This window comes from Lycium ferocissimum, chromosome 9 (genome assembly GCF_029784015.1).
Source record: "Lycium ferocissimum isolate CSIRO_LF1 chromosome 9, AGI_CSIRO_Lferr_CH_V1, whole genome shotgun sequence".
Taxonomy (NCBI): Eukaryota; Viridiplantae; Streptophyta; class Magnoliopsida; order Solanales; family Solanaceae; genus Lycium; species Lycium ferocissimum.
In genome coordinates, this window is record NC_081350.1 from 44649566 (window position 1) to 44720935 (window position 71370).

The 71370-nt window shown below is 35.3% G+C and overlaps 5 protein-coding genes, 2 long non-coding RNA genes and 1 other non-coding gene across 11 annotated transcripts; 6 read left to right on the top strand and 2 right to left on the bottom strand.

The window, feature by feature from the left end:
• Positions 1-4238: 4238 nt before the first annotated feature.
• Positions 4239-9602, top strand: LOC132031028 (palmitoyl-acyl carrier protein thioesterase, chloroplastic). Its single transcript, XM_059420867.1, has 7 exons — positions 4239-4360; positions 5733-6346; positions 6446-6579; positions 7275-7388; positions 7630-7801; positions 7886-7954; positions 8898-9602. Exons 2-7 carry the CDS (start codon positions 5837-5839, stop codon positions 9165-9167), a joined length of 1269 nt encoding a protein of 422 aa, XP_059276850.1. The 5' UTR covers positions 4239-4360; positions 5733-5836; the 3' UTR covers positions 9168-9602.
• A 6282-nt stretch (positions 9603-15884) lies between these two features.
• LOC132031029 (serine/threonine protein phosphatase 2A 57 kDa regulatory subunit B' kappa isoform-like) lies at positions 15885-22730 on the top strand. 2 transcript variants are annotated; one of them, XM_059420870.1, is made up of 5 exons: positions 15885-16363; positions 16453-16497; positions 16587-16644; positions 17249-18465; positions 22202-22730. In XM_059420870.1, exons 4-5 carry the CDS (start codon positions 17308-17310, stop codon positions 22562-22564), a joined length of 1521 nt encoding a protein of 506 aa, XP_059276853.1. In that variant the 5' UTR covers positions 15885-16363; positions 16453-16497; positions 16587-16644; positions 17249-17307; the 3' UTR covers positions 22565-22730. The 2 variants fall into 2 exon arrangements, with proteins under 2 accessions (XP_059276853.1, XP_059276852.1); XM_059420869.1 differs by having other exon boundaries at positions 15886-16363; positions 17245-18465.
• LOC132031030 (uncharacterized) lies at positions 18472-21348 on the top strand. The gene is made up of 2 exons (XR_009408156.1): positions 18472-20868; positions 20903-21348. It is a non-coding gene; the product is annotated as an uncharacterized LOC132031030 (long non-coding RNA).
• Positions 22731-24397: 1667 nt separating the features above from the next.
• On the top strand, positions 24398-26133 carry LOC132029264 (uncharacterized). The gene is made up of 2 exons (XR_009407757.1): positions 24398-24826; positions 25838-26133. It is a non-coding gene; the product is annotated as an uncharacterized LOC132029264 (long non-coding RNA).
• Positions 26134-28622: 2489 nt separating this feature from the next.
• Positions 28623-30356, bottom strand: LOC132031947 (uncharacterized). The gene has a single exon (XM_059421799.1). The coding sequence runs from the start codon at positions 30354-30356 to the stop codon at positions 28623-28625; it is 1734 nt and encodes a 577-aa protein (XP_059277782.1).
• A 5028-nt stretch (positions 30357-35384) lies between these two features.
• LOC132031031 (deSI-like protein At4g17486) lies at positions 35385-42070 on the top strand. 2 transcript variants are annotated; one of them, XM_059420871.1, is made up of 4 exons: positions 35391-35752; positions 38829-39116; positions 40316-40396; positions 41373-42070. In XM_059420871.1, the coding sequence occupies exons 1-4, from the start codon at positions 35608-35610 to the stop codon at positions 41510-41512; spliced, it is 654 nt and encodes a 217-aa protein (XP_059276854.1). In that variant the 5' UTR covers positions 35391-35607; the 3' UTR covers positions 41513-42070. The 2 variants fall into 2 exon arrangements, with proteins under 2 accessions (XP_059276855.1, XP_059276854.1); XM_059420872.1 differs by lacking the exon at positions 40316-40396 and having other exon boundaries at positions 35385-35752.
• Positions 42071-42177: 107 nt separating this feature from the next.
• Positions 42178-57498, bottom strand: LOC132031032 (uncharacterized). Of its 2 annotated transcripts, none has more exons than XM_059420873.1 (10): positions 57412-57498; positions 51173-51249; positions 50138-50252; positions 45888-45924; positions 45630-45699; positions 45288-45392; positions 44262-44412; positions 44097-44179; positions 42549-42642; positions 42178-42472 (listed from the first exon to the last, which is right to left on the bottom strand). In XM_059420873.1, exons 2-10 carry the CDS (start codon positions 51201-51203, stop codon positions 42388-42390), a joined length of 771 nt encoding a protein of 256 aa, XP_059276856.1. In that variant the 5' UTR covers positions 51204-51249; positions 57412-57498; the 3' UTR covers positions 42178-42387. The 2 variants fall into 2 exon arrangements, with proteins under 2 accessions (XP_059276856.1, XP_059276857.1); XM_059420874.1 differs by lacking the exon at positions 57412-57498 and adding an exon at positions 57281-57305.
• LOC132032210 (U5 spliceosomal RNA) lies at positions 47093-47209 on the top strand. The gene has a single exon (XR_009408362.1). It is a non-coding gene; the product is annotated as a U5 spliceosomal RNA (small nuclear RNA).
• Positions 57499-71370: the final 13872 nt, after the last annotated feature.

Genomic DNA, 71370 nt, shown 5'->3' on the forward strand with positions numbered 1-71370 from the left:
CATCTACCATATAAACATAAAATTCCCTGAGTCTCATTCAATTTATATTTGTTTGTTTCTTATCAAAAGGCAAAACAAAAAAGAAGAAAATAGTGATATCTTTTATCTGTTCTAGCAGAAATAAAAATGTTAGATGATTTCTTTTCATCTGTTAAAATTTTGATGCACAGAGTTACCTGATACTTATGTTGGTTGGAGACAGCACTTTCACACCCACTATGGGTGCGCTAGCATTTCAATTTCAAGAAAATACTAAATAAGATGGTTGGAGATAGCAATCATAAAATTAATCGCTAGCATTTCAATTTCAAGAAAATACTAAATAAGATAGTTGGAGATAGCAATCATAAAATTAATCGCTAGCATTTCAATTTCAAGAAAATACAAAGATGGTTGGAGATAGCAATCATAAAATTAATCAAGACGTATACAAACTGATTCAGATTATAAAAATATAAAATTAGAAAAACAATGATAAAAAGCATGTGACGAATTTAGTCCAAAACACAAGTTTCCAGAAGCAACTGAGAGGAGGAAAGTCTTTGGACGTTTTCTGAAACTCGGTGGCAACACGGTTTACTGATATTTGCAACTCTATAATAATGACAATTGGGAAAGAGCAAAAGTAAGGATATGTGTTATATCACATGCACACACACAAACACACGAAATGTATATGTGTAATAAGTTAAGGTTAATTGTCTCCAAAAATTGCGGTGGGATGAATATAATTCTTTCACTTTTATTTAGAAATTTTCGATTCGAGTTTTAAGAATAAAAAGATCCTGGTGAAAAATGCTTTCACCTTTTCATGATCCTTACGTGACGTGAATTCGAATTTACTCAAAGTAAATAATTAAATCTCACCCTTAATTAATAAAATTACTAAATTAGTATTATTTATTATTTAATTCCAAATAATACTACTATCTTTTTTATCGCATTAAGCTCTCTCCACCTTTATTAAGAATAAAGGTGAAAGCTAATGGTTAATTAAATCCTGGTATTTAAAATAACAACTATTTTGAGCTATCTACTTTTAGTAGGGAAGACAAGTAAAGTGGATCGAGTAAAATGCTAAACTCAACACGTACGTTGTCCTTTTTGGTCATGAAGGCAGCTAAATTAATGGCAAACAAAACCTATACTGCTTGAGTCGTTAATAGTTGGACGTTCCAATGTAGAGTCAAAACGCATACGTATAAAAAAGTAGATATAAGATTGAGAATTGATTAAGATTTTATTAGTTATCCACTTATTCTTGGCCCCACCTTTAATTTTATAAGTTTTATGTTTAGGAAAAATACACACAATTAGATTAATTAAACAATAATGATAGACAATACTACTTAGTACTTACTAATAAGCATGGATTTATAATTTAAAATAAATAATACATAATTTGCTACAACAGATTAAATCATATTAATGATAATTATTTTATTGCTCCTGATAATATATTTAATTTAAATCAATTATGAAATCATAGTGCGTAAGGCCAACACGTTATGCTATGAAATAAAGTTCAAGAAATAGATCGCACATGGACGACTATGAAAAGGATATGGCGGACCATTCTTAGGTGGCAAAGTTAGGCATATAGCTCAACCATAATAATTATTATTGATGATGATATTCCTAGAAGCAACTCTAAGCTATCAAATTAAATATTGTTGTTATTAATGCAAGTAAAAGATTCATTCACATTTGCTTCTTTTATTTTTATGAAATAATAAAATAAAATCAGAAGCGGCTATTGAATACGGAATCTTAAAAAAAGGAAAAAGAAAGCCTTAATTTTGCATTGAGAATTTAAGAGAAAAAGAGAATTTGTACTCCTTCCGTCTCAAATTATTTGTCATTTTTTTTTTGTTTACACGCCCCTTAAGGAATATTAATTAGGAAGGATATTTGACTAACTTTACCTTTAGTTATGTCTAAGTTATAATCTCTCAGTTGAATATTTATTCTATTTATGTGTCATCTCCATTAATGATAAAATTCTGCTAAGGGTAAAATGGGAAAATAATAATTAATTGTGCCTTGAATCCCTAAAACGACAAATAATTTGAGACAACTATTTTTAGTAACCACGACAAATAATTTGAGACAGAAGGAGTATAACTAATTATTGTTTCAAGAAGTTTATTTTTATTTTTATATATATATATATATAATGGAAAAACTCAAAAGTATATAACATAACTTACTTTTTATTCTTTTTGTTTGAAGTTGTTCCAAACAAATACTCCCTCCGGATAAAAAAAAAGTGTCCATTTAGCCTTTTTTTTGAGTAAAAAATAGTGTCTACTTATCAAATTAAGAAAAAATTAACTTTATTTTTCTAGGTTTGCCCCTATTAGGTGCTATGGGATCAAATCTCAATACATATTTAGTTAGAGGTAGTTTAGTCAAATTACATATTTTTATCTAGGAGTTAGAATTTGCTTAAGGGGTGTGCAAATGACTAAGTGGAGGGAGTAACTTTTTTCAAAAAAAAAAGTTCTATCAGTGAGCTTTTTAAACAGGTATCTGCTCCTAATTGTGTTAAATCACAAGTTCTCGAATTCGGTAAAACGCAATTAAATATCAGACAGAATTTTAAACAAAAGTTTGGGAGAACAATTTACTAGAAGAGGCGAATTATTCAATGTCCTATATACTTTGGGGTATTAATGGATATATTTCTTCTCGATGCAACTAGTGTAAGACTCTTAGTGTAATTTCAACAATTTGTAATTAATTAAACCCGAAACACATAATCTTACTTAATCATAATTGTCAAGTTTGTATTTCATAATATATTTTGCTTATGCATTACTAAGCATAATATAGCTTGAACCAAACGTATTTTTGCGTATACGAAATCATATTCTGCTAATAAAATAATTGATTTAGGAAACTATTTTCACAATAAAAGGTTTATTAAGCAATTAAAACCTAAAAATAGGCTGGCTTCCTAGAACTCTTATTACTGACACAACATTAGTTTTTTTAGGTCAACTATGTCCTTTTCTTATATGATCTTGATGTATGAAGTAAATAATACCCTATAAGGAAAAATAGTAGTTGTAACAAAATTCTCCAGCAAATTAAGTATGCTTTAAATTAAATTAAATTAAATGAATGCTCCCACTCTATTGCCTCTGAATTTTACAACTATAATATAGGCTTTTAGCACACATAACCACGTGTTAAGTTAATTATACAGGCCCTCTTCCAAATAAATGAATAATTAATAAATAAGCAAAAAGGATTACGAGAAGAAGATAATACCGGCAGAAAAAAGCAGAAGGAAATATATATGCTGAAATAGGTGCTCTAAAATATGGTCTAAAATTATTAGTATCAAGGAAAAGCTACTACCAATTGAAATAGAAACTGATTGTAAACAGATTACACATTTTCGTACTAGATATTTATAGTAAATCAAGTAATTTAACCATAATATTGAAAACATATATATATATATATTTTAATTATAGTTAAGTGATGAATTTGATAGAAAAGATATATGTCTTGTATTAGAGGGATTATTTGGGTGTTATGCATCCTAGACAAGTCAAGCTCCAACCAATAAAGGCTGTGCAAAGAGAATGCGCACTTCTTAATTTTTAACTAAAGGTCTCAAATCCAAAATCTACTGTCTAAGTAGGAAGTTACCTTCCTTCAGAAGCGCTTGAACTTTTCCACGCGAATTCAACTTTAACCTGGCCCCAATATGAACACCGGACACTAGCAATTTTTTTTTTTTTAATTTTATATAGGTATCAATAAGGATTGTGATGAAATGAGTAAATACTTCTTCATTCTTAACCAGAAAAATCTCGAATTCGAGCTCTACTGCCTGAGTCTAGAATAGCCATTATTAAGAAGCACTTTATAAATTTAATATTGCCCAATACACATACCAAACACCAGCGAGAAAACCTTTTTTTTTTTCCCTTTAATATAGGTAAACATAAACACCAGTTTCTTTTGACCAAATTTTTTTTTTTTAAAAAAAAAAAAAAAAATGTCTAGAAGAAGGAAGAATGGCATTTACGTAAATAAACCAAAAAAGTAGGGGCAAAAGGGCCAGGTGGATAGTTATAAAAAAGAGGTGACTGAAACACTGTTATCCCTTACCACCCAGATTCCCTTCTTTCTCTCTCAAATATTTAAAATTTAAAATTGTTTTTTTAAACAATTTTTTGTTATTTTTAGAGAGAAATAAAAAGGACCACAACTTGCAACAAAAACAAAGATCACAAACCCTAAAATTGTTTTGAATCTTTATATATTTTTTGATCTGGGTTTGCTGATCAAAAAAAGTAAAGTCTTTACAATATTATTTATTAATTATCACTGCTATACAAAGGTGCGTTTTTTTTTTTACCTCAAATTGTTCATTTTTTTTTTTTTTGTATAGAGTTGTTGATCTGTAAGGTTTTGGTTGATTTTTGTATGGATTATATTATGTGTAATAATGTAGGAAGAAAATGCTTGTTTTTGTGTTTATAATATTAATTAGAGTTTCTAATTATTGTGCAGAAAAAAGGTGTGTTTTTTTTTTTCCTCAAATTTTTTATTTTTTTGTTGATGTAATGCTTGGTTTTGTGTTTGGAACTTGAGTGAAGTATTTAGAGCATTATTTAATAAAAAGGTGGGTTTTTTTTTTTTTTTTTAACCTTAAAATGTTGAATTTTTTGTTGATATGGAAAGTATTGGATGATTTTAATATGGATTATGGGTGAAAAATGGAGGTAGTATGTAGGCGAAAACGCGTATTTTTGTGTTTGTAATTTGTGTAATAATGGAGGCTCAGATCTGTTATTGTTCTTATAGGACATGTTTGAATTTTGTTTTAATGGATGTTTGTATAGGTTTTTGAGGATTTTTTTTTTGTTGTTGTCTGGTTTTGTTACCTTATCCTGATTTATTGAATTGAGGGTGATTTTTATTTACATATTCTTTGAGATATTTGAAATGATTTTATCCATTTTTAAATAGAATGAAGGCTGCCAATCTTATAATTTGACATTCATGTTCTTAATTTTTGAAATTGTGTTGGCCATGGCTTCTTCGCTTCTGTTATTTCTATTTCCGAACTGCTTTGAATTGCTTTTCCTTGACGAGCCGAGGGTATATCGGAAACAACCTCTCTACCTCCCAAGGTAGGGTAAGGTCTGCGTACATCTTCCCCTCCCCAGCCCCCACTTGTGGGGTTACACTGGGTATTTTGTTGTTGTTGTTGTTGTGCTGCTGGTTTGGTTGCTAGGGGACAGTGGAAAGATTGAGCGGTTTAATCTGTAGAGGTGCTAGTAAATGGAACTGAAGATATTTAATTAGTTGTATAAGGCTATTAGGTGAAAGTTTCAAAACCTGAAACTTTATTATTGATTTGGGGGTTGTGGTTCACACCTGTCAAAGCCTGTTGTTTCTGTGGGCTGCAAATGTTTATTGACTGAAACTTTATTACTGATTTGAGGCCTGTCAAAGCCTGTTTCATGCATAGGCCTGTTGTTTCAGCAGGCTGCAAACGTTTATTACCTGAAACTTTATTATTCATTTGGGGATGGTTCATGCCTAGCAAAACCTGTTGTTTCTGTGGGCTGCAAAAGTTTTTTTCCTTTAGGACCTATTAAAATCCAAGCTTTTTTCATTAGCTACACAAAGAAATTTTAGATTCTTGAAATTCTTTAGCTGATATGGACATACAGTGATATGGTGTTACTTATATGGTGTTGCAGGAAGAACAGTGTCACTCTTTGATCTGTTTGGTGTTCGTTCTGAATCCACACACAATAAATTGGAACAAAGGGAGACTGACTTGCCAGTATATAATATTTTAATCATGATGGCCGCTGCTGCTACTGGCGCACTCTTCCCTGCTGCTAATCCACCTCCTGACTCTGGAGCAAAATCGTCTGGAAATTTAGGAGGAGGAAGTCTTCCTGGAAGTATAGATGCACGAGGGCTTAACGTTAAGAAGCCTGCTTTTGGGAGCCTACAAGCTAAGGCCAATGCACAAGCTCCTCCAAAGGTGAATGGAACAAAGGTAGGCGTTATGGATGGGTTCAAGGACGATGAGGTGATTTCTTCACATCATCCAAGGACCTTTATCAACCAGTTGCCTGATTGGAGCATGCTCCTCGCTGCCATCACTACAATTTTTTTGGCTGCTGAGAAGCAATGGATGATGCTTGATTGGAAACCTAAGCGTCCTGATATGCTTGCTGATCCATTCGGATTAGGAAAGATTGTGCAGGATGGCTTTGTTTTCCGTCAAAATTTCAGCATCAGGTCCTATGAAATAGGGGCTGACAGGACTGCGTCTATAGAAACGATGATGAATCATTTACAGGTATTCTAGGCTTTCATTTCCATTTGGTAAAGAATTATTGACTTGAAGCTGTAAAGCATCTTGTTTTGATACCTTAACGAGCTTGAGTTGGTTCTGCAGGAAACTGCTCTTAACCATGTCAAGAGCGCGGGACTCATGCATGGTGGGTTCGGATCAACTCCTGAAATGTCCAAGAGAAATTTGATTTGGGTTGTTACAAAAATGCAGGTTGTGGTGGATCGTTATCCTACTTGGTAAGTTTCTGCTCTTACATGGATGAGATTACTTCTCTGATATGTTGTGCTATTAGATAAAGTCTGTTGAGGTACTAGAAAGGGTTAAGCAGAAGTTCACCAGTTTTTCAAACTGTCTTTGTTGATCAATGCTTAAAGAAATTCGAGATTGTGTGTCATATCCAGAATTTGTTATTCTTATTTAATAAAAACTTCTTCTAATGCACATCGTGTAAGGTGCTTAACCTCAAGTCAGTTTTCTCATGTAGTCTTAATCTTCATAGCTTTTGCTATTGTGTGATATGAGGAATCACTTCGATGAAGTTGAATTTGATTGATTTATGTTGATATCGGTCAACTCTTTAGGAACATGACCGATTTAAATGGGAAAAATCTTGTTTTCATAATCATAAATCTGTTAGACTCTTTTAGGTGCCAAGTAACTTGCATCGTTGATTGTTTTGCTTATTTGCCATCTAGCTACTAAGCATTTAATTTCCCCGTTGTGTACAGTTATGGCTATTCATAGGAGAAATATTAGGTTTTCTTACATTTGTTGTATAGTTCAAGATCTGAAATCTATTTTGGATCTGTTGAGATTGTTCTTTATTGTTCCTACTGATCTTCCTATTGATATTTCAAACATTCTGTGCACAGTTTCTTTGACGTGTGAAAAGATGAATACGGGGATCTTTTGCCTGATTTCTTTTTCGCAGGGGTGATGTTGTTCAAGTGGACACTTGGGTAGCTGCATCCGGGAAAAATGGTATGCGGAGAGATTGGCTTGTCCGCGATAGTACTACAGGGGATGTATTGATGAGAGCTTCCAGGTAGGGGCAATCTACTTCAGCTTGGTTTAATTTTGACACAATGAACTTGTAGAAGCATATTATTCAGTTATCTTTAACGTAAAATGATCTTATGGTTCCCACTCATTGGATTTGGTTGTTTTATGACCACGTCATAGCTCCTAATCTTTTCTGCACTATGTTTTGTAGCCAAACATGAAACACCTGATGATCTATTCATTGTTTCATAATTGTGATTTCTTTTGTTTCCATTTGCTTGCAGCCTTTGGGTGATGATGAACAAGGAGACAAGGAGATTATCTAAAATACCAGATGAGGCTCGGGCTGAAATTGAAGGTTATTTTGTTGATTCACCTCCTGTTATTGATGATGATAGCAGGAAGTTACCAAAACTTGACGAGACAACAGCAGACTACGTTCGAACTGGTTTAACTGTAAGTAGAAGGATTCATCGCTGGTGACTTTGTCTCATCTAAGGACATCCTTTTTACTTTCTTCTGATTTGTTGAAATTTACAGCCAAGATGGAGTGATTTGGATGTTAACCAGCATGTTAATAATGTCAAGTACATTGGCTGGATTCTTGAGGTAAATCCTCTACCCTTTCCTCCATTTTTCTAAAATAATTTTTTCTTCCCTGTTATTTCTTGTAATATATATTATGGTTTTTAATTAGGGTATGTGGCATAATAGATGTGTTTAGGTTTCATCATATTCTGAAATTGTGTGGACAAGGCAGAAAGAAAAGAAAAACTAAAAGATTGTGTGTGCACACGTTAACCCAACCAATTTCCACAGTTCTTGGATTTGTGGTGGTATTGGATGTCCTGAGGTGTTTCAGATAGAGCTGACATATATCCAGTGATGTGTATATCTGTTAGGAGCCATTTGCATAATAAGTTATGAAACACTTACTACATACATGTCTGGACAGAGGAGATTCGTCATTTCTCTTGTGGATTGTGCACCAATTTAGGGTAAAAAGTGTTTATGTAATTGAGCACAGTAATATTGTTTTTCCTGTCTTCTAGCTGATAAGTAAAAATGTCTCGCTAATCCTTTATTTTTCTCTAACAATAATTAATTTTAAAAGTGAACCCCCCTCTCCGTTGTTGTCCTTAAGAAGGAGTAGTAGTGATCATAGTGTGGTGTATGAGCATGAAATCTTTTTATCAACCTAAAATAGGAAAGCTGAATGAACCCAAGTGAGCTGCGTGATATGCATTGTACTGAAAATATTTGATGGTCATTGATCTCCTACTTGACTGGCCTTGGTGCTCATTCTCTTTACTGTTTGCATAAGCATAAATCAACATAAGCATAAATCATTTGTCATAAGAGTAGACTAGTATTAATAATTCTTCTGGGATATTTAACACACTGATATTGTTGGCTATAAAGTGTTTAGTGGGTTGCATAATTCCAAATTTCTCCTCTTGAGTGCTTCAAAATCTTGGTAACATCATGTAATTTAGTTTTTGCTTGGGTATATCACATGGCTCAAATTGTTGGAACATGTCTTTGGATGCAGAGTGCACCAATGCAAATACTCGAGGGTTGTGAGCTTGCTGCCATGACATTAGAGTACCGGAGGGAGTGCAGAAGGGACAGTGTGCTGCAGTCACTGACTTCTGTTCTGGACAATGGAGTCGATGACTTCCCGGACTTTGGGAATACTGAGTGTCAACATGTGCTTCGACTCGAAAATGGTGGAGAGGTTGTTAAGGGGCGGACCGAGTGGAGGCCAAAACTTGTCAATGGAATTGGGAGCCTGGGCGGATTCCCAACAGACGTCGCTTAGTTTCATTACTTCCAAGTGCTGGAGACTTGAAGTAGTGTCCGTGCTCTGCATGCTCTATATCACAATCGTTTGTGAATCCCCCTACTTGTGCTCTTTTGATCTTTTATATATTTCCCTCCTCTCTCTATATATATATATCCTCTTCTCAGCCCTTGCCCATTTTTTTCTTTTTTATTCCTTGCCTCTATCTCTTAATCCTTTTATTTCCTTTAGGTATTAGTGAAATTATCAGTGATTGTAAGTATAGTCCTTGTGTCTAATGTCTTATTTCCCTAGCATTCCCAATACTCCAGGAGCTTTCCTATCTTTTGTCCCTTTACCTTGCTGGCAATTAAATTTGGCCTAGATGGCATTGCTGAACAGGACAGCAAATGGAACATTTTTTAATTTGTTGTGGCGATTCTTTATATCTGTAATGCATTATATTTGTTCTCATTGCCATGTGGTCCATCTCATTTGTCATCAATTTAGTGAATGGAAGTTTCCTCTTGTTACTTCCTCCGTCCGCATATATGGCAGTGTTTGATTGGTTACGGAATTTGACGGCCTTTGATATTTACCAAAAGTATCCTATAAACTTGTGGTTTGAAACGTGTCAAGATATTTTTATGGTTATACAAGCATATATCTTAAGGATAAGATGAAAAGTGAGCTGAGAATTATGATGTCTCAGGTTCACATCTATAGGCAAAGAATGGTAGATAGGTTATTTAGCAACTGTGCTGGTGGAGGTGTGTTTAGTTGGCTTGAACACTGCAGTTATACAAGTAAATGAAAATTCAACGAATTTTTTTATATAAAAAAGTATTCATCTCTTTGGAATGTATTTGAAAAAAGAATGTCACCCCTTTTTTAATCATTGTTATTTTAAACATGCCTAATTCTCTTGGAGAAGGATACTTCTCAGCTAATTCACTTTTACTACCGGATCTTTTTGCCTTTGTTCTGTCTTTTAGTGACAAGGCCTCTCTTTTTTGTTGGTGGGTGAGTATCTTTTTATCAATCAAGGTTGTAATCGTGTTCAAATTTTAATAGATAAGGGTATATCATAAAAGTGGAACCAGATCATCAACTTTACAGGTAATTGGATTTAGAATAAGTTATGGGAGATGTACTTCTATAATTGAAGGATGCTCCTTTTTTTGTTTTTTGTTTTTGTTTTTAAAAGAACTTTTAACTTCACCTGCCACTCTCTGTGACTCGCCCTCTGTCATAGGCGTTTCATTTTCTTTCTTTAAGTATTCAATGTTGTCTCAACTCCTCTCTGACTCACCCTCCGTATAGGCATTTCATATTTTTTTTAAAGGATCCAATGTCGTCGTTGAGGTTTATCACACCGTATGTGAGAAAGTTGTTATCTTTCTGTGTTCAAAATAGTAATTTACTAAAATCATTGTTTCAAAAACCCAAAAAATAGAAAAAATGTAGAAATTTAGAAGAATTAGAAAATTTTCGAGCCCACAAGTTTCTTGTGTATCTTTAAGAAATTTAATCCCCTCACAGTTGACAAGATTAATGGATTAATTCCTCCCAGGATAGAACGGAAAACTATTCTGCAATAGCGGCAATGCAAATGACAGAACTTTAGCGAGCTAAAAATGGAAGCAACAAATCACACCGGACACTTACGTTTTCACTTTTGAAAACGATGCAGAATGCAAGAGTGAGAGGAGAGTAAAAGGCAATAAATTTTGAGTAGTAAAAAATTGAGGCGATGCCTCGAAATTTATAGCCGAACATCTAGGTATCAACAGGTGCGGACATGCCTGTTCGTAAAGTGTTGTGTCTATTCGGTATTGATATTACCGTTTGGGAAATTAAATAATTCAATTTTTCATTTAAGATTTGGTGGGAAAAATATCCAAATTTCGGAAAATAAATAATGGAATTTGGATCATTTGACCAAAAACAATATCAATCAATCAGATCATTTGACTGAACCCGAATCTGAATTCGAGCGACGACGTCGCGAGGGGAGACCCTCTTCTCAACTCTTTAAGAATTAGAAGAAATGATTCTATATATAACCACATAAGAAGTGTTTTCGCCCACCAATGAGGGACAAAGTGCCTTTGAGAAATGAAGTTTGTTTAACTTTCATTTCTTTCCATTTTATTCCCACCATTTCCCAATTCTTACTATGCTCATCTTTAAACCTCATGTTTTTAAAGCCCAACAGAAGCGTCCTAGCCCCGTACAATATTTATCACCGATCCAAGCCTATCATATGCATGACCTCTTTGACCTCTAATATTTTTCACGAATTTGTTCCTTAGGTTACATCATCGTCGAGCCCAAAATCACATGTGCTATACGAACTTGTGGTATGTCCGATAATGTTCTTTATTTTCTTCTTCTATTTCGATGTGAATTCGCCTAATGAGTCCTATGCCCATGTTTTTTGAAGCTTACCTCCAATCATTCTTTTTAACCCGTCCTCATCGCCATGGTTGTCATATATAATTTTCAACCAAATATTGTCCATATGCTTATTGACTTTTAGAAATCTTTTCATAATTTTTTATTAGTAAAGTCTAGTAAGGATCTTAAAGGAAAAAAAAAAAAAACTACTTCAATCTCTCAATCTAAAAGTTAATCCATTTAAAAGAAAGAGGCCTCTATTGTCAACTGACAAAATACTTTTGGTTAAATTAATTTTGTCTTCAAACAAAAGGATGGAAATTAATGTGCGGTGGAGAAAAGTTGATAAAGCCAAAGGCCATGTTCTATAATATTATCTAAGTAAACAAATAGAGAATCTTGAACAAAATAATGTGTCAACCATGAGACTTCACATGAGTAGGGAACAATTCATTAACTTTGTCTTAATTGTGAAAAATAATACAATATCCAAATTAGCCTTCTCACATGCTATTTGCTCTTTTTGGTACATTTGTCACATGCAAAAGTGAGCCAGAGTGGGTGAGAATATTAAGAATAAAAAAATATTGACTAGAAATTAAAATTAGGTCAATCACGGAAGTTACTATAATTAATTAGACCCTTTTTTATTTTATTTTTTAAGATATTACAAGTGACAGTTTGATTGCAGTTTTTATCTAGTTTTGTTCAGCTGCCCATACTAATTTTATTGTTTTATCAATTGTTCTTGAATTTCTTATTCAGTACCAATCATATGATCTTTTAAAAAATGAGTAAAATGGTGATGTCAAATAAATTTGCATGCACCTTGAGGATTACAGAGATACTTACTATCGTCCAATAAAAAAAAATGAATAATTCTATATGTCAAAACTTAGATAAAAGAAAAGAATCCGTCTAGCGGTTTTCTCAAGATTTTCACCCACTCTCAAGATTTTCATTCACTTTATCGACTATTAGATCACACCCTTGATTACTAGTTATCTTGGCCCTTATTGTTTTTATTGAAAATACAATCTTTGGTTGGTTGATCAATTTTTTCTTGAATTCTCACCGGTGTTCAGTACTCACATTGTGGTCCCGATTAATTCGGATCCGCACTGTGTAACGCGCATTAAAGGGAGAAGCGCTTCCTACCAAAATCTTTTCCAAACCCAGGCCGCGAACTCAAAACTTTGGTTAAGGGCAAAGAAATGTTATCCATCCTACCATAATTCCTGGTGATGTTCGTTATTTTTTTTAAAATTTCATATTTTTAGTATTAAGTTGGAAATCAATGTTAACGTTAAAGGCAAACATGAAAATCAACATTCAGTACCTAATACTATATGCTAACATTCAAAATAAAGTTATCAAGACACGAGGACGATGACATTATAACAATCAAGCAATAATGTGAGTTGTTAATTAGCTTTAAATATTCCTAATCAACAAATTGATATTCTAACTCTTGCACTAAAACTAAATGAAGTTATTTATCGATAATTAAAGAAATTAAATAATGATTATCACCGCAACAAAAAAGTAAATTAAAAAGCATAAACAGTCAAATTGACATCAACAAAACCAAACTAATAATAACTAAATACACGTTTAATGAAAAGTGCAGAAACAAAACAAAAGATACAATGACCCACAAGGAGAAAATGAAAAAAATAGTCCCATATGTTTGGAGGTAGGTTCAAAGTGGTTCCTTATCTATATTTCTGAGCATTTTTTTTATCATCTAAGTTAATCAAAAGTGAACACTTTTAGTCTCTTCAAATATAACAAATTTTACCTATTAGGTTTTCTGAAAATCATGATTTTTTTTTTTTTAAGACCAGGAGCACCGAGAGTTCCATCAAATTCGAAAACTGCAACATCAAAATACTGCATCCAAAAAACAAAATATAGATAAAAATTAACAAAAACAACACCTCAAAAAGTTGTAGCAAACTTAAAAAATATACTAAAAATAGCACAGACCGTAAAAACTACACCTCCACATTTGAGTTTATGTTAGAAATTATTCACAACAACCATGAAATTAAACAATCAAAATTTGTTAAATATTGGAGGGAGGCAAAAAATGGTCATTTTTTAACAGTTTTTAAAGAATTAAAATTGCTTAAGAACATAATTAAAGGATCACTTTGAACCTACCAAACATAATGGAACAATTTAGTCAATCTCTTGACTCATGAGACACAAAATTAGGCTCCAACATGTAATCCACTAGCTATTACACATGATTTGAGTTACAATGTATTGGGACTAATTTGGATCTTTTAGCAAAGTAAAAAAGTGTACTCCGACACAAACATTTGTTTTGGAACATTGATGTGATATAATCTTCATTCCGTTTATCCACGCTTCTATGATTACTCAAGGCACACAAAAAAGCAAAAAGAGAGAGGAAAAACAAAACATACTTTGATACTATAAAATAATATATTTCAGCAACCAAACATATATTTACTTAATTTCGGAAAATATTTTTCGGCACATGTAACAAACACGCAAAAAGGTACAATATATGTGGTTAACGTAATTACGTAATAGACGTACGAACACAATTTTTTTTCCGAATATTAAGCCGAAAGTATCTAATAGTAACATTTTATCATGTGCCCGTGTGTTCAATTGAAATAGGTCATAGTTCGAATGTTTAAATAAAACTTACTAGTAAGCTTAAGGGACTGCGACAACAAAACCAACTTTGCAAACCTAAACTAATAGTAGTAATTAATTTATAGATTTGGTGAGTATAAATATTCATTACTTCTGTGGTTGAACTTAAAAGGGAAAAGTTAGAACTAACAAGAATCTTGTGAAATTAAATCACGAGCTGATCGTGTCAACTGCAAAGTGGTTCTCTAAATAGAGGGAGATTCAAATATATAAAAGTTTGAATTTGACTAAGTGAATAGATATAAAACTATTACTTATATATGGAGAATTACCTATGGTAAAAAAGTTATAAAAAAAGAAAAAGAAAAAGAAAAGAAACAAAAAATAGAATTTTTAACCTTTCTTACCACCAAGACATGGCGGATAGTTTTTTAGTATTTGGTGAAAATCTTCCACCATCAAGATTTATAATTTAAAGGGTCGTTTGCTCTAATGTTTAAAATAATTAATGTTAAAAATAAAATTTCATATAGATAATATAATGTTTGGTTAGTCGCATGCTAGAAGAAAAATCACAGCATAACTAATATAGCGTTTGTTTGGCGGTACTAAATAACATATTCATTAAATTAGGCGACAACATGTATATTATTTTTTACAAAACAAAATATGAAATAAGAATACCTATAATATTAATGCCTGAACTAAATTATTTAAAGATAAAAATTCTCTTTTAAAGTTAATAAATTCATGTGTAACAATCTCCCCATGATATCAATAAAATATAATTATAATTTTCGTATCTTGCTATATAATTTTTACGTGGATGGATGGGGATGCCACGGCACCGTGACCGCTATATATATGCGGATATGTATAAGAAATGAAATATATATAAGTCTTGCCACCCCAAGAACAAAAGAGTTATAACATTCTTGCGATGTGAAGATTAACTTGTCGTACCATGATTTTTTTTTCTTCCTTATGCACGATCTATACTTTTTCAGCTTTGTATCTTTAATTCTTTTAACTTGCTATTCTTTGTTAATCCAAATTAACTCTTTTATGCTTTAATTAATTCTTGGCTCTTTTTACTTCCTCTTTCTTAAGTATTAATCTCTTTATGCGTGCATTGAGTGCGCATCCTATATCAATGAGTACTAAATTTTAAAATGTCACATAAATATTAAAAAATATATATGTAAATCGTAAATTTCAAAATTTTAAAACAAATTCAAGTTTTAAAATGATGAATATTATTATGTTAAGAGTTTTCAAATTTAAAGGTTGCTTCGATCTTCCAAACATTCTCTCTATCTTCATTTTTATCGGCTAAATCGACACTTAAAGTGTGAATACACTCAATATGTTATTGTTGTTGTATAACTAGTATGTGAGTCAATCTATCTCATATCCATATATAGTAATATAGTAGAAGTAGGTTCCTTATGCTCCTTTCCAAATTCATCACTAAAGATTATTTATAAAATGAATATGATCTTCATCTCTAATTAAAAGTTACAAGCACTAAGTTTTTTTTGGATAGAATGTAATGATACCAAACATTAGGTAAGAAAAATATCCATCCATAAATCTTGCAGTGCTTTTACAGTTTGGTGAAACCAACAGTACTATTTGACAAAGTAAATAATGTTGGGAAAAAATAATAATAATATGGGGTACATAACAGTCACCATCTAATGCCGGCAATTTCTGTGAAGATGCCACTGAGTCATTCAACCTGTGGCACTTGTATCGAGGAGAACTAAATTATGTAAAAACACTCATCAAATCAAATTAAAAAAAAAAAAAAAAAAAAAGAGAAGCCATTGTTAGTAGTACTAGTACTTAGTATTATAGTTTTAGTAGTACTAGTACTTTAGTTATTAGGACATGAACAAACAAGAACAAACAAGAATTTGAAACACATTAGTAGTAGTAGTAGTGTGTGTGTGTGTTTTCTTTTCTTGATATCAAGTTTAAAGGTATAATCAAGAAAGAAAGAAAGAAAAAATAAAATGGGCTCCTCAAAAACTCATCATTGTGTCTTCAATCCCAAGTTAAAAAAGAAAGACATGATGTGATTGCCACCATTACCTGTTTTTTCTTTCTTCTACACTCTCTCTTATTAGTATTACTGTCAAAAAGCTTCCATTTTTGTGCAATTCTTTTGACTTCAGTGCAGATTAACAAAACCCCAGGTTCATTTTTTCTCTCTGTCTATCAGATCTTTGAAGAAATGTTATGATATTGCTCAAAGTTTGATCTTTTTATTGTTTTTTTTGAATAGTTGTTGGAGTATTTGTGGGCAATTGCTTTAACTTTAAAACCTCAGGTTCTATTTTTCACTCTTTCTTTCAGATCTTATGAGAAATGCTATGATATTGCTCAAGTTGTGATCTTTTTTATTGGTTTCTTGAATAGTTGTTGGAGTATTTGTGAGCAGTTGCTTTAACTTCAGAGCAGACTAACAAAACCCCAGGTTCTATTTTCTTACTCTTTCTCTCAGATCTTATGAAAAATGTTATGATATTGCTCAAGTTAGATCCTTTTTTGGGTTTTTGAGTAGTTGTTGGAGTAGTTTTTGGTTAAAGATTTCATTTTTAGTTGCAAATTGTGAATAAAGATAAATCTTTTTATTCTTTTGCTTCAAATGCTATGATATTGCTCAAGTTTGATCCTTTTATGGGGGGTTTTGGATAATTGTTGGAGTAGTTTTGGTTAAAGACTTCAACTTTAGTTGATAGTGCTGAATAAAGATACATCTTTTTTTTTTAATTGCCTCATTTGCTTACTTTTTTGGCCTATGAATGTAGTGATCTAGGATTTAATCCTTTTTAGTGTGAATTATGTCCCAGATCTAAGATTTGTGCAACTGTAAATAGGTGGATTTGGGAATGATAATCTTTTCCAATGAGTTTTTAGATGAAAAAATTGATATGTGAATTTAAGATATAATTCTGATAATAATGCTGTCTTCTAAACATTCTGCTTATGTTTGACACAAGATCTGTTATTTTCTTCAAAGTTGTTGGTTCCTGCTGTGTTTTCTGATTTTTTTTTTTTCATGGAATGTCAATAGGCAGATTGTTCTGGAGTGTGGATTAGGTTTAGTCTTTGCTGCAACTTGGAGTGATCCGCTAATATGCTTAAGCAAATTCTTGCAAAACTTCCTAGGAAATCATCATCAAAATGTGATTCATTCGATTCATCAGGAAGCAATTCCTGCAACAACACCTCGAACTTGGGGGGTAACGGAATTCAATTTACCAATAGTTGCACCGTCATAGCAAACAGGCTGAACGTTGTAAAACGAATGTCGACAGCAATTTTTCCTGCGAGCATTGGCGAGTCTGTGGCCCCACATGTGCCCTTTAAAGATGTGTCAAATAATGCCGAGAAGCAAAGCTTATTCGTAAGCAAGTTGAATCTCTGCTGTACACTTTATGATTTCAATGATCCTGATAAAGACTCCGCGGAGAAGGACTTGAAACGACAAGTTTTGCTCGAACTGAACGATTTCGTCGCCTCGGGATCCGGGAGGTTCACGGAATCGGCAATTTCCGCGGTGTGTAAAATGTGTTCAGTTAACCTGTTCAGAACTTTTCCTCCCAAGTATTTCGCATCTCGTGGTGAAAGTGAAGATGAAGAACCGATGTTTGATCCGGCTTGGTGTCATTTACAACTTGTGTACGATTTCTTCCTAAGCGTTATCGGGCAAGGTTCTCTTGATGCAAAAGTTGCTAAGAAATACGTTGACCATACTTTCATATTGAAATTACTTGACCTATTTGATTCTGAGGACCCGAGAGAAAGAGAATGCTTGAAATCGATACTCCATCGTCTTTACGGGAAGTTCATGATGCACAGGCCTTTAATCCGAAAAGCTGTAAGCAATATTTTTTATCGTTTCGCTTTCGAGACGGAAAGACATAATGGGATCGCCGAGCTTCTGGAGGTTTTCGGAAGTGTAATTAGTGGATTTGCTTTACCATTAAAGGAAGAGCACAGATTGTTTTTCTCCAGGGCCTTGATACCGTTACACAAGCCGAAATCTTTGGGTATTTATCATCAACAATTAGCATATTGTGTCGTTCAGTTCATAGAGAAGGAGCAAAATCTGGCTAGCGTAGTGATAACGAGATTGTTGAGGTATTGGCCAGTGACAAGTAGCCAGAAACAATTGATGTTCATCAGTGAATTGGAAGAGATTTTGGAAATGATCAGTATTGCAGAGTTTGAGAAGATTATGGTGCCGTTGTTCCGCCGTATAGGCTATTGCCTTAACAGCTTCCATTTCCAGGTAATATTTCTTAATCAAATTGATATGTTTCTTGGGCTATTACTCTTTTTCTTTTCTCTATACACTATGTTTTGCTGGGGGCGGGTGGTGGTGTTGGTTGAGCAGGTCAGATAGGACATTTTAGGGGTCGTTTGGCTCCTGGTTAGGAAGGGAGTTATTCATGTATTAGAACTATGCATAGCCAAGTAAAGGTGTTTGGTTACCAACTTACAATTCCGCATAACTAATACATGTACTGTACTCCCTCTGTTTCAATTTGTTTTTTCTTTCTTTTCTTTTTAGTTTGTTTAAAAAAGAATGTCAGTTTCCATATTTAGTAACTCTTTATACCTAACATCCTACACGGCATATTTAAGACCACAAGATTGGGCATTTGCATTTTGGTACGTTACACACATCTTTAGTTTAAGACCACAAGATTCAAAAGTCTACTTCATTTTCTTAAACTCCGTTGCCAAGTCAAACTAAGACAAGCAAATCGAAACGGAGGGAGTATAAGTTATGTGGGAATCTATGTATTATTTTATGCAGGGTAGAAGATTGAGTAACTAATAGTCTAATACCACATGAATAACTAGACCTTGCATAACTCTAACCAGCAACCGAACGACCCCTTAAGTGATAGGAAAGCGCAAACTAGTTTTCCCATTTATATGACATACTTATAGATAGGATGATAGTTCTTCTCTTGAATATTTTTTGAGATAAGGGAACCTTTGTCCTTCCTTTTCTTACCTTTTCTCCTGTAGTCCCCGAGTACCTAAATACTAGAGTGTCGGGAGAAACCAATTTGCTTGGTAATGATTTTAAGACTAGTTTTTTATTTATTTTGGTATTGGAAAAGTTAGATGCCAAATTCAGAATGACCTACTCTGACATCCATTTTTATGGCGGGAATGATTGTGGTATTTAATGGATCCTTAGTGCTTACTTCTTGGCAAAATTAAGCATTACAAAATATATTCCTTTTTGATGTCGTCTACCTGTAATACTGCTTCAAATAACTTGACATATTAATCTTTAAGTTGAGATGTATACTGTGATCATGAGCCCTGTTTAAGAAATTCCTTCAACGAGCAGGTTCCCTTAGGCTGCGCAGTCCATCAGCGCTTTAGTTCTTGAACATATTGGTGATCACTCTCTGAATTTTGAAATAATCGTGTGGAGAAGGGGAAAAAAAAAAAAAGTAAGATCATAGACATGAAAACTCTCTCGAGGTAAGTAACTTTTTTTTTTAAAAAAAAAAAAAAAAAAATTGATATTGAGAGAAATAAAACACACATCTCTTAATATAAGTATTTTAGCATGGTCAGGAAGTGACCAGGAGGTCACGGACTCGAGCCGTGGAAACAGCCTTTTGCAGAAATGCAAGGTAAGGCTGCGTACGATAGATCCTTCTGGTCCGGTCCTTCCCCGGACCCCGCGCATAGCGGGAGCTTAGTGCACCGAGCTGCCCTTTTAGCATGGTCAGGAAGTAGGTCTCTAGGAGAAAAGAAAATGGGAGTACCCGCTAGGGTGACTCAGTTGGTTGAGCATGGGGCTTTCATAATGGAGGTCTCAGTTTCGGAACCCCCTGCCTATGACAGCAGGGGATTTGCCTTCTAGGCCGAGCTCGTCACACGGGGCTTGCCTAGTGCGGTTATCTCTCCTGTGTGGTTTGCGAGCTATTGCACAGGAGCTGAGTTTACCCTGTGCGCACCCGAAGGGTTGCGGCTGCGGGTTCCCATGTCATAAAAAAAGAAAAGCAAACGGGAGTTGCTCACAGAGGTAGACCAAGGATTTGAACTTTATGGGTTCTGAACTTGCCAACGAACCAATAATCGTTTTACTTATTGGATTAACAATTAGATATTTATACATATTTTATGAATTTCTTGTACAAATACAGGTCTAAGCAAAAGCTACTGGAGAAAATTTCCTCTAAGTTTGTTATACGCTCAAACCCAACAAAGAATTTTTTGACCAGTTAGGCTCAGTTGGGTTTTGTGAGAAAATTACTTCTCCAGTTCGACGTTATTTCAGCAATTTAGTTCATCCACTTTTACCATGAATCTAGCTCTGCTATGACCTCTGTAGATTCTTGCTGTATAACTTTCGGATGTTCTCTTTGAGCCTTTATTATACATTTGAAAAATTCTCAGGTTCTAGACTCAGATTCTTGCAAAATATAATTTCTTAAGTTTCTAAAAGTCTTGTGATCCACATCTCCAAGTATGTTCCATCATGTAGTAGTTATGTACATTTCAATTGGTAATTTAATAGTATTTTAGTCTTTGTATTATAGCCCCCTCCCCAACACACACACACGCAAAAGAAGCAGGTGTACGCGCCAACAAAGATACATAATCGAAGTGGTTTCTGTGATGTATCAGTCTGACAGAACTGGAGCCAATGATTTCATATGTATGGTAGAGAAATTGCAAATTCTATTATATAGTTCAAGGTTATGCTAACTTCAACTTCAAATGTTGTGTCAACAACTTTAAAGTGTGGTTTGTGAAGATTAGGATGTCAATGAGCATTAAATTTTTTGTCATATATTGTCAAAGGAAAAATAAAAGAACATTGGAAGTTGGATTTTGGGATCTTACCAGTTTATCACACCCTCTCTTTGAGAACTTTTTCAATGAATTTATGTGATAAATTCTGGAAGATAAAAGTTTTCTTATCAGTAGAATTAACAACATTTTCTTTTCCTAGTAAGCAACTGCAGATGGGTTTTCTTCATCCTTTTGAAGTAGAGCTATATAGGAGAAGCTTTTCACACTGTACCTAGCATCATAACCATATAAACTGAATAAAATCTTAATCCTGTACCCAAAGGTGTGGTCAATGAAGTGAGTTTAGAACCATGAGGTCTCACGTTCAAATTCCAGTCGAGGCTCACGTTCAAATTCCAGTTGAGGCAAAACACTATGTGATTTCTTCCCATCCAAGCAACTTTGGTGGACAAAGTTACCTCGTGCTTGTGCTGGTGAGAGGTATCAGGTACCCCATGGAATTAGTCGAGGCACGCTAGCTGGCCTGAATATCACAGTTATGAAAAGAATCTTAATCCTCTGACACAAGGTCCTAGGTATTGTTAGTCCATCTGTGTGCAAGAGCCAGCTATGTTTTATCTCTTCATCAACATTCTACATCTCTTATCACTTTGAGGGATATTTTCTTGCCCTTGAAAGGGCCTTCTCTTCATCTTGTTTATCGTAATATCCTTACTTTGCCAAAGCTTTGAAACTCCAAGTTCCTCCAAGAGAGGCTAACTCCTTTATTTATCCCACCTCTGACATAAAAGATGCATAATCCTTTGTTCTTTTTTAAAGATTACTGGAATAAAATGTATCCGAATGGAGCAGAGTAGATATACTTATATAGAATATGTTATAGCCGTCCGCAGCTAGGATTGAGGTGTAGTGGTTGCATCAGAGTAGGCAGCCTACATTACACCCCTTGCAGTGCGGCCTTTGCCCAGACCCTGCATGAATGCCGGATGCTTCGTGCACCGGGATGTCCTTTTTGTTTTCCCTTTTCTTCTACAGAAATAGACAGTCCTATGCACGAAGCATCCTGCGTTCACGCAAGGTTCCGGGAAGGGCTGCACTGCAAGGGGTGTACAAGAGTTGGGAATTGATAATATCTTGTTTCTGTTTTCTTCTTCTTCCAAATGCAGAGAACTTGTTCATACAATTGACTGATTGCAACGATTACCTTATTCTGCCTCTTTTAACAAAACTTGCAGGTGGCTGAAAGAGCACATTTCTTGTGGAACAATGATAACGTCCTTAACCTTGTGATGCATAACAGGCATGTTATCATGCCAATTATTATCTCAGCTTTAGACCGGAACAGCCAGAACCACTGGAACAAAGCAGTTCTTAATTTGACTCAAAATGTGAGAAAAGTCTTTTCTGAGATGGATGAAGAGCTCGTACTCGACTGCCAAAGCAAGCTTGAAGAAGAAAATTCAAAGTCAAATGTAGCAGCCGAGAGACGAAGATTAACGTGGGAGCGCCTAGAAATTGCCGCTAATTACGAACCTGTTTCCGTTCCTTCTAATATTTCAGGTCTGGTAAAACCTGCCACCTGTCTCGTTTCGTGCTAATCTGATCGTTGATCGATAGAAAGGAGTATTTTAGTTCATTCACGCTGTTTTTTTATTTCGTGAAAAAAGAAAAAGAAACATGCATGTTTGTTTCTTTAGTGTATGGATTTTGTGTCTTGAATATGGATGTATATAGGATGCCACAAGGCATCATGTTCACATTTCACTATTTTCTATAGCTGTGCTAAGTGACTAGCTTCCATTGACTTATTCTTTTGGCTTTTAAAAAAGAAAAGTCATTTGGTTGAACTCACTTACATCACAGTTTTTTTTTGTTTTCTTTTTCGAATCGCGTCAATATACTCTTCGAGATCATCTTAGTATGCTTTTCCTCTCAAGAATATGAAGAGATTATTTTTTCCAGGATCAAAAGAATGCTTTAGCGGTTTTGGTTTTGCAGGTTAGCAAGTCTGCCAAGTCATTTGCTTTTTTTTTTCTTTCTTTTTTCTTGCAACTACCAAAGTCAAATAGGACTTAACTTCTTTTGTATGTTTTTGTATTTTAGATGAGGGAGAGGGTGGTAATTGCTTGTGAACTGGTCTGATTAATCGGAAATTGTGTCGTTTTATTGAAGGGAAAAGTGCTTCCTATTTGCTCGAACCCGAGACCTTTAGATAAGTGTAGATCATGTGGCAAGGTTGCTATATTTCTTGTTGTCTGCAATGAAATCGCGCGTGTAGGGCCCATTGAAAGGGCAAGGCAATTCCCGACCATAATAAGCAACTCTAAAACCACTAGTTATATGCTAGGTCCTTTAAAAAAAAAAAAAAAAAAAAAATTATCCAGTTCAATAACTAAATCTTACGTTGTACAAAACATGCTCGGATAAAAGAGGAGAGTTGTGAATTAGCAGTCAGTCTAAAAATGAACAATCAAGATGATTCTCTTAATACAGTTGATGTATGCATATGGGTAGATGTACTGTTGAAGTTACAAGTTTGGCATAACTCAGTAGTTTGCCCAAACCCTGTATTTGGATTAAGAAACTCACCTCATATTATCTATCCAGAATTCAATAAATAAAAAACGGTTGTGGTCTGGAATCTATAAACTTAAAAGTTTGAATCTGCCTTCGCGTCTGCAGCTGATCTAACATACTAGAATATTGGATACAACTGATTTATATAGTTGATCTTATTTAGTTTGAGATTGAGATGTAGTTGAGGATATATTTTAGTTCTATATCAAATCCAAGAACTCCTATATTTGGAATTGTACGTATTGTGAGGGATGACTTGGATTTCAATTAATTGACCCTCATCATCATCACCTCATGCAAAACGTGTTTGAAAATAACCTTGTGAGAAACAATGCATTTAGTTCAATTTTATAAACTACCAGGTTATAAGCAAATAGCTATTTGACTGCTTTTAACTCTTTAGCTCTAAACTACAATCTCAAAGAGACGTGAAAATGTGAGTACCTCAAAAGCCCACTAGGGTCATATATATATATGTCAGGATACATGGACAGCACAAGTTTGGATCATTGTTGTCTAGTTGTATTATACACTTTGCATAGTTGTACTTTCCCCACCCCCCATTAAAAAAAGTGAAGAAAACAGAAGACAGAAAGTAAAACCACCAAAAAAACTATGAGCCGTAATCAATGAGTGAAAATTATGAGAAATCAAGGTTTAAGTTCTAAGTTCTTGCAAGATTTTTTACTATTTGTCTAAAGTTTTGTTGGCAGCTGTGAAGCTAGAATTTTCGCTAAGCGTGTTCAAGAATTAATGTTTATAAAAGATAATTAATGTTTATAAAAGATAATATTTGACCTATATATACAATAAAATATAATTTTCCAGCAGAGGATTTTCAATTAACCACCTTTCGGCCTCTATATATAGCTCTCTGCCCATACGTTTTTTACGAAGTTACTTATGACACATGCTGATAGAAGATAACAAGAACCCGGTAGAATAGTAAAGGTGCACAAATTGACGTGAATTTTGCCATAACAAGGTATCTAGTGAAATAGTAGAGGTGTGCAATTCTGAACTTATTAATTAGACAACTTACCATCTACTTTCCTTAGGCCCCCAACATTAATTATGCACCTCTAATCCTTTAATATTTCTTATCAACTTCACATTCTTTATTTTAGCAACCTTCCCCATATTTTCACACAAAAAAATAAAGCAAAGGGAAAAAACACAGAAAGAAGAAGAAAGAAAATGGAAGCTCCTCCAAAATATCAAAATATGTCATACTATGACCATGTCCAAAGCCGTCGTGAAGAAAAGGGGTGCCTCTATGCTTGGTTTGTATTTTAACTCTTCATCAATTCTTTTTTCTGTTTTATTTTTTAAAGTAAGTTTTCATCTTTTTTTTTTTTTTTTTTTTTTTTTTTTTTTTTTAAGAAAAAAGTAGTAGAGCTACATAAATCCCGGATCCTCTTTTTCAAAAACATTTTCTGGTATGTAGGACAAGAGTATTTAGAAGTTGAAATTATTGTTTGGACTTGAATATTACTGAAAAGAAAAGTTGTCGTCTTTGAGTAAAGACCATTAATTATTATACTTGAAACACTCTAGTTTGAACCAGTTTTTTAATTTCAAATTCTCTATTTCAAGTTGAACTTAAAATAATGGACGAAACCGAAAAACAAGAATATTATTTGCGAATACTATGTATGGCCAAACGCTTACTAAGTGTACATGTACTGAAATTCATTTATGTACAAAAAGCATAGCCAGTTCCAAATCGAATAAAAGAGGAAAGGTTGCAGTAAATTGACGGCTAGTGTAAACAGGTTTGATAGGCTGTACTAATCAAAATAGTCCTTATATTAAAATTTAGTCCATCCAATACAATGTTTGATTACTCAATTCAATTTAATCATACCTAATACATGGATTACTTATCCAGGTATAGTTAAACTTGGTATAAGGAATCCCTTGGTTTCCTCGGTAGACCCCTAAAATGATTAAACTACCCCTCAAACCCTTTTCCCAATTACATGAAATAGAAAATCCCATAAATATTCAAGGGTATAATTGTAAAGAAGATTTTGTATAGTTTGAAACCAAACACAAGCTTAGATTATACATTGTATATCTAATTTTTAATACAATGAACCAAACACTTGATAAAAAATAATCCCTGCATTACTTGTCTTCGTACCAAACGACCCCATAGTGTAACTATAGTGAACTTTTGAATGTTGAATTCGCTCTTAACTAATTTGAGATTGATGTATAATTGATTGATACATAAGTATCGTGTTCTAATGTTTTTTATTTTGTGGGACTTTTATAAATTGAAAATGCAGCATGTTCGCGTTGTGTTGCTGTTTCTGCTGCCACGAAAGGGTCTGTTGTTGCTGTTCTTGAAACACAATTAATCATCTGTGTTGGTGATTATGGTACTCAGATTCTTCAATATTATTATTTGATATGTGTGCGATCCTCCAAAAATTATGTATTTTTGTATAATTCGATACGGTTGCGACAATAGTCTTTAAGAATTCAAGCAAAGTATATGCAGATTTGTATGTTGATGTTTGAATAAAATGGGATGCCATATATCGCTACTGTTAATCCATTACACTATGTTTAATTCCTCCTACGCCAAGTGAACTTAATTTGTTCATTTGTTACACAATATCATTATGGGTTTATTCTAAACACGATCAATACAATTTAATTTGTTATAAAAAGGTACTTAAATAATATTTTAGGATACTAAATTCCACTTACTACGAAATAATTATCTTTAAAATAATCTGATAGTTTCTAGATGATGATAGAATTTGAGTTTTCAACTTTCTTGTTTTCGTTACACGTGAAATTTAAGATGTAGCACTGGCGAAAACATTCTTTAGAAAGAAGGTGTCCTTAATCTGACATAATTTTGCAGAAATGTTTTTTATGTGTGTAAATATATTCTTACAAAAATAGTATTATTCCAAACACTACTTGAAAATAAACAAAAAAGTGAATATCAAATTTAGACCGGAAGTAAAAGTGTAAAACCTTAAACTCATCAATCATCATAGTCTTACACACAAATTACCCAAATTACCCCATTAACAAGTCGAATTGTGACAATAGGCCGACACCACTTGCACAAAATCTTGTGTACGCCACTGACCTAGAGTCAGTATAGTTCAAATTAAGTACTAATTTTATTATACATATGCATGTTAAATGTTTTTCTGGACATGCATACATAATTCAATGGATCCAGCTGAACCCACTAGATCAACCTCTAGATTGTATCAGGGATGAAACGATCTTTCAAAGCATTAAAGATCTTTTTATTAATTTCTTCTTGTGGAGGTAAAGGTCGTGGGTTTCTGAGGCAATCAACAAATCTCCTTACACAATTGTAGATAGGTCGACACCAAAGTAGAAGAATTCCTATTTGTCCAATGATTCCACCTGTGAAAGCAACAATACTTAAGGGCTCCATGCTCGCAGAATTCCTTCTTTCTTTGTTATAACAAGTTAAATTACACTGACAAAATAAAAAAATTACGCTGCCAATATATATAAGTGGAATACTTGATTTTAAGATGAGAGAGCTTGTTACATTGAAAACAAAGAAAGTTTTAGTTGGTGTTATTATACTTACTGAATTAAAGAAACGTTATTTAGTAACGTTCTGAATTTATTTCATTGCCCATAGTAATTTACTCTTTGAAGAAACGGCTAGATGTGCGCCATCAAATTTGTGTGTATTAACTTAGTTCATGCATATTAATTTAGAGGCTTTTAACATAGCCATGGAATTTGTGTAAGATGATTTATTGAATACGTTAATTGAACTTCTTTTTTATTGTTTTCATTAATTGCAATTAAGAGGAGCTAGTTTTTATTGCCTATGAGCTCTTGTTATCTGATAGTGGTTTATAGCCAAGCTTTTGAAAGATTCTTATTATTGAATAAAAGTATTTATTATAGAGAATGAAGCTGTTCGGCTAAGCTTTTGGTGAAGAAATAAGTGTATTTGAATTATAGCAGAAGCAGTTTCCCAACTTTTTAAGCAGAAGCTGAAAAACCAGCTTCTCTAAAATAAGGTTTTTCATTGGAGCAATGATAGGAAGTTAAAAGTCGAGATAGTTTGTGAAGAAACATATTTTTTGCCCAAAACCAAAAATAAGGGTGGTCCTTTTTTTCCTTTTGGTTAAAAGAATTCCTTGAAAACTATTTTTTAGCACAAAATACCTACTTGTAAGTGTTTTAACAGTGGCGTAAGTGATAATTTAGACAGAGTATAAAGAATTATTAGTCAGTAGAGAGGTTAAACATGTCATGTTAAGATCTTTTAGAGCAGTTTCTTTTTTAAGTTCAAACAGCTTCGAGGCAGTTCTCCAAAAAAACATTTTGGAGGCGTAACAAAATGTTTTTGGGTTATAGGGGTCCTTTCTTAACATATACGCGCCTCAATTATTTCATTTGGTACCTGTTGTCGCTACCTCCCACCAACATGTATGTCGAGTAGTCTATCTATTATACTTAAGTAGAAGAGAAGAACTCATCTAAACGTTTTTTGTTTCTACAAAAATTTGAATTTTGATCTCCCATCAGTAGATGTAAGTGATATTATTAAGAAACTCGCTCTGTTCTTGCCTAGCGGGCAAGTTTTTAATTCCATTAAAAGGATGGTTCATTCGGATCAACATAACAGTCTAATTACTTAGTTAGAATCCACATTGTATATGTAAAGAGGCTAACTTGTACCGAGATTCGTGAGGTAAGCGCTAGTTTAGGTGTGTAACTGATAATCCGAAACAAGTCTAGAGGATACTTACACCTTTTCCCGTCCAATAAATCACGAGCAAGAGCAGAGAAACCCAATCTTGAACTATGAGAACTTGCTTTTGATAACAAAACCAAACAAATTATAAAACACATTTCCTCACAATCACTGAGATACCGTTTCTCAGTATATAATAAGACAACCGTAATTTACAATATCTGAACGGCGTAAAATTCCTGAACATATATATAAAGCTGGTTGAGACCTCTTATCTTACATCTTTCTACAATATTTTCTAAATCCTATCAAGGAACTCCCAAAAAAAGAAAAAAAAAAGGGAAAGGGCACTAATTCTATGCGGAGAAGGATAGAGGGACGGCCCCATTATCCACCTCTACTTTGCAGGTTGTCTTGTAATGTCCAGTTCGATTGCACTTACTACAACGGACAGTGTGCTTCTCACGATTAAGATCTTCCACACATAACCGCTTCTTCTCGGGTCGTCCAGGCGGTCGACGAAACTTGGGTGGTCGGACTAGTCGGGTTCTTGACCATTCAAGTTTATCAGGGATAGGGTGTATCTCTTTACTATAACTCTCGCGATAACTAGCTGCAGTGAAATATTTCTCTGTAAAGGCATACACATCCTTTTTACATGATATTAGAGCAGCAACAGCATGAGAACAAGGTACCCGATACAACTGCCAATCCCGACAGGAACAAGATCGAGTACCTGTATTCACAATGTGGGACCACTCTGCTGAGATAACTTCAAATTCAACTTCATCTGACCTTAGCACTTGATACGTGGACGCATGACTTCTTGCTTCCATAATGCGTTTCTCAGCAGATGGAGCAAGGGTAGAACTCCATGTACTACTCCTTGATCGCCGGAGCTGAAACTCTTCCATCAACTTACAGTGAATACGTTTAATCACCTGAATAATAGGAAGCTCTCGTGCTTCAAGAATCCATCTATTGAACTCATTAATATTTGAAGAGAAATGACCATATCTTGTTCCGTCAAAATGTATTAATGCCCAGCGTGAAGGAGGATACTGTTGAATCCAAGTCGCTGCATCTGAAGAAACCTCCTCAATTTCAGCCATTTTCTCTTTAAACACCGTTGTGGACGTAGAATATGCGGCTTTCCACAGGAGTTGTACAAGCCTTGAATTCTTGAACTCTTTACTGATGCTTTCACTCAGATACTGCATACAAATTGCATGACAAGAAGAGGAAAAATTCCTTTTCACAGCATCTGCAATACTTTTCTGTCCATCAGACAGAAATGTAAATCGTGGTATATTCTCAGTGCTCATTTCGAATGCTTTCCGCAACTCCAACACGAACCACATCCAGCTATCATCATTTTCTTCATCGACAACACCAAAAGCAAGGGGAAATACTCCACCATCAGCATCAAAAGAAGTTGCTGATAGTAAAGTACCCAAGTATTTGCTCTTAAGCTGGATAGCGCCAAGAGAAATAACAGGCAAGCAACCATTCAGGAACCCATGAAGAGAAGCATAAAAAGCGATGAAAAACCTCTGAAACCGACTATCTGAACCAGCTGTAAAAACCTCAGCATGACTTCCAGGATTTGTCTTCTTGATTTGCTCACCATATGCAGGTAATAGACAGTACCCTTCTTCTGAAGATCCATATATAGCTTGCAGCCCTCTTTCCTTGGCCCTCCAGGCTTGCTTATATGGTATAGTTATCCCATACTGCTGATAAATATCATGCAAAATGTCTTTTGGCTTGTAATTTATGTTATCACGCAAACGCTCCTCTATGAAGTTCACTATCCAGTCAACAGAAGCCAGATGATGTCCATTTGCATTTTTCCCACAGGTATGTGTCCCCTCAAGGCTTCTTATAGTAAAGGTAGGAACATTGGGAAGCTTAATAGCACGAATACGCCACGGACAACCTTCTGAGGCACATTTTGCAATGTAGCGAATCAGGTCACTTTTTACTATGCGAAGCTCAAAATGTTGTGCAATAGCAGCCTCTTTAATTGCACTGCGGAAGGCCTTGACATCAGGAAACTCTTGACCAACAAAAATCTTTTGCTCCTCCATGGAATAGCGAATTATGAGATCTCCACTTTTAAATAGCTATAGTCCCCACTTAACTTTCTGGGAGTTGACATGTGAAGGAACTGAAGAAATCAGCCAACGTATCCAAACCTGAACATTCAACAGGAAACTTCATTAGCATGGGCAAGCAGTTGGAAAATGCACAAATCTTTCATGACCCCATAGAGATTTGGTTTTTTTAAGAAATAAAAAAGGTAACAGAACCCTATTCTTGGCATCAACTTACAGTGGAACAGACCGTAAACCTTATAAAACCAACAAAAAAAAAATCGATAATAAACAGAGATATCCCTACGGTCCTACCCCTATCCCCAAGTCATGGGTACAAAATATAGTATTTGCCAACTACTATAGTTAACTGACATTTATTTCATGATTATATCACTGAAATACACAACCAAAAGAATCTTGAACACGTATACAAATATTAGAAGCATTTACGCAGATGAAGCAAACACTCATAGATGATGAACCACAATCCCAAGGTTCTTAAGGAAACAGATAAAGGAGGACTTTGCACCCATCAAGTCCTAGGTTACTAAAATCCACACCTCTTAAACCAGTTCTCTGAGAAAAATAGGCGTTTACAACCTCAGCAATGATTCTATGTAACAGCATTAACATCACAATATCACTGTTTGGGAGAAGGCAGATTAGTCAACAAATATATCAGTTTGACCTACTTTTATGACCAGGGATATCACTAGGCCGTAGGGTTTGCTGGCTTGGGCTTCATACAAACTTTATATCTCATAATTTGATAAGAACATTTGTACAGACTCAACATATTTACTAATAAAATGAAAAGAACAATTCTTTATAAGAAAAAAATAAAAAATGAAAAGAGCATTCCCTTGGACATAATGCAAAAAACCCATTCAAAATCATAATATCATTTTTTTTTTTTTTTTGTTGAAGTAAGTTGTTGCATTAAAAAGCATCAAAAAGATGCGTGAATGATTACAAATCATATGGTTATAACTCCAAATAGTGCAAAAAAAAAAACTAGTATGAGCTGGGAGTTAAGAACCAGAAGCAAAAACTCAAGGCTGTTAAGTCACTGAGAGTGAGCTGATAAAATCTAATGACATCATTTACAGGGGAAAGATTGCTCCGACTAAAAAGATTCATCAAACACTTGGGCCTAAGAGAGCAGTTAGGAGCTGAGATCCCATCAAAACATCTTTTGTTCCTTTCTGTCCATATACACCAAAAAATACATGCTGGAATCATAATATCATGTCTAATATTATATGCATCAGTTGGCTATAAAAGAGATCCCCATGGAATTTTGGAACAAATCAACTTTCTAAGCAGACTGGATTCTAAAAAGACAGACAAATGAAATCACTTTGTATGTCCAAATAAAAGTGACAAATTGAAACAAAATACATTTCATTAAACGCAAGCAAGAAAGTCGTAAACCTGAACATACAGTAAATGCAACGGGATGCAAAGTGATGACCCGTTGCATAATCCCAATCATATAATACTCCCACTAAAGATCTTCCGGACATAAATATAACCACGTTCGTACTTTTTTTTCACTTTCAGTACATTCAAACAACCAAATATTTTTTCGAGCAAAATAAAATTTTTTTTTTAACTCCAACTACAAAAAGTGAAAAATATCAAATAAAGTGAAAAATATTTCGTTTAAGTGGCCGTTTGGCCATGAATACATTTTACTTCTTTTCCGAAATTTGATAAAAACACCGAAAAGTTGTTTTCGCTTTCTTTCACTCCAAATCACTCACAAAAATTCAAAAACAACTCCGATTAGCAATCATGACCAAACATAAACATAACTCCAATTTCCAAACATACCATTTTTCACTTTGAAAACTAAAATTATTTTTTTCAAATAGCTCACAATTTTCATGGCCAAAACGGGCCCCTTATATATAACTGCTAAATTCTTCCTAAACTAAAATTTAATAGTATTATATACTCTAAATAAAACTCCAATTCCTCAATACAAAAATTAAAACTAGAGAATAGTACAACCTTTTCAATTGGTAATTGTAAAAGGTAAATAGTAAAAGAAATCAGGTAAAGTTGCTAGTTTTTACCTAACTCAGTAAAATGGAATACGGCGGAGGTTGATTTGGTAATTTCCGATCACTGTTGCCGATTTTCGAAACCCTAATTCGATGTTTATTTACAGAGAAGGAGCAAAATATTTGTGCTTGACCCGTATATTGCAGTAATTTAGAAAGACAAATTTGCCCCTTGTATTTTAGGACCCGTTTGGCCATAAGAATTATTCAATTTTTTTTTTCACTTTTTTCAAAAACTATTGTTTGGCGATGAAAATTCTAAATACAACTTGAAGTGAGTTGTATTTAGAATTTGAAAAATAAGAAAAAATCAAGTTTTTCACTTTTATCACAATCAAAATAAGTACATTTCAATAAAAAAAATACTATTTACAAAAATTATGGCCAAATACAACTCCAACTCCAAAATTTCAAAAAAAAGTGAAAAAGTTTTTGGTTTCTATCGCCAAACGCCTACTTAGTATTATTCGTTTGTGTAACATAATTATTATCCTCATATTTTATAAGTTTTTTTTTTTTTTTAAACCACAATATGTGCTGCAAGTCCAAAATTTCAAGAGAGGTTTTGTGTATTATAAGCCTATTTGATCAAAGTTTATTTTTTTTAAAAAGTGCTTATTAAAAAAAAAGTGAGGTGTTTGGCTAAGTTTTTGGGAGAAAATAAGTGCTTTGGGAGTTGCAGAAGTTGTTTTTGAGAAGCCAAAAAAAAAAATATAGCTTTTGCTCAAAAGCAACAATAACAACAACAACCCAGTGAAATCCCACAACGTGTGATCTGGGGAAGGTAAAGTGTACGCAGACCTTAACCCAGTGAAATCCCACAACGGCTATTTCGAAAAGACCTTTCAATTCGATAAGATAAAAAGATCGTAAAATAAGGCGAAAAACATTTTTGAGAAAATGACACTTAGAAACACTTTTTAAAAGCTTGATCAAACACTAATTGCTGCTCAAAAGTTCTTTTTAAATTAATTGGTCAAACACAAAATGTTTTTGCTAAAAGTACTTATTTAAAAAGCACTTTTCAAAATAAAACTTTTCTCAAAATAATCTATTTTTAGAAATTTGGCCAAACATACTATTAATTAGTAATCAGATAAACATTTAAACTAGGAAAATAGGGATCTAGTAGCTCAGTTGGTTGACTATAAATTTTTACCTTATTGGTGAGGGTTCGAATCTCCACGTTATAATCCCCTTTCCTATTTTCCCTTCCCTTAATTAAAAAAAAGGCAAAGTGGGTCACATGTGCAGTATAAGTCCAAAACTTCCAGAGTGTTTTTGTGATTCACGTGGGTGGTATTCTAATTAAATATCATAATCAGTCACATTCAATTATTGGGATGTGAAAATTAAAGAATTTATAGTACCAACATGCTTTAATTAATGGAATATAATATAAGATTAAAGAAAAATCCATAGTGGGTAAAAGTTATATTGATTGGAATATCAATGGGTGAGTGATGAATTCTTCAAATGTAATGCATTTTTGAATGATCCACGGATACAACAACATTTTTAAAAAGTGCGAGCAATATCGGATAAGGGTATGTCTCATACATGAATATTAATATTTACTTTATCTTTTTATTTTTGAAAAAAAAGAAAAATGAGTGTCCTCTCATATACCTTGTAAAGATGTTAGATCAAATTCTTTTTTGATAAATTTGAAATTAGAAGTTTTATCCACTTCATTAATAAAATGAATGAGATTCTTCTATCCATAACTAGAAATTTTAAGTTCGAAGTTTGGGAATGGAGAAATTAAGACTCTCAGTAGAGAGTGTTTACAGTGTGTACTCTTTAATTTGGAGGGGTGGTGGGGTGGTGGGGAGGGTTTAGAGGGTAGAGGGTATACACAATGTGAATTTAAATTGATCGGGCTAATATGCATGATATTAGATGATTGTACAAAAGAAACTCCCAAAATATTAGAAATTTTAAATAATTAGAACCTTTTTTCAAAATAAATATTCATCCGTAATTCTCTTACTTTTTTTTCTTGGGAAAAGGACACAAATAGCCATCCGGGTGAAACTATTGACACCATTGGCGTCAAAATCTTAAAAGTCATTTTTTAGCTTTTTTAAAATAATTTCATTTTCTAGCTATTTTTTAACTAATTCCAGCATATGTATATAAACTGTATCATTGTTGTATATGTATCACTATTGTATATGTATAGAAAATGTATCATACGTATGTAAACTGTATCACTGTTGTATAGAATATGTATCACAAATGTATATGTATAGAAAAAAAATGTATCATACGCATACAAAGCGTATCATTATTGTATAGAATATGTATCCCTAAAATATACGTATAGAAAATATATTATTGTTGTATAATTTGTGTATAATAAATATATAATCAACGTATAATTAGAAAATGTATCATTGGTGTATAATTTATGTTTAATAAATATATAATTAATGTATACCTACTAATTATACACATATTATACATGTTTTGGGATATTTTTGAAGGCTAATATGAATTTTTTTCGTCGATCTTTAGTGGCGAATTTTTGATCTTCCTATTCTTTTTGTAGCGAACTTTTAGTGACGACTTTTCGCTCTTTTGTAGCAATTAAAGTCGGCACAAAAAGTCTTTTTTTTTTTCAGTAGTAAATAAGCTGTTGGGCTAGCGTTTGACATTAATTTGGGCCGAACGACCAAGTCGGGTCATTTGCTCAAAATGGAGCCTTTTTGGACCCCTTTTTCTCCTGTGGTCACACCATTTACTTTTCCCTTTTTTCTTCCCCCCTCTTTCTCTCTCTCTCTCTCTTTTTTTTTTTTTTTTTGAAGAGAATTCAAAAGAGGGTGAAGGCCCACAACATACCCCATCCACATGATTTATTGGTGGTTTTTGTTTAATCAAGAAAACAAATTTTGCAAATAGCAGCAATCTAGGCAGACTCTAAGTACATCCCCATTTTACCCCTAATCACAATTTTCATTTTCCAAGTTCAAACCTTTTTTTCTCTTTGCCTGAGAGAGAAAATCAAGAATCACAAATTCAATCTCCAGAAAAAAAAAAGAAAAAAAAAACTCTCAAAGGCTATTTGCCTTTATTTTACAAAATGGACCCAAAAAAACAATCTTTTTACTAATCCCAGATTTCCCTTTCCACAAAAATTTCAAAAAAAAGAAAAAGAAAAAAAAGAGCAAATGGGAGAAGAAAGCACATCAAAGCCTGATGATAATGCAACTAATAATTATGAGTCACCAGTTATATTAAATGTGTATGATCTTACACCTGCAAATCAGTATACTGTTTGGTTTGGCTTTGGAATCTTTCATTCTGGTATTGAAGGTAACAAAAAAAAGATTGATAATTTTGGAAAAAAATAGTTTTTTTATTTTTATTTTTATAATATGGTGTGAAATTAGATATTTTTTTCTTTGATTTGCTTATTGTTATCAGAATCTTGATATTTTATTGGGATGTTGTTTTGGGGTTGCTGAAAAATGAGGTATAGCAGACACTTAGGGGGGTTTGGGGTTGGGGGGGGTTAGGCTTTACCATCATATCCTTAAAAAGACAAGAATTTGTTGTGGGGTTGGTTGTTAAAGAGTAAGGGAGTGTTTGGATTTATTAGTAAGATGCTTTTCTGTTTGTTTGATCTTGAATTTGGAGTTATTGGATGAAAATGTTAAAAGTATCTTAATCTTGTTTTGCTTCCTGTGATAACTTATGTTATTAAATGTGGAAACTTTTGTTATTCAGTGTTAAGGTCATGGTTGGATTTTATATGTTTAGATTTAAGGTTGACTCAATTGTCACTGTAGTAGTAGGTGCATTGAGAACTTTGCATCCACCGGCTTAAAATTGCCCGATCTATCTCTGTTTGAGGAGGAGTTTTTCTTATCGATACAATGAAAATCTCGATGGAACTTAGGTGCAAAACCCTAAGCCCTGAAGATGCAAAGGAGAGAGAAAGTGAAAAAATGTGAGGCTGGCTTTCGTTATCAAGAATATTTATTTGAGAGTGATTTAAATTAAGTGCACTTCTGATCTTTCTTGTATCAGATGTGATTACTTTGATATTACTTTCTTTGCTGTTGGACCAAAAGTACTTTGATTATCTTTTTTATCTATGGTAGCTCCTGCTCCTTTTTTCAGACTGCTTTATCATCGCTTATTCGCATTCGTTATTTTCATTTTCATACTGCTTTGAATTGCTTGTCCTTATGCCGAGGGTCTACCGGAAACAGCCTCTCTACCTCCCAAGGTAGGGGTAAGGTCTGCATACACTTTACCATCCCCCCTCCCCAGACCTCACTTTTTGGGATTTCACTGGGTATGTTGTTGTTGGGCCAAAAGACAAAGGCTTGTAGATCTGCATAGATGTATAAGATAAATGGGGGTTCTGTAATATGCATGGTATTGAGTGATTATCAACTTAAGGGATAAGCAGCAATAACAACAACAACAACATACCCAGTGTAATTTCATAAGTGAGGTCTAAGGAGGGGAGAGTGTACATAGACCTTACAGGACCTTGGGAGGTAGAGAGGTTGTTTCAGGTTGACCCTCGACAACTTAAGGGATAAGCGTGAAGTGATAATTCATAAATGTTGCAAAGGTCATACTTAAATGGATGCTGGCATTTTTCTTTTTCCTTTTTGACAAAGAGGTAAGAGTAAAATGAGTAGCTTATGAAGATTAGTTGCTTGCTAACTAAGAAGCACATGGGGCGTTTTAGAATAAACAACAGTTTACCAGAATCCATGTATAATGGGGAAAAATCATTTTAGTGGATATCAATTCTTCTATGTTATATGAAAGATGCTATTGCTCATTATCATTTAAAGTTTTGGTGTGTACTCACTGTGAGCAATCAATTGCGAGACTCCCATTTTAGTGTTATCTGTTTTTTTCCTTTCCATGTAAGGTAGCTACATTGAGATGCTACAACAACAACAACATATGTCTGGGGAGGGTAACATGTACGCTGACCTTACCCCTATCTTTGTGGGGTAGAGAGGTTTTTTCCGATAGACCCTCGGCTCCGAAGAAATATAATCAAAGCAGGACAGAAAAGAAAATTATGACAGCAAAATAACAAGATAAACAAAGCTATCGAAGTAACAGGTAGTAGTAAAAATGAAGAATAAGATATTATGTGAATACTAGGTAAGACTACTAAATAAAGAGGAGACTAGCCCCTGCCTCTGTCTCGTAAAAGTGCTACAACACACGGCTACCTGCTGAAGATGTGTCATGTCCTATCGGATCACCTCCCCCAGTTTTTCTTTGGCGTGCCTCTACCTCTCCTAAAACCTACTATAGCCAAACTCTCACCTCCTTACTGGTGCCACTGCATCCCTCCTCTTCACATGCCTGAACCATCTCAGCCTCATCTCTTATGTTTTACTTGTTTGGCGCTTCTCTTTTCATTCCTCCCTACAATTTTCTGAATTGTTGAACTGTTGAGGGTCATTCTTAGGAGTGGTAAACGGGCCGGTCGGATCGGATATGGGCGGTCAAAAACGGGTTAAGCAAAAACGGATAAAATATTCGACCTGCCTATATTTAACACGGATAAGAAATGGGTTAACTGACGGATAATAGATATATCCATAATATCCGTATTCATATTATCCATGGTTTCAGAAATAGTCAGATGAGAGCACAAGCTAAAAGCCAAAATAAGCTTAGACTGCAATAAAAGCAATAACTCATGAAAAATAAGAAGCAGACAAATGGGTATTGATAATTTGAATATCCATATTATCCATATAATGGGTATCCATATACTTCTTTCCTGCATTGGACCCATTCTCCTCCACCATGTCATTTCTTTAAGCTTCTGAGGACTAGGTGGACTTTCCTCTCTCTTCGCATCCGGTCCCCACGATCAAAATCACAAACGAAAAAGAATAGAAACGAAAGTCCACCTTAAGATTTACTCATAATGTTTCATCCTCATGAAATGCCAGAGAAATGGTGCTCTTTCTGTACGGTAATGGCATCTTTGAGCTTTTACGTTATCTTAGGATGGCTTGTTTGATGATAGGAGGTTATGAACTGAAACCGTCACCTTCAAAATTTGGAGCCATAAGAATTTTACGTTGTAATTTTGCAAGGAAGTGCATAAAAACCCATAGTGGTGTCTACTATGATAAGATGAATATCAAACTGGTCAAATTACTTGAGGAAAATTTGTGCACTTATTTGTCATCAACACAACTTAATTCTTTCACTGGGTATGTTATTTTCAAGAGAAAACAAGAAAAATGTCAACACGGATAAACTTTTTAGGTTCTCTTGTATGTGAAGTATACGATTTATAACTAATACATGCTGAATACATTCATATAAAACTTTTCGATATAGCATATTAAATTACCTCTTGTTGATTGGAGTTTGAATGCAAAATTTCCAGTCCATGGCATGGAATACGGATATGGAGCGCATGACTTTCCAATAAGTGGCGTGTTTGAAGTGGAACCTAAGAGCTGTCCTGGTTTCATCTACAGATGTTCCGTTCCATTGGGTCGTATTAAAATGCCTCCTTCTGAATTTCAAGCATTTCTTGAGAATGTGGCTTCTGAATATCACGGGGACACCTATCACCTCATCTCCAAGAACTGTAACCACTTCACAGATGACATAGCACAAAGACTAACAGGGAAAGGGATTCCTGGATGGATAAATCGGCTTGCCAGGGCTGGTACGTACATTTGAGTCACCGAATTCATTTTCCTCTAGTTTTGTCTGTTTTTTGTCCAGATTCATTGTTTCATTGTGATATATTGGCATATATGATATAACCACAGCGAGCACTTAGGTATATGATCTACCTTGGATATCTATGTGTGTGTGGCAATTATTAGTAATTCTGAGATTTGTAGAAGGCACAATCCTAAGCCTCTTTGCAACCAAGGGTGTGGCCTGGTGATCAATGAATTGGGTGGAGAACCATGAGATCTGAGGTTGAATTCTCAGCGGAGGCAAGCACAATAGGTGATTTCTTCCGATATGTCCAAGCCTTAGGGGATAGAGTTACCCGATACCTGTGCTGGCGGGAGGCAGCAGGTGCCCCGCGGAATTAGTCTAGGTGCGCGCAAGCCGGCCCGGACATCACGGTTACAAAAAAAATGAAACATTTTCCCCAGCCTCTTTATTTTGGTGCATCTTAAAAGCTCGTCTTAATGTTGTTATCTGCTCTAATCGACTTTTGTGAGGATTAAGCGCTTGACGTATATGATTATGATCTCATCAAGTTGTTTATGTGATCTGATGGAGTTAAACTTCTCCAGGATAAGTAGAACCGATATAAGGAGGGGAAAACTGTATTCTCCTTTTGGGTTGTTTGTCAAAAAGATATATAGTCTCTCTACTTAATGGATGTGAGGTTTCTTACTGATCTTCACTAGTGACTTTAAATCCTTTTTGCTGAACAAAGAGGTTTTGCTGGTTATAAATTTTACATGTTACCATAAGTCTTAGGCAGTGGCGGAGCCAGCAATTCAAATAAAGGAATCCCAAAAATAAATTATTATGCCAAGGGGATTCAACAACTTATATATGCAAAAAAAAAAAAAAAAAAAAAAAAAAAAAAATCATTTTTGCCCTATTTGCATAGTGTAATTTTTTCCTTGAGCCGAGGGCCTATAGGAAACAGCCTCTCTACCTTCTCAACATAGGGGTAAGGTCTGCGTACACTCTACTCTCTACTTGTGGATTACACTGAGTTTGTTGTTGTTACATAGTATAATTTTTCAATGAAGGGGGTTCAATTGTACCCCTCTGCCTCCGTCCCTGATCGTCTGCGTCCCTTTCATGTTTCAATAAACTCCCAATGCAATTGCCATTTATGGTGAGTGGATGACATGAGTCTTAAAAAGTGTTGATTATTTTTAATTTCAGGTGCTTTCTGCAGTTGTCTTCTTCCTGAGAGCCTCCAAGTGACAACTGTTAAACAGCTTCCTGAGTACCATCATTGTACAGGTGACATAATCCATATCCTTGTAATGATAAATAGAAAATGCAATAGCTATTCCGCGAATCAGTGTTAATAAATCCATCGTTTCGTTACTTAAAATGATGAAACGAGCGAAGCAAGGGGTTATTACTTTACAGATGAAGCCACGTGCTTCGTGAAAGTTTGCGCTTCAGTCAATGACATGGAAAGTGATTCCAGAAGTGTGGTGGCCAGTTCCTTCAATCTCATCTTTTAGGGGTTGCATTAGTATCTGTATTACATTGGAAACTGCAAATAGTTATTTTAATTGCAAATTGATCATTCTAGAACTAAATCGGTACTCCCTCCGTCCCATTTTAATTGTCGTTTTAGCTCAAAATAATTGTCACTTTAGGAATTCAAGACTAAAGTTGGCAATTATTTTGATTAAGCACCGGGTGTCCGAGTCTCTTTGAGCCCCGACTAATCCCAGGGGTGCACGAGCCCTCGGCAAGGAGTTTCCCGCAAGTGCACCACGGTTAATTTTTCCCCGATCGATGGCCCTCGAAATTGTTTGCACCCGGCGGGGCTTCGAACTTGAGACCTTGAAAGGAGCACCCCAAGGCTCAAGTCAATTGCCACGAACCCAACTCTTTGACTAAAGTTGGCAATTATTTTCAACTATATACCTTAACATTAAAGAAGTAGTTCTTTTTAATAATGCTCAATTTTCAAAAAACATATGATAACTTTGTAAACTATACCATCTATCTATTGTTTCCCTTAATGGGGCAGCGAAAGAGCTAAAGTGACAGTTAAAATTGGATGGAGGGAGTATTTTTTAATGTCGTGAATTGTGCACTTCACTTCAAAGAAGTGTGCCTTTCCCTTCTCGCTTTTCACTTCGGATCCATAGACCTTGTCACTTTTTTTCGTTCTTCACTTTTAGAACTGCTTGAATAACAGTTATGATCTCCCATATTATATGTTCATTCAATAACAAGACACTTTTCTTTTTATCAGAAGAAGATGGGAGTGGGTCAATGTCATCTACAACACTCCATGAACCAACTGAAAGCGATGACGGAGATCAAGATAAGCACTTGTTATCGCCTCCTGTTGGAAGTCGTGAAGTGGCTTTTATAAGGGAGGTCCAAAGGTGAAACATGTTGACTGAATGAGGCTGGATTGAAGTACTTGCAGGGGGATTCAATATGTATTATTGGTTTATTAAAGGCTGTCGACTCGTCCAATGCAGCCACTGCTCAAATTGTCCATTTGCTCTATGAATTACTAGTTCATTGATTTTCACGTCTCTTCCTTTTAGTTATTAAGCTTTCTTTAGTGTGCAAGATGTATTAGTTAAAGTGACAGGATTGTGATATGTTGAGCTACGCCTTTGCTAGAGGTCTCTCACAAATATCCATGTAAACATTCTGAGTTTGGAAGATGCAACAGTCCAGTATTTGTGAAAAATGAGAGACCTGACAGTTATTTTAGTTCCAGATAACACAGAGGAAATGACCTCCTTAATCAGTTGCAATTTGAATAGAAAAAAATGATCGCACAAAAATCTTTTGTATTTTATTGACTAATCCTCCTGTGGAAACCTATGTTTTATTTACTGATCTCCTGTGAAAAGGGGGGCTATATGACTGAAAAAAAACTTGTAATGTGCCATAAAATTGATATCCCCGGATGCATATCTGTTTGTTTTCTGATAGTGGCTTCTTGTGGCTGCTGTTTTGATAACTTGTGAAAAAGGAATTGCATGCTATTCAATCAAAGTAAATCATGTCTTTACTTATCAAATAGTATAAAATAAATACCCAAAACATCGTTGTCCCCTTGATCAGATAATACAGCAGCAGGCATAAAATGACTGCTGAACAATGTAAAGACACAATATTAGAAGGTGAATCAGTCAGTACGCGTTTCTGCTAATCTTCAGTGCTTCAACACATTTAACAGTGATAATGCAGATTCTCCATATTTGTGCAATAAGTGTGCATATGAAAGTTGCCAATAGAAGTGCAACTTATGATTTCCCCTCAAGACCCAACTTTGAAGTTAGCCAAGCACAAACTTCATCCATCTCCTCTGGGATTGTGTAGTGGCCAAGTCTGTCAAATAGAAGTCAAAAGATTCAGTAATATTTTCCGTACCAAGGACGGACTAGTATAGGTAGAAAATACATACGCGGTGTAGGATTTGAACGTCACATCTTGAAATCCGCATGAACGTAACTTCTGGGAAGACTTTTCACCAAATTTATATGGAACAACATCATCTCCTGAGTCAATCAAACATAAACATATCAGCTTTGACTGTAGATCAAGATCTAGCACCGATACCAGCCCAAAAACTATGCTTGAGAAGATGCAAAGGCTTCAAGCAAAAATCTCTCTTTGCAGAAACTGCCTTGCTATTAAAAGCACGGCAGCAAGATTATCATGTTGATATGCACGTTTAACGTTTGATATCCAAATGCAAATTCATAAATACACCTTTGTTCATAAGAGAATATAGTCAAATACTATCGGAAAGGAGAAAATGAAAGATAGAAAAGAAAAGACTAGATCCTCAGGAAATGGTTACAGCAAGAAGGAAAAACTTCATTTCATCAATCAAAAGAGCGCCCTTCTTTATGAGTCTCGGAAAGTAAAGAGCGTGTGTGTGTGTTTGTGTGTCTCTCTAGTAAGGGAATAACCAAGAAAGACATGTAGATATTAAATATTCTGCATTTTGATTTACATATTGTAGAGGACGAAGTAAAACCAATTTCTTTATATTTTTTTTTTTAATTTTTTATATTTTTTATATTGCCCTCCTATGAATTTCTTAAGGCCATTGTTTTCCTTTCTCAATCTCATATTTCTTTTGAAACTGTTTAATCTATCTAAAACTCATCTTTACCTGAAGATAAACCTAATGTAAGCGTAACAACAACTAAGCTTTAATTATAAGTAGTGGTATCACCTATATGGATTCCTTATTTCATCGTGCTCCGTTATTAACTATAAATTCGCATCCTGAGAGATTCTAAGCTTACCTCCATGTGATTTTATGCTACCGTCCTTATTAGTACCTTCAACCATCATTTTATCCCATCCGCAGATTAGTTGTACTTGGAAATCTAGTAAAATATATATATGCTCTACTTGAACCCTTTGTCCCATTTGATTGTGTTTAATTTTGTGTATTGTGTACAATCGCACATCCAACTTCATATGTATTTTAGAACACTCAGCTTGTGGATATGGTGGGCCCTAGAGGCCCAACATTTGCTCTCGATTCCCCAGCCATCTAATGTAGCTTTGCACTGATGAGCAATTGCAACCTTCTTCCAATGAACACAATTGGGATAATTGATCAATAATGGTGCCCTGAAACAAATGAATCTGACAGCTTGTGTTTTGTTAGGACAAAGATAGAGATATGTTTTTAGATCATTAAAAGAGAAATGACAAGAAAATTCTTCAAATTTAGGTATAAATTAGGCAACTATCAGTACTTATCATGAATGTGACAGATCACAAGGCAAGGGACTTCACTAACAAATATAAAGCAAATCCCCTCCCTCAACCCACCGGTTAGGGTTGGGTGCTGGGGGCGGGGAGTGACAACTTAAGAGTAGGAGAAACTTACGGACATGTTCAAACCAACTAGGCAGAAAAATGAAATACGTTTTCTCTTTTTTCTTTTTTTCGAGAAAAGGCAAGTAGGAAAAATGAAGCATCTGAATACCTTTGCCATGACAAAGAAGAATGGGCAATGATGTAGCACGGCTTACAGCCCCCTCCACCCCTTCTAATTTGCTACTAAGAGTCCTGTCAGAATAGTGGCAGTCAAACACAAAAACATACCAAATGTCTCAGAAATGATAAAAGACAAGATTGCTAAAAGTCGAACTTTGCACAGGGAAGCCAGCCACTTAATCCAACCGCTGAACTCAGATTGACAGCGTACGAGTTGCCATTCTCATACTTCCCACGGACGAAGCAAGTGGCAGAGTAAAGGGAGGTTGCTGCGCCCATGCTGAAGCCTCCGACCCCAAGTTTGACTGTAATACACAAAATAACAAAGTAAAAGAATTTCCTTTTTATAATGAAGAGTTAAAAAATAAATTCTATAGACGTTACTAAGATACATTGATCGTAATGGAGTTCGTTTGAATGTCTTTCGGATGTTACAGCTTAATTTTGCGGATATCTAAGTACAACTAAGTAATGGGATGACTAAGATAGAAATAAGGAAATTAACTCTTGCTTAATAATCATATAAAAGATCATCTGAACCGGAGATGTTGGACAGGAAATACGAAATTAGTTGGTTGTGCAAATTGACAGCCCCTAGCATGTATAGTTGTTCGACAGGGCCAATATGGTTAATAAATCTAGATGGTCTAGCCATCAGACAATTTCTAGCCCCAAACACATCAACTCTCTAAAATAAGCACTGTCTTTAAAGGACAAAAGCACTTTTGACTTCAACCCTCAAGGGTTGGCCTTGTGGCAATTGACTTGAGCCTTGGGGTGCTCCCTTTCAAGGTCTCAAGTTCGAAACCCGCTGGGTGCAAACAATTTCTGAGGGCCATCGGACTGGGGAAACCCTGAATTACCCGTGGTGCACTTGCGGGAAACTCCTTGCCGAGGGCCTGTGCACCCCCGGGATTAGTCGGGGCTCAAAGAGACTCGGACACCCGGTGCTTAATCAAAAAAAAAAAAAAGCACTTTTGACTTCCCAGAAGCTTGGCCAAACAAGCTATTAGTCCGGCATCATTGTGTAAAGCGTTACTAAAAGCCATCGCTTTGTCACTTAAAGTGTTGAAGCGATTTGACGCAAGGGGTTATCGCTTCATGAGTGAAGCCATGCGCTTTAGAAGTTTGGGCTTTAAATAATAATGCACAAGTTAATATAATAGGTGGAGAAACTTACTGTGAGGGGGCTCTGTAGCCAGCAAACTTGCCACATATGATGCTGATGCATCCAGACCCTCATCATCATCAATAGCATTTTCAGAAAGATCATTAACATCAAACCCTGTTACAAAAGATGAGAAAAATAATGTTTTCTTTACTCGACTGCTTCAGAGCATGACTTCCAACTTAAACTAATTTCAATGACGAATTGGACAATGCTTTTAGATGAATCGCAAATTAATAGAATTATCCCTTTTACACATCGTGCAATATACAGCCACGCTGGGATAAGATATTTGGTTCTACTTTATATGTACATTGGAAAAGGATGGGCATAATCTAAAAGCACAAAGCTTACAGGCAGTGGAAGGAAACCCTCCAAATAAAGTTATTGGTCGTTGGGGGGCAGTTGGGCAAATCCATTTAATCTGCACCATAAAAAATGAGCAAAATCAGGGTAAGCTACCACAATAACAAAAGATTAAGGCGTGGAGATGAAAGAGAAATATACCAGATTCTATTAAGGGATTCTAATTGCATACAACTACGAGATTTACATGATTAAGAATCAACAAGAGATACTCTCAAGTACGAAAAGTAATATCTGGATCCTTACATTTGGAAGAGGAAGGGTCTCCAAGAGGTTGGACCAGCTGCCAGGAAAACCAAAAGTAAATTATAAAAGGTTAGTTAATATGTTTCAGGTGTTCATTTCACGGAGACTCAAGCTTTGATATTGCATATTGCCCTGTGATAAGGATAAGCGATACAACACTCTGACTACCTCACTAACCCTCTACCCTAATATGTGTCCTCCATGACCTCCTATCGAAGGTCGTGTCCTCGGTCAGCTTCAGCTGCATCATGTCCTGTCTAATCACCTTTCCCCAATACTTCTTCCGCCTACCTCTACCTATTCGGGCATCCGAGCACCTCCTCTTCACATGCCCGAAACATCTTTGTCTCGCTTCCTGTATCTTGTCCACCATCGAGGCCACTCCCACCTTGTTCCGGATATCTTCATTTGTAATCCTATCTCTCCTAGTATGCCCACACATTCATCTCGTTTCCGCATCTTTCATCTTCTGAACGTGACCTACTGCTAAGCATCACAATAGGAACTACTACTAAGAGCACCATATTAGGAACTACCGCTAAGATCATCACATTAGGAACAGTAGCTACGAGCATCAGAATATGGAAATCAGTAGTAAAAAGGGCTGAAAAAGTTTCACCTCGTGAATTGGAAAATAACCACATCCTCAATAGCTGTGGCGGGCTTGGAGGGAAAGATCTCAAGGTGTTCAACAAAATGCTCGAAGGGAACGCGCTTTGGAGGTTCAGCAACAATAGCGTGGGCTTTTTTAGGGCAGCAGTACCCACAGCTATGCACCTCATTCAGGAATAGGTGAAGGAATGAAACTATTACGTTCCCTCATGAATGTGAATTATGGAGGACCATCGTGAAGGCGTAGGAAGCTCCATGGAAACTGTAAGCGTGAGCTAGGAAGTGGAACTGGTCAGAGAGAGAGATTCTGAACGAGACAACCTGAACTATCTTTAGCATATCAAGTCAAAAAATACGACAATCTACCAGGTTCGTAGGATACAACACAGGTGGAATTTTTTAGCCTTGTCATTTAGAGGAAACTATATGATTGGATGATAGATGAATTTCACATCAAGATACTTGGAAATGTTACATGACAAAAGAGGGGCATTTTCAGTGATGTCCTTCCAACTTAAGCTTCTTAGGAAAAGAGGACATAATGTTCCTGCATATAATAGTATGGATTCCAAGAGGACACCATATTCCTATGCAGCCACGCAGTGAGCGCAGAGTGAACTATTCTTTCGCCTTTTACTAAAGACAATCGTGTGTGTGCTGCAAATCGTGGCATACACCTATTGTTGGAGGGGTTCTCTATATTGAGTGCCCCTATGGTAAAAAAAGAAAGAAAGAAAGAAAGAAAGAAGAGGAAGGTATGTTCTCTTCACTTAGCTGGTAGCAAGGGAGCCATTGTCACAAACAAAAATTTGAGAAGAACGATAACATACATCAGCTGGTGCTACATGTGTAAATGCGGAGAAGACGTGAATCACCTACTATTTGCATCGTAGGATGCAAGCCAGCTGGGGGGAATGTCAACTACAACAAAAGATGTAACGTTTAGCTACGCTATCAGAAGATGTCGAGCATGAAATGTATCTCGTTTGGCATTTGTGCCGGTAATTTGGAAGGGAAGGAAGATGAGAGCCTTTAAAAAAGTAGAAAATGGTTTTGAATCGATAAAGGCCCTTTTTTTGGTGTGTTTCTAGTCAATTTCAAGCTAAGTTACTCGGACTCTTCACTTACGGTACCGCACCCGTGTAGACACAACATGGATGTGGGTGTGGGATCCGTACCCGATGTGGTCAACCGTTTTTGGGTACTTTGACCAAAATCGACAAAGAAATTCCGGATAGATCCAATGATTTCTATAATCAAAACAAAAGCTAAGGTGAACTTAAAGAAAATAGAATACCTTGTATATTGAGATTTCTATGTCACTCATTTTCCTTTTATCCCCTCCCAGGATTCTCCTCTTGATCAATATTTTCTCCTCAAGTTTTCCACATAATATCTCATAATTTAGGTTTTATAATTCTATTTTTAGATATTTCAATTATTTTTAGCCGAATCCCCGCACCCGTATCCATACCGGGATCCGTATCCCCGAATCTTAAAATTTAGATCACGAAGGATCCGTCCTCTAGATCCGCACCCGTATCGGACACCTGCACCTGAGTCCGAGCAACTTCGATTTCAAGTACTATCAATGAGATTATCTCTGCAACTTGTAGAGAACCATAAATTGACGTAGGCTCTCCACTTTTTGTATACCGCTAGTATAAGGGAATTAAATCCCACAACATCAATTACTTATTAAGTTATTCCTAGAAAAGGAGGGTTGATGTTTAAATGCCCGGCAGCCATAAGGACATCAATAGGTTCAATATTCTGGAAACACCACACATTTGAAGATAAAAAGGAAATAAAACAGAAATAAAAAGGCAATTATCGAATATCAAGAAACATAAGACACATAGGGAATCTCCACATCTTCCATGTAACCTAAATTATAAAATGACTATGGTTATTTGACACCCCAGTCGTACAACTTTTTAAAGAAGGTAATTACATGTTTGACCTAGAATATTGAAATTTTGATTTGTCCTGCAATCTTTATCATCTCAGTTTGACCCTCGCTTTTGCATGTGGTATTTTATTCTCAATGTTTCCCCACCCAATAAATGACAGTTTCCAGGTCTTCTACAAACATGCAGGTTGTGGCAGCATTTTTGGAATGCAAATGAACGAACGACTATACCCTATATGAAAACCTAAAGTGTGTGTGCATAGAAACTGTCTTGTGTGTTTTGTAAATAAATACTTGATGGATAAATAAAACAATAATAAAATGTTCAAAAGTCTCGTCTTCTTCGAGCTCACTTCAACACAGAGATCACCATTTACAGCTTTTGCATTGACTGCCCCTTTCAACTCTAGGCCTTTCCCACCCCCAAAGGCAAAACTGCCCATGCTTTGTCCAGCACTTTTTTAACCGACTACTCATCTAAGGAGTGAAATTTCCAATACCACCTTGAAGCCCGACAACACCTATTTCACTCTCAATTTTTAATAAGTCAGAGCAACTCTAATGAAAGATTTAGGAAACATTATAAGCAGAACGAAAATCCTAGCTTCAATATTTTCTTTTTAATAACCGAGAAATCCCCTATGGCTCATGGCGCATGGTTCGAAACTCGGTGGACTATGGGCCCGCCCCTCTACCCTTCTCCACTTAAATACCAGATTTTTGTCCATACCAAGGTTTGAACCTGTAACATTCACCAAACCTACATATCACGTGTTGCGCTCTTACCACTAGACCAAAGCCTCGGCAGCAAAATCAAACTTCAATATTTATTTTGTTAACAAGTAATGGATATATTGATAGGAAAAAAAATCTAGCACTAAAAAAAATCATAACTTCAATATCAACACTGCTACATTGGAAAGTCTATACCGGTCACCTATAGTTTTCAGGCTAGTTTTCTCCTTATACAATTTTGTCTCCTCTGCACGTATTTCGCTTCTTCCATTTTCTGCTCTTTATCATGCTACTATACTCAGGTCAATTTGTCACGTCTTTTTCTTTTCTGGTATACTGGGTTTCTGTTACTAAAGCAAAAAAGAGTAGGCACTTATTGACTGGCAATTTAGCAAGCAAGTTTTTCCAGGTAGAACATTCACAAGTGAGTCCCACCGGACAGAAAACTGGCATGATTAACAGTATTCTTTGACAAGTTGATTATTCCTGAAGTTCTTTCCCTGTTTATTTCCCAAGTTATTATCTTAAAAATATTTAATAATTAATATACATCTGTCAAATTAAAGCAGACTACTCTAATAAGGATTTTAGCACATCTATGTCTTTATCTACATAAAGTTAATCTTTTTATAGCAATTGCTTGGTTAGTATTCTATCTATCTTCAAAAATTCAAAGTAATTAAAAATAAAAAGTTTACCTTTGACTAAAAATATTTACAAACTATCAACTTAAATAAATGTTAAACATTATATTAAATATCCTTGGCAGTAACTCTATGATGATGTCTCTGTGGTAGAACAACGCAACTAACATGACAGAATTGGAGGAAGTCAATTTTTAAGAGGGCTAGATGTCTTCAGTTGTTGAATAATGCCAAAACTTTCCTGATGCAACAGCATGCAAGCAGATCACTGAGAGACAGATATATACTGAAACATATGAAGCTTGAACAAAGAAGCAAGAAGTAAAAGGAAAGTGTTACAAGCTTACCTCGAACCATTGTCCCCAAGGCCATGCAGCCAGACAATAGTTGCCTGGTGTTTACCTTTAGGCTTCACCACGTAAGTCTGTCCAAACTCAAATGCCCTTCGAGCAGTTCCTGCAACTGTAATAGATGCACATCACAAGGGTTACTAATATTAGAAGTTTAGAACTATTGAAGGGGGGACAGAGAAATAATACGTTAATGGCGCGTCTTCAGTTGATCAATAACACTGTTTTTCTTTGATGAGTGATAAATTTGCTAAATAAAAAAGGAAAAAGAAAAGAAACTTTGGATGAAGTTGAGTCGAGAGGATATTATAAAAATACTTTTCTCTGTTATTCATTCTCGTTTCCACACCATTTGTGATCAACATAATGAAGAACAATAGTTCACTAAGTTTACTTTGCTTACCAATCTATTTGCAAGTTAGTAAAATGCAACTGTAAGGGGTCGTTTGGTGCATGGTATAAGCTGGGATATCCCAGCACTAATTTTTTGTACCATGTTTGGTAGAAGGTATAAATTTATCCTGGGATAAATTTATACCTTGTACCAAACAAGGTATAAAATGCATCCCATCCCAAGAGATGGGATATCCCTTCTTATCCCACTTATACTGGGATTATTTTATACCATCTTTTAGATGGTATAAAATAATCCCAATATATGGATAAATTAGTCCCGGAATTATAATCCCAGTATAATTTTGACTACCTACCAAACGACCCCTAAGAATATTTAAGAGTTTGGTCATGCCGTTAGAATCAAAACCTTTCCTTTTCTTTTTTCTAAATGTATTGTAAGGCCATATTTCTTAATTCAGTATATTTCATTATTGACACCCTGAGAGAATAATACTGCAACAAAACTGCCTCTTTGATTGGTATTCCAACAAAACTGCCTCAGAATCAGAAAACTAGATTCCGGGATTTCGTTGCATTTTGGGAACGCTACCTTGGCATGCCATTGACTGATTGAAGAAAACAAAATAGTACAATCTGCACTGACCATAAGAAACGGAGACAAACCATAAAACTAACCAGAACCCATGGAAGGCCCAGTGAAACTCATACTGCTTCCACTTAAATGTCCGCTAATTTTTATCAAACAATGGCACCTGCAAACACCAAAATCAGCTTTGCACATAAAGGCACCTGAAAGTTAGAACTTAGAACTATAATTATGAAGCAGTTGTCAGTATAAACTGTCATTGGCTTGCACCTTGTTACCATTAGTCACATTTTACAAAAGATCATCTCAATATAGTGAGCAAATAGAATCTAGACAAACTTGTAAAAGTTGCTATTCTCTTAAAAGTAAATATAGTAGAAATCTACATCCTAGAGGAGTCTTTTCTGTTAAAAAGTTTTTATTCGAAAATTCACTAGCTCCCCTTTCGCTTCTATCATATGGCCTAGGAAAACTATATGGAAGAATAAAGCTCATTTCTTTGATTATTTAATAAGTATTATTGATGTTTGGGCATTAAACACCCGTATACAAGAAGTAAACCAAAAAGTAGGAAAACCTAAAAAAAAATAATATGATTTTCCACAAATGTCACCCAATCTTCTACACTAACGGGATATCATGAGAGCACCAAAAGGAAATAAGGTATAAGAGACTACTCTTAAACTGTACAAAATTCATCTCCGCCCTTCAAAAGCTCTCCTATTTCTTTCTCACCACGCGGCCCACACGAGTACTAACAGAGCCACGATCCACACCTTGTTTCTCTCCACCCTTCACCACACCTCAAGCTAAATATTACTTCTTTCACGGTGCCTGGCATGACCCAAAATAATCTAAACCACCGCAGTATCTGACAAAATAACCTCAAAACTGCCGGACTATGTATAAGGAGATGGCCAACATCTTCATTCGAACTTTTACGCACAAAGCACCAACTGACGTAAGTGACATTCTCCTTCTCAGATTCTCAGCCGTCATATCATCCCTTTAGCTGCTAACCAAGAAAAAACCACACCTTTCTCGATACCTTAGGAATCCAAATTGAGCTACATGGAAAGGCAACCTCCACTGCGGCCAGAAGCTTTTCCTAATAAGATTTAAGAGAGACAATCCATTATCCCCCCTTAAGTTAAATCCTTAGGAATTTCCTCAAACTACGGTTTTCCTGGATTTCACATTTTTCCTTGTACTAACTCACAGATCTCTAATCGTAGTGTCCGGGCCACCTTGCGAGCAGTAACTCACAGATCTCTTATCAGACAAAAATTCTCGAGAAACACTAGACATAACGTAAGTGTGACAACGAAAACTAAACCTTAACCTCAACTAGTTGGTATCACCCACATGGATCATTTACTTCTTTTGAGTTATGTTCTAAGCTGAACTTGCATTGCCTTCCTGCGCTATCTGATGAATCCAACAAGAAATGTCATTTTCCATTGGATGCTTAGCATCATCCCATATGACCCTGGGCTTAGAATAATTTTTCTCTAGCATTTTCTCTCTCCTCTCATCTTCTCTCCAACGGTAAGTTAGCCCCCCCCCCCCCCCCCAACCCCCAACCCCCCAACCAAGCCACCCCAACCGGCCACCGGCGACCGGCGACCACCACCACTGGTTCCGGCCGGCCAGATCTCTCTCTCTCTCTCTCCTCTGTTCTCTCTTTTCTTTCCTTCTTCCTTTCTTGTTTTTTTCTCTTTTCCTTTCTCTTCTACACTGCGACCGGAAACCCTCCACCAGTAGGTTTCCGGGCAGTTTCTGCACAGGTACTCGAGTTTTCCGGCAGTTCCTGGCGGTGAACAGTGATTCCGGCCGGTGAACAGTATTTTCCGGCAGAGAACAGTATTTCCGGCGGCAAACAGAGATTTCTCGGTGGTGAACAGGTTTTACTTACTTGGAGTCGGTACCTCCAATAGCCCATTTCCTGTCGTTTAGCCTTATAAATTTTGCCTGCTCCGCCTAATTGAATACCTATTTCTCCGCTTATAGACTATTGCTAACTTGTGCTCTATTATTGATCCTTCGTTTGTCTTAGATTAACCTTTCACTAGCGTATATTTGCTTTACTGGCTTTGGTGAGGGATGGTAGACTAGGGTCATGTTCTCGGTTGGGATCGGGAACTAGGGTTGGGGGGGCTAAGGGGTTGAGGGAGCTTCTAGGTTGAGAGTAGGGTCTTGGAATATTGGGACTTTATCGGGAAAATCCATAGAGTTAGTTAAGATTCTTAAAAAAAGAGGATTAATATAGCTTGTGTCCAAGCAGACTAAATGGGTAGGACCTAAAGCTAAGGATGTGGATGGGTACGAAGCTTTGGTTCTCGGGCAAGTCGAGGTATAGGAATGAGGTAGGGATCTTAGTAGATAGTGAGCTTAGAGATCGGTGGTAGAGGTTAGGAGGATCGACGACGGGATGATGGCGATTAAGGTAGTCGTTGGAGGGTTCGCCTGAACATTATTAGTGCCTACGCGCGCGAAATGGGTTTGGACGAGGAGGTAAAAAGGCGCTTTTGGGAGGACTTGGACGAAGCGGTGGTAAGTATACCGCCTGCGAAGTTATTCATAGGAGGAGATTTCAATGGGCACGTTGTCCGCATTTCGAGGGGTTATGACGAGGTGCGTGGAGGATTTGGCTTCGGGAACGAATGGTGGCTCGCTCTCTTAGATTTCGCAAAAGCTTTTGGATTGGTGGTAGCCAACTCGGGTTTTCCAAAGAAGGAGGAGCACTTGGTAACCTTTCGTAGGCTCGGTGGGCGCGTTGAATAGACTTTTTGCTTAAAAAAAAGATGATAAAGGCCTCTGTGGAATTTGCGAGTCATACCGAGTGAGAATCTTACGACCCAACATAAGCTATTGGTGATGGATTTGGAGATAAGAAGGAAGAAGAAGAAAAAGGTCGTGGATGACCGACCGAGGATTAGGTGGGGGAGTTTGACTCTGTCTAGTGCCCTAGAGATGGGGGAGAAGTTGATGGCTATGGGAGCGTGGGATAGTAGAGGGGATGCGAGTAGTATGTGGAATAGGACGGCCAGTTGCATTAGGGAAGCGGCTAGAGAGAGTATTGGGGTCTCGGAGGCGCGTGGTGGCACCGAAGGATTGGTGGTGGAATGGAGAAGTCCCCGAGGAAGGTAGAAGCAAACGAAAGCGAGCGTATGTGAAGTTGGTAGATAGCGAGGATGATGAAGAGAAGCGGACGAACAGGAAAAGTATAAGATGGCAAGAAGGAGGCGAAGTTGGCGGTTTCGGCGGCTAAGACGGCGACCTTTGAACGTCTTTATGCGGAACTAGAGGACGAGAGGTGGGGATAAGAAGCTGTTTCGCTCGCCGAGGCGAGAGAGAGGAAGGCACGCGACTTGGATCCAGTGAAGTGTATCAAGGACGAGGATGACCAAGTGTTGGTACAGGAAACCTGCATTAGACAGAGATGGCAATCATACTTTCATGAACTCTTAAACGAAGGAGCGGACAGAGACATTGTGTTGGGAGACTTGCGGCTTAGCTACGATGGCGTCGCGACTTTGGTTATTGTAGGAGTATAAAGGTTGAGGAGGTTAAGGGAGGGCACATTCGTAGGATGCGCGGGGGAAGAGCGACCCAGGACTGACGAGGATTCGAGGAATTTTGGAAGAATGTAGGCGGGGGTAGGCTTGGAGTGGGTAGTTGGGTTGTTTAATGTCATTTTCAAGACGGCGAAGATGCGGAAGAATGGAGATGGAGTACGATGATTCCGTTGTGTACAAACAAGGGGAGACATTCGAAAGAAAATTTCGCGACAACTATAGAGGTATCAAGCTAAGTCACACTATGAAAGTGTGGGAAAGGATGGTGGAAATGAGGGTGAGGAGAGGTGTGTCTATTTTAGAAAACCAGTTTGGATTCATGCCCGGGCGCTCGACTACAGAAGTCATTCATATTGTAAGGAGATTGGTGGAGCAACATAGGGAGCCGAAGAGAGACTTGCGCGTGGTATTCGTTGACCTAGAAAAGGCCTACGACAAGGTGCCCGAGAGAGTCATGGAGATGCTTGGAGGCTAAAGGTGTACTTGTGGTGTACATTAGAGCGATAAAGGACATGTATGATGGAGCTAAGACCGGGGTAAGGACGGTAGGAGGAGACTCGGAGCAACTTCACGTTGATGGGGTTGCGTCGGGGATCGGCTCTTAGCCCGTTTACATTCGCCTTGGTGATGGATAAATTGGCGCGACAAATACGAGGTAAGGTGCCTTGGTGTATGTTGTTCGCGGATGACATAGTGCGATTGACGAGACTAGCGACGGAGTTAACGATAAGGCGGAGGGGGCCGGGAGACGACGTTGGAGTCTAAAGGATTTAAATTGAGTAGGACGAGACGGAATGCTTGGAGTGCGGGTTCGGTGGCGTACGCGTGGGGGCAGGAAGTGAGGCTTGGTACCCGGAGCCATTCGAAAGAAAGGAAGTTTTGAAGTATCTTGGGTCTATTATACGGGGAGATGGGGATATCGACGACGATGTTTCACGTCGTATTGGTGCGAGGTGGATGAAATGGAGACTCGCCTCGGAGTCTTTGTGTGATAAGAAAGTGCCGAAACTTAAAGGCAAGTTCTACAAAGTGGTGGTTAGGCCGAGGCTTTATTGTACGGAGCGGAGTGTTGGCCGGTCAAGAAATGTCACGTTCGGAGATGATGAAAGTCGCGGAAATGCGAATGCGCGGTGGATGTGTGGGCACGCTAGGAGGGATAGAATTAGGAATGAAAATATCGAGACAAGGTGGGAGTGGCATCGGTAGAGGACAATATGCGAGAAGCGAGGGGCCGATTTGATGGTTTGGGCGTGAAAAGAGAGACACGGATGCTCGGTGCGGAGGTGTGAGAGGTTGGCTATGGATGGTTTCGAAGAGAGTAAAGGGAGGCGAGAAAGTATTGGGGAGAGGTGATTAGACGGGATATGGCACGTTTATTTCCTTGGAGGACATCGCATAGATAGGAAGGTTGTGGAGGACTCGGATTAGGATCTGAGGCTAGGTAGCTTACCACTTTCACCATAGTAGTTGCGGTTGCTCGTTTGTTTATTATTGCCATTTTGTTCATACATTTGATTCTTGCTTATATTTGTTGTTAGTTGTACTTTGATTATCTTATTTATCATAGTAGTTAATGCTCCTTTCTTCCCACCGTTCGCCATGACTTTCTCGGCAATTGGTATTCGTTGTTATCATATTGTTTTCGATATGCTTGGCCTATCCCGACCTTTTGTCTTGTTTTCCTCTCTTTTCCTCTCTTGGTAAGTCTTTTCGGAAGCAGACCGCCTACCTTTCAAGATGGGAGTTAGGTACGCGTACACTCTACCCTCCCCAGGACCACAGCGTGATGGGATTATCTTGGGCTTCTTGTTGTTGTTGTTGTTGTTAAGTTATGTTCTAAGCTAAGTCCACCTCAATCAATAGCTTTTTACCAACTACTCCAAACAATATTCAATAATTTCCAAATAGCTATAACTAACGACCAAATGAAAATTCCAGAATTCCAGGCATCAACAACAACAACATACCCAGTATAATCCCACAAAGTGGGGTCTGGGGGAGGGTAAGATGTATGCAGACCTTACCCCTACTTTTGTGGGGTAGAGAGGATGTTTCCGATAGGCCCTTGGATCAAAACAAGTGTAATCAAAGCATGATAGAAAAGAAAATACTTGCAGCAAAATATCAAGGTACACAGAGCAAATGACACAACAGGTAAATATCTCAAAGATACTTAAAGCAACAGCCTCTCTTTACTTACATAACTACACTAGCAAAAAGGATTCATCAGCCAAAAATCCACTAAAACAAAAGGGTACTCAAACATGTGCGCCCATCCAAGGACACTATAACTAGCTTATGGTGACTGATGGGTAGGTTAAAAAAGAGATTTTCAAAAGAGATAATCGTCAAAAACACACCTAGGCTATCACTTTTCACGAGTTTCACACCCCAGACTATCAGTTGTTCCCTTTTCTTACTAAGACCAACTATCAGTTATTCCCTTTTCCTACCTGAACTATCACTATCTACTCAGCTAGGCGCATTTTAATACATACGTGGTGATAGTTCAGCTAGGAAAATTAAAAAAAAAAAAAAAAAATCTCGTCTCTTCAGTATGTGCGCTTCAAAAAAGGAGACAACAGTTCTCAAAAAAAAAAAAAAAAAAAAAAAACTTACCATAAGATAAGCAAATTGAAAATCAACCTCAACCCACAAACACAATACAAAGAAATTTAACAAAGAACAACAAAAAAAGAGAAAAAGATAAAAAATAGGTTTTTTTTTTTTTTTGGGATGGTGTTAATTACCTGAATCTCTCTCTGTTGAAGAAAAATGGAGAACCGGAGATTACAAGACCAAGCTCTTTTTTTCTCTCTACTTTTAATAACTTGCTTTTTTTGTCGTAACGTTTACAACAATTTTGTAACACTAAATTATTACAGTTATAATTAATTGAGACAATTGCTTTTCTACTAGCAAACAAATTGGCCTCGAAATTTGGATCTGAAATTTAATTTTAACTTCACATTGAACTTTTGCCAGGCTTTTAGATAATATTTGGTTGAAACTGAAAACTATAAATATTACTCCTCCCGATTAAAAAGAGTGTCTATTTAAACTTAATTTTTTTGTTCAAAATAACGTTTACTTATCAAATTAAGAAAAAATTAATCTTATTAATAAGGGTTAAGTGACCAAATCTCAATACGTATTTAATTAGAAATATTTTAATCAAATTATCTATTTTGTCTAGGAATTAATATTTTTTTACACGGTGTGTAAAAGGCTAAGAGGACTTTTTTTTTATCCGGAGGGAGTACTAAGTTAGAAGTGTAACTCACGGACTTTTTTTTCCGTGAGTTTTCTACCAAAATTATCATGTGTGCGAGTTTTCTACTGAAAGTATCACCAACTATTCATTAAATTACACATCTCATCTACCTAAATCGTTTGGGTAGAAAACGTGAAAAAGTGATAATTGAAATGTGTTTTAATAAATAGTTTAGTTCAAGTATAAAATTCACACATCTGATAGTTCAGACAGAAACTCATGAACAAATAATAATTATGGTGTGTGTTTGACAATTAAGTTATTTTACCAATTGAATCTGGCATATTATTTCGTTTTGTCAAATGATGCATATTGATTTATTGGGTGAATGCACGAATGTCGTTCGAATTGTGTCTTTTTAACACGTCATTTAGGAGTGTACATGGATGGATTGGTTCGGATTTTTTAAATATCAAATCAAATTAATTACGTCGAATTTTTAAATTTATACACCAAATCAAACTAATAAAATTCTGGTTTTTCAACCCCTGGTTTTTTGGATTTTTTTCCGGAATAGTCTTGAAACAAAACATATAACTTTTAATTCAAATATTTCTTTAGTCCTAGTAAAATACAACTATATAATTAAGGTGTTTCATAAGAAAATAACACAAGATGTGAGAAGAGTGATGACATTGTATTAAAATATTCAACAAAAGATAATAAAATCGGTTAAAATAAATATTACTAATTAATAAGTCAGAAAGAAAATGAACATAATCTAAAAATACTAATAGCCTGTTTGGCCAAGCTTATAAAAATAGCTTATTTTGAAAAGTACTTTTCAAAAGTACTTCTCAAAAAATACTTTTGGCTAAAAGCAGTTTGTGCTTGGCCAATTAATTTTAAAAGTACTTTTGAAATGACAATTAGTGTTTGGCCCAGAAACTTTTAAAAGTGCTTCTAAGTGTATTTTTCTCAAAAGTGCTTTTCAAAAAGTGCTTTTGGGCAAAAACTATTTTTTTAGCTTCAAAAGCTAGCATGCTACTCCAAAATGACTTATTTTCTCCCAAAAGCTTGGCCAAAACACCTCGCTTTTTAAAATAAGCACTTATTGAAAAAATAAGACTTTTGAGGGGAAAAATAAAAAAAACATGACTATAAGTCATGCTAAAATAAGTACGCCTAATAAGTATTAATTACATGATAAGAAAAAAAACTTAAGTTATGTATTTTCACTCTCTAAACCAATTACGCAAAGCTAAATAATAGATATCCAACATTATTGTCATTCCTAGTAGTAAATTGAATTTCTTTTGTTAGTATTAGTGTTGAGATGATTTTGGTTTGGACTTTATATGAGTTATTAACATCCATAGGATATAATAACTCTCGTTATGTATATTTGTATGCACTTCAATTTTAATTCTCCGACACATATTTATTTCATCCGTGCACTTTTACTTGTTTATAAATGAAGTACTCAACATTATTAAAAATATATGTCCAAATTACTTGTTCATTTACAAAATCAAGATAAAATTAATTAAATCTTTCCCATTTTATCCTCTCCGTCCCATATTACTTGGTCACATTACTAAAAATATATGTCCAAATTACTTGTTCATTTACAAAATTAAGATAAAATTAATTAAATTTGTTCCATCTACTCTTAGTAATAAATATTCTTGAAAATAGTCAATTTTGATTAGAATGTATTTATTGGAGAGAGTTATGGGTAAGATAGTAAAATACATCTTTTATTTAAGATTTCTTAAGGGGCATGCAAAAGCGAAAGTTACAAGTAATATGGGATGGAGGGAGTATACATTTTACCATAATATTCATATTTATTGGTGTAAGTCTCAATAGCCTTCGAAAATGATTTGAAAATAAGTAATTAATGTGAAGGGTAAAATTAATAATAAGAACAAAAATTTCTTTCTCTTGATATGTTAACGTGGACAAGTAAAAGTAAACGGAGGGAGTGACTTTTATCCTTGTTTTTCTTCTTTATCAATACTTTAAACGTGAAGAGAGGACGAACAATAGCAATGCAAATTTGTGCCAAAAGTTATATAAATTATACACTTTAACCAACTACTTTTTTATCCCACTTGAACATATGTCATAAGTATTTGAGTATTTATTCTCTTCTATATATATACACGTATGCTTCAATTTTAATTCTCCTACACATGTTGTCCACTTTTGACTTTTCATGTTTTTTAAGAATTAATAAATGAAGTGTATATTTTATCATAATATCCATAATTATTGGTGTATAGTCTCAATAGCCTCATAAAATGATTTGAAAATGATTAATTAATGTGAAAGGTAAAATAAGAAGAAGAAAATTTTCATTTTCTTGATATGCTAACGTGGACAAGTAAAAGTGAAGGGAGGGAGTGACTTTTATCCCCGTTTTCCTTCTTTATCAATACTTTACTTATTTTACTCTCTTTTGCAGTCTCTGATTATTGTTTCTTTACATTTATAAAATGTATTACTTTATATTTTCATTTCGGAATTAAAATTTGGTTATTTACGATATAACATATATCTTTCTAATTTTGATTTCTTTGTAACAATTTTTTTAATCTATAATTGTTAATATAAAAAATTATAATATATTTTTAAATTAATTTAATAAAATATTTTATTAGTTTTGTTTTTAAAAAAAATCCAATATATACAATAATGTTTCTTATGTTTGGATCTGAACGGCTAGCTAATTGAAATGGATATCAACCATTAAAAGATACATATAAGATATTAAAGAATTAAAGAAAAAAATCTAGAATCAAAATATTTTTTTTCCCTCATATTCTTACTAATTTTCTTTTTCACATCGATGAACAACTTTCATTATCATGACAATGAGAAAAAAGTGCGACTCTTTCCATCTCAAAGACTTAATTCCATCATTTTTTTTAATTTTTAAACTCCATCTTTTAATTATAACTAAAGCGATGGTACATAAATACATTTTATATATGTTGCTATATATAATAACAAATAGAATGTTTTTAAAAATTATTTTCAAAATACAAACCTTAAAGACTGATTAATTAAAGTGAATAGACATGTTCAGCCCGTGCATCGCACAGGCATGTACTGCTAGTATATATAAAAGTGTCCAAGAGGGACTAACACAACAACGAATGCTTGTACCAAAAGCTATATAAATTGTACACTTTCACCAACTACTTTTTTATCCCACGTGCACATATGCCATAGTACTGAATATTTATTCTCTTCTCATGTATACACGTATGCGCTTCAATTTTAATTTTTTGACACATTTATTTCCTCCGTGTACTTTTACTTATTCACTTTTGATTTTTAAGTTCTTTAAGAATTAATAAAAGTGTCCAAGAGGGACTAACACAACAATGATTGCTTGTACCAAAAGCTATATAAATTATACACTTTAACCTACTATTTTTTTTATCCCACGTGGACATATGTCATAGTACTGAATATTTATTCTCTTCTCATGTATGTAACGGTTCGCTTTTATGCGGTGTTAAGGCATAAAAGGCTACTACAAACCCGTTGGTGCTCTTTCGGAGTTATTTTGAAAAAGAGTCGCTGCCTAATTTTTAGGAAATTAGAAAAATCAGGGGTGAAGGGTTTATTCAAATACCGTCAAAAAACCTTCGTAATCCAGAGTTCTAGGTAAGGGTTCTGGTAATCCCTTGGGAAAAGTGTTAGGCACCCCAGTATTAAGGATCCGTACTATACAGTTGACCTTCAAATTTCAAAGTATGAGTATTTGCATGAACTATCTATTTAGTGTTTATTCTCGGAAAAAATCTTATCATCTTGCATATCATTTTGAAGAGAATTTGAAGATGTTCCTTTTATATATAAGGTACATAGGTTCGGATTTATAATATCCGGGTAAAATAATTTCCTCCTTTTTGCATGTAAGGGTGGTGTTCTCGTTTGGAAAATGAGTATAAAGTTGTCATCTTTATTCATGTTGTTTTGAGGAATACAAACTTATTATGTTTTTGAAATGTCCCGTTTTTATTCATGCTTAACTCATACTTTATTCGGTTCGATCCGCATAATACGTTTGGAACATTTTTATCCGAGAACTCATATGTATACGAATGTATTTTATTTTAGAAAAATGCATTGTTTAAAAACGATTTATGAAATGGTAAACTTACAGAAATAACTACCTTATTATAGGTTCTTACCATTAGTAGCTACCCTTTTCAATATTACGATATGTAGCTACCATATCATTAGTTTATGTATTTGGATGCGTGTATTTGAAGGTCTTCAAATACATAACTAATCTGTAAACAATAACCAGATCCCTTAAATTTAGGCATTAATGGTGGTGTTTATTAATACACAGAATAATATCTTTTTTGAATATCTTTCTCTCTTCCCTTCTTTTGGTAAGGTAAATTTTGTTCCATAATTTTAGCTTCCATTTCTTTCTCCAACCATGATTTTCCTTCTCTCTTCCCTTCTTTTTGTAACTAAATTCAAAATTCAAAAACATTAATAATAGAAGGAAACACAAAAACAGAGACTACGATCATTCAACCGGTAATTCAAAAAATACATGATTTGTAACTTCAAAACACTTAAAAAACAATTGTATTTAAGTTTTTGTTGAAAAATTCAAATATACAAATACGTTCAAACATTCATAAACAAATTTAAATGACTGTGTGTTTGATTCGCAGTTCATCACTATTTCAAATACACAAATACATACAAACAAAATACGTCACTCATTGGTTCAAATACACAAAAACATGCGAACATATGTATCACTGGATTCAAATACATAGAAACATTCATGCACGAATACAAATGACTGTGTATTTTATTCGCAGTTGATCATTATTTCAAATGCACAAATACATACAACAAAATACGTCATTGTTTCAAATACACCAGTACATAAAACATTCATATACAAACATGAATGTATATGTATTCGATAAACAGTTAATCACTGGTTTAAATACACAAAAACATGCAAACATATGCATCACTAGTTCAAATACACAAATTACATACATATTAATTAATGAAAACAAAAATAATAATGTAGAAAATCAACGAATCAAATAACATTGTTGAGAAGTTAACAATGATAGCCGTTGTTGAGAAGAAGTTAGGGTTTAGGATTTATTGGAAGAAGGAAATGGAATATGGTTGAAGAAGGAAAGGGAAGAGAGAAGGAGAATCATGGTTGAAGAAGGAAAGGGAAGCTAAAATTATGGAATCAATTTTAATAATAGTCAATGCCTATTATTAAGGGATTTGATTAACCATGTATGTGTATAGTTACTGATATAACTATTGATAGTAAATTAGAAAAGTAAATTAGTTACTAAATATAAATAACTAAAAGGGTAGTGGTTTTTGTGTTTTGGACTTTTATAGCCAACACTTGATATTTTGAAAAGAGACCTGCCTATTTTTGGGCCCAAATGAATTTGTTGAAAAGGGCTTTAGGAGTGTTTAAATCCTCCTCATTTATTTTCTCTTGTAAATGGGCTTTTGGCCCAAAAATCCTTTTTATATTTGCCATTCTTGGCCTTGTTCATTTCTTGTAAAAAATCAGTGGGGTTTAGCCCCAAATTGTACCAAGCTAATCATAAGAATACTTACCTATTTTTATCCGTTGCTTCTAGAAAAACAAAAACTTAGTTTTGGTTTTTGGGGAAAACAGTCCGTTTAATACATTTGCAATACTCAAAAACCTTTTTGAAATACTCTTTTCATTTCCTTATTTTAAAGATTTAAAACCATGTCAAGTAGTTTAATTAACCTGATTTTAAGTTATCAAAATCGTTACGTTAAATACGGGTTTTTGAAAGAAATGATCCGGGGACTTAGAGTCAATCTAGACGGCATGAGCACCGTTGTCCTAAGACTACTAGTTCGCACAATAAAGATTCTGCTATAACATGAGTTTATATAAGTTTTACAAATACATAGAAATAAAAAGATGAAGGATAATAATGAGCAAATAATATAAAGACTAGGGGCGTACCAAGCCCTTAGCCCGCCATTTTCACCCATGGCTGGGCCTTTTGCGCGCCAAGCTTTTTCTCCGTCTTTGCGGACTCAATATCTCCGAGGAAAGAACTTTCCTTATTGGGCACACGAAACCCAACAGACAGGCTGACTCGACCCGAGTGGTCATGTGGTGAGGGAGGAAAGAAAAAGGAAAATCGGTTAGCTATAATTTTTGAACTTATCACTATTATACTAAAAAAAAAAGAATATACATCAAACATATACATGTATATCAAGGCAGGCCCAAACTATCACAATTATACTAAGAATGAAGGCCATATACATCAAACATATGTAGGTATATCACAACAGATTCTAAAGGCTAAGCTAGGCAGCTGTGCCAAGGCTTTTAGGTGAACACCACTAGGCCTATTGGCTGGTCTTTCACAATAAGGAGGAAGGGTAAGTCATTGTCCCCGTATTCTCGATGCCGTACAAGTTCCAAAGGGTTTCACGAACCCCAAGCATGGCTAGTCATCGGGGAAGGCTAAGACTAGACCTCACCCCAAAAGTGCCTTGTCCCATACCAATTTAGCCATACCAATATAACTAGAACCCAAGATAAGCCATTGCACAGTTGCCCATATTCACCCACAATGCACTTCCACAGAACAAATAAATTCATAGATTTGCAGTAGCCAAACATAACCATACACACACTTATGAGGAAGGTCCCAAAACAAGCTAAATGAAGTAAAAGAAATACAAAGCCAAACCCACAGTCATGAGGTGACACACTACAACCCATAAATTTATAAATGGGACAAGACAAAATAACTTAATCATGAAGAGAAAAGTGACATAGCTAACATATCAAGTGTGGAATGAACTGGGCAGATAAATGGAAGACACATGATCATGGCAGAGGCACACAAACTGTATACTCAAGGGGGGCAAATCAGTACCAAACATACCACCATGAAGTAACTAGAGCATCTTTGCCCCCTTGCAAATGAGAAGAGCAACAGAACCAAACAAGGATATGGCCATGGCAAGGGAAGGGGGAAAACTAATGTACTCTCAAGGACAAATAAACAAAAGCAGATAAAGGGAAGATGAGCAGGCAAATCTGCATCTCTACCTAATCTCCCATCTCTGCCTCTTATTTTGAACTCATGTGCACAACTATTCTTTATTCAGGTCAAAGCCAAATCAACCATACTAGGTCAATGCTAACTCTAGGCTGGGCAGGGGTTTTTCACTAAGCTTAGGGGGGAGAATCTAGGTGGTTTTCTAGAATTCTTGGTAATGAACCTCAGCCCCACAGACCACAGAAGTGCCATGGGACCTCTTATTTGAAAGAGACTGTTGTGAAACAGGCTGGGCTTGACTTTTACTCTTCTCTTTTCCCTAAGGTCCCTTGAAAAGGTCTTTCTTAAGTCATGTGGCTTTGGTCTATTTCCAGCTTTCTCTATGGTCACATGTAGGTTTGTTTCTTCCCAAATTTACCTAACCTAGGACTCACCCTAAAAGGGCTCCAAGTGCACATATTCAAACATACAGACCTATCCATTTATTAAGGCCACAGTTATTTCCTAGAGAAGACAAGGCAGGTTGAACTAGTTCAAGTGATATCATACATCTCATCTCAACTAACCTTAAGGGCACACTTGACCAAACCAATGTCAAAACAAGCACAACCTTCTCACATAAAAGGGCCTGGAAGGTCTTACAAACAATCAAGGCTCATGACAAAGATTTAGAACTTTGGAGCACAGATTCGAAAAGCGCATCTTTTAAAACTTACCTCTCTTTTATCTACTTAAGCATATAACAGACTGGTTTATTAGTCAGGGTTACTGGTCAACAAATAAATGAGCTTTGAAAACCTTTGTTAAGGAAAAAAGATTCCAATGGATAAGTCATATGAGCACTTAGCCAAAAGCCTTAAAACAGTTTTGACTCTCAGAAAATGACCTTTCAACATACTTGGACTAACCATAATTTTTTCTCAAAAAACCAAAAGGAAAGAGAAAGAACCCAAGAAATAGATTTATGGCATGATCATAATTTGGAAAACAAGGGATTCAATCATCACATAGGGAGCAAGTTTCAATCTATAAACTAAAGTGGCAAAGTCTCAGACATCAGTCATGGATGAACAAGCTAAGGAAAGATGAACAAAAGGCACATGGCCAATAACAAAAATAGATGACAAGTAACCAGTTGACACTTAGTTTTCTCATGATGTGGACTCATACCAATATAATACACTCATCAGTCCCACTTTCTTGCATAAAACTAGTTTAAGAAATAAAACTAAAAAAAAACAAGCAAACCCCCCAGATAAAGGAAGACACACTTTCAAACATTAACAGCAGTTCATTTGATTCTAGGTGTATCTTCCCCCCTTTCTCCTTTTAGACATAGCTAAGCTGTTCTAAACTACCTGAGACCCTTGTATGTCCCAAGATTATGAGGAGAAGTCAAAAAGATGAAAGAAACAGTTTCAGGCCCCTGAAAGGGAAACAGGATAGGGTGGGGTCATCACCTCCCCATCTCCTTTTCCTGAGTCTCCTTTCAAAGAAAAGGAATCTTGGGCCCAGTGGTCACTATCTCCGGGCCGTACCAGAGCTTACTTTTTCCTTTCCTAAAACTCTTTCCCCCATCCTAATCTTCCAGTGACAACACTAGAGGTCGTAAGCAGGTTCAAAACCACCCAACTCTATCACAACTCCTATAATGAACTCCTGAAACTATGTCCAACTTTTAAAGACTTTTATTACCAAGTTCAAACATGAAGCACCAGGAACAGACCCACCATGACCATGTAGCAAACAATAACCAACTAGTATTCCTAAACAACTTCAAACCAAAATATAATCAGGAAAGGACCTTTGCCCTTAGCCATATTGCATTTGAAATGAAAACACACATCTCATTTGCCATCAGGATCAAATAACACGAGAGAAATAACAACGACTTCGATCTCTTATTCTGGCTTTTCATCACTCTTTTTAAAAGAACTTAGTTCACAACATCAGAAAGGAAATACAAAAGCATCCAGGGAAGCCACACAAAGACAAAATAAGCAAAATTTATGTCAAAGTTCCCATTACCCTTCCTTCTTTTGTTCTTTATCTTTACAATTATCATGACTAGGTGATCAGTCCCAAAGACAAGATTTTCTATAAACAACACATTCATGACTATTCCTACACATAGTGGACAGCGAACACACATACACACTCATTTCTAGGGGTGGGCATAAACACCGAAAACCGAAAATCGACCGAACCGAATTAATTCGGTTTTTTAGTTTTCGTTTTTTTTTTTAGATTCGGTTTTCGGTTTCTTTTAATAAAAATTTCGGTGTTCGGTTCGGTGTTCGGTTTCGGTTTACAGTTTTTCGGTTAAACCGAAGTTTTTTTTTTTTTTTTTTTTTTTTTACTACATGAATACAATTTATTTTTGGGAAAAAAAACATAAGTGACAATAATATTATAATATTTACATACTCTTAGTAACTAAATGTTATTAAACATTACATGACAAGTTAAATGTTTTATAGTAAATCAAATTGCTATATAGACGTGAATAACTCCAATATCTATTTGTTGTTCATAGATACATACAATACTTACTCCTTATTCGCAAGATTTTTTTCCAACCTTCTCTACTTCCTCCTTATTCTCAACTTCTTTCATTGTTCCATAAAAAATAAAATCTCGTTTTTAACACTACAAGATATTGAATACAAATATACTAATAATTTGAGTGTTGATTTTTGTTATATATAGTATAATAAAAATGTTATACATTGAATAATATTCATATAATTTATTTCACCTATTATAATAAATTGATATAACTCACATAATTTGATTATACACTATATAAAATTTTATATACTTTGTATGATTTTATTATACTTTGTATGATTTTATTATACGTTGTATAATACATTATATTTTGTATATAGAAGATATTATCTTGTATGTGTGGATGATCACTATGGTTGGATTCTAAAGTCATCAAACCTTCAAACATTTAGTCTAGCGTAAACCTCCGTAACTCGAAGCAATCAAGAAGGAAAAATGGAAATAAATGGAGAGATTTGTAATTGCTAAAAAAACCGAATTAAAAAACCGAAACCGAACCGAACCGAACTTCAAAAACCGAACCGAACCGAACTAATTCGGTGCGGTGTTCGGTGTCCACTTTCAAAAAACCGAAACCGAAAAACCGAACCGAACTTTAAAAAAACCGAACCGAAAAACCGAACGCCCACCCCTACTCATTCCTGGTCAAACTATCAATCCTTAAGCCCCCTTTTTTTAATGCCATTTACATAGTGGATACATCTCATTGCTAGGTTAAGGCAAACATGACAATTATCTCCTTGACAGTCCTATTTAACTAAATGATTGCCCATTTTAGCCAAAACATAAACCATCTTAAGACTGCTCTGAACCCAGTTCATTTTAGCAACATTGAAGACCTTTTAGACTCAACAACACACAACTACACACTTCACAGGTTCTACTCAGAGGTAGGTTCAGCAAGTTCCGACACTTGCCATAAGCAAGACAACCAGATAGAGACAAGCCAAGTGAAATACTTTTGATCAAGTTTAAATCCCTTCCCCTCCCCAGAACCATTTTTTAAGACCTTTATCTCAATATATACTAATGTGACCCAAAATGCCAAGTTTTCAATCAAGTAGATATGACTTAAATGAAGTAAACAGAGATCAGACCAACCAAGGTACTTAATCCACCTGTGACTCCCAACACCCTTAAGGCCAAACATGTCACCAAGTAGAACAAATAGAATCCCACAAAGCATACAGTAAACCTTCAACCTTTAGAACCAAACCCATTATTAAATACGATAACATGATCAGGCTAGGTCCAATACATATCAAAACTCCAACTTCCAAACAAACACATGATTAAGTAGGACAAGTAAGGGTCAGAGACAAGTCTAATTCATATCAGACTTTCAACTTCCAAACAAACACATGATTAAGCAGGACAGACCATAGTCAAACTGGGTCCAATTCATATCAGACTTTCAACCTCCCAACAAACATTATCAGATAAATTAGTCAGCTCCAGACCAGACACCTCACTTTAATAAGCGTTTAGCCCCCCTTTGAGTTAACCTTTAAACCAAGACACATTTCCAAATGGACACAACCAAGAATGTAAGGCAAGTAAATCACTCAAAAGCCCAGTTACTTCAGACTAACCCCTAAACCAAGCCTATTACATGGGACATGTAGGACTAAACCCATAAGGACACTTGACATACCCCCCTTGACTCTAATTCAAAGCACAAGACTTATAACACACATCAGGCAAACACATTAACTTAAACTACATTCTAGACCTCCACATAAAGCACTTATTGGTACTTGAACAAGCATGATAAGACAGAAATTGATAACGTCCAAATTCACTCCTCAAAGAGTACACGGTCGTCGCAATATAATTTACCTAACTATGAGTCGGGGTCGAATCCACAAGGAATAATATAAAGGCAATTTAAACAAGTAAGGAATTATCACCAACTGAGCCAAGCCAAACACTTTTTCAATATTTGGATTTTTGATTTAAAATCTAACAAAGACAAAACTAACCTAGAAAGTAAGTAAAATGATCAATGGCCAAGAGAAATTACTCTCAAGTAATGATCCAATATATTTTACAATTTTACAACTATGAGCGGGTTTATGTTAATAGATAATGATTTCTAAAAATCTCATTGAAAGTCTCTCAACCAACTCAATGAATTTCACTCTAAGCTTTCTCAAGCCTTAGAGTGTGATGTTAAATACAATCAATTCAACCTCAAGTTAACTATCCTATCTCTAGCTCAAGTTATTAGATGGATTTAATGATCCAAATCCTTGCTATCTAACTCTTTTTCTAACTTTCACTTTCTTTCTCAAGCAATGTAAAAGTACGTAGGCACAAATAATGTTTGCAACCATTAAGAGACATTAAAGCATGAAGAGTTGATAGAAAAACATTAACTCACTTCATTAGAAATAAAAATTGTCCAATACATAAGCAAAACGAGAGTTCAACCCAAAACTTGGACAATGAATCTTTTCATAAACAAGATTCAAGTAATGAAATGGAATACTACACACTAGATATACAATACAAAGCAAGGAATTGAAGAAAGGGTTAAGAAATTTATCATTTAAGTGCTCCAATCTTCTCCTCTAATGGTGTGGTTGATGATGAACCCTAGCTCCAAGCTTGAAATGTGGCTAAAGATGATGATATTGTCTTCCAAGTGTTGGTTTTAAGATTTCCAAAAATTTCCCAATAGAAAGTGATATCGTCCAAATCCACTCCTCAAAGAGAAAGCGTACACGGTCGTATGCAATATAATTTACCCACAAGGAACAATATACTAGGCGATTTAAACAAGTAAGGAATTATCACTTTCTACGCTAAGCCAAACACTTGATAATATTTTGATTTTAAGAAAATTATAACTAATGCAAAAATGTAAACTAACCTAGAAAGCAAGTAAAATTATCAATGGCCACAAGCATGGATACAAGGAACTCTCAAGTAACGATCCAATATATTTTATGATATTACAACTAAGAGCGGTTTTATGTTAATAGATAATGATTTCTAAAATCTCATTGAAAGTCTTCCAACCAAATCAATGAATTTCACTCTAAGCTTTTCCAAGCCTTAGAGTGTGATATTAAGCACAATCAATTTAACCTCAAGTAACTATCCTCTTCCGAGCTCAAGTTATTAGATGGGTTTAATGACCCAAATTCTTGTTAATTAATCTTTCTCAACCTAGATTTCCTCTTCAAGCTCAATCAAAGTAAATGGGCGAGTCTTAGGGTTAGCTAATCCCTTAAGAAACATTAAAGAACAAGATTAATTAAAACAACAAAGACACACTTCAATAGCAATAAAAATCATTCAATACATAAGCATAACAAGAGATTTAATCCAACTCTTGATAATGAATAATATAATAAACAAGATTCAAGTGAAAGAAGAAAATACTAAGTGAAAGAAGAAAATATTACACACTTAAATATTCAATACAAAATAAGGAATTGAACAAAGATTTAAGAAATATCTCATTAAGGTGCTCCAATCTTCTCCTCCAATGGTGTAGATGAAACCCTAGCTCTCCAAACTTGAAAATATGGCCAAAGATAATGATATTGTCTTCCAAGTGTTCCTTTTATAGTTGCAAAATTTTCCAACCCAAAATATGTCCAAAACAGCCACTGATTTTCGAAATTTGCAAAACTGTCCAGTTTTGCAAAACTGTCTAGTTTTTGCCATTTCTTCAATTTGGCCTCTTTTTGACTTGTTTTTCACTTGATTTCTTCCAAAGCTCTTCTCAATCATATGGACCAACTTATCACAAAACTCTAGGAGAGTATTTATAGGAGGGAGACAAAAAGTGCAAAAGTGGCTTTTAATGACACTATGCGGAT

Excerpts from the sequence above, each read along its gene's own strand:
- LOC132031028 (XM_059420867.1), top strand. The coding sequence starts at position 5,837 with ATGATGGCCGCTGCTGCTACTGGCGCACTCTTCCCTGCTGCTAATCCA. Across the intron at positions 6,347-6,445 it reads CGATGATGAATCATTTACAG|GAAACTGCTCTTAACCATGT; the intron begins GTATTCTAGGCT and ends TTGGTTCTGCAG. Across the intron at positions 7,802-7,885 it reads ACGTTCGAACTGGTTTAACT|CCAAGATGGAGTGATTTGGA; the intron begins GTAAGTAGAAGG and ends TGAAATTTACAG.
- LOC132031029 (XM_059420870.1), top strand. The coding sequence starts at position 17,308 with ATGCTTAAGCAAATTCTTGCAAAACTTCCTAGGAAATCATCATCAAAA. Across the intron at positions 18,466-22,201 it reads TTAACAGCTTCCATTTCCAG|GTGGCTGAAAGAGCACATTT; the intron begins GTAATATTTCTT and ends CAAAACTTGCAG.
- LOC132031947 (XM_059421799.1), bottom strand. The coding sequence starts at position 30,356 with ATGGAGGAGCAAAAGATTTTTGTTGGTCAAGAGTTTCCTGATGTCAAG.
- LOC132031031 (XM_059420871.1), top strand. The coding sequence starts at position 35,608 with ATGGGAGAAGAAAGCACATCAAAGCCTGATGATAATGCAACTAATAAT. Across the intron at positions 39,117-40,315 it reads AAATCGGCTTGCCAGGGCTG|GTGCTTTCTGCAGTTGTCTT; the intron begins GTACGTACATTT and ends TTTTAATTTCAG. Across the intron at positions 40,397-41,372 it reads TGAGTACCATCATTGTACAG|AAGAAGATGGGAGTGGGTCA; the intron begins GTGACATAATCC and ends TCTTTTTATCAG.
- LOC132031032 (XM_059420873.1), bottom strand. The coding sequence starts at position 51,203 with ATGAGTTTCACTGGGCCTTCCATGGGTTCTG. Across the intron at positions 45,925-50,137 it reads CTTGGGGACAATGGTTCGAG|CTGGTCCAACCTCTTGGAGA; the intron begins GTAAGCTTGTAA and ends TTTTCCTGGCAG. Across the intron at positions 42,473-42,548 it reads ACGTTCAAATCCTACACCGC|ACTTGGCCACTACACAATCC; the intron begins GTATGTATTTTC and ends TCTATTTGACAG.